General features: G+C 32.5%; 1 protein-coding gene and 1 long non-coding RNA gene across 2 annotated transcripts; both read right to left on the bottom strand.

Annotated features, from left to right (window-relative positions):
• Positions 1-12258: 12258 nt before the first annotated feature.
• Positions 12259-54071, bottom strand: LOC128554756 (interferon-induced protein 44-like). The gene is made up of 6 exons (XM_053536065.1): positions 53817-54071; positions 43322-43371; positions 39098-39292; positions 35036-35176; positions 23455-23635; positions 12259-17939 (listed from the first exon to the last, which is right to left on the bottom strand). Exons 1-6 carry the CDS (start codon positions 53818-53820, stop codon positions 17677-17679), a joined length of 834 nt encoding a protein of 277 aa, XP_053392040.1. The 5' UTR covers positions 53821-54071; the 3' UTR covers positions 12259-17676.
• A 4843-nt stretch (positions 54072-58914) lies between these two features.
• Positions 58915-60383, bottom strand: LOC128554757 (uncharacterized). The gene is made up of 3 exons (XR_008369685.1): positions 60234-60383; positions 59549-59628; positions 58915-58975 (listed from the first exon to the last, which is right to left on the bottom strand). It is a non-coding gene; the product is annotated as an uncharacterized LOC128554757 (long non-coding RNA).
• Positions 60384-68093: the final 7710 nt, after the last annotated feature.

The following is a 68093-nucleotide window of genomic DNA, read 5'->3' as shown; positions in this document are numbered from 1 at the left end:
CTTGCCATGGGAATGTTTTCCTGGAAAAAACGCCATGGCAAAATTGCCATGGCAAAAACGGGGAGGGGAATTTTGCCTGGCAAATCTTGCCCTGGCAAAATTGCCATGGCCATTTTTGCCCTGGCAAAAAAAAAAAAAACGAGTTATCAAAAATGAAAAAACCTATTTCTACCAAAACCTTCTTTTGGAAGAGTTAAAATCACTTTTTTTAAAAAAAATGAAAAAAAAATTGGCAGCAATTTTGCCATGGCAAAAATCATAAAACTGAATTTTCTTGTATGGGGGAAAAAAATGGCAAATGTAATTTTCTCGTGATTAAAAAAAATAGTTATGTTTTAATCAAAACATACTAACTTTAAAATAGGTGGGTTAATGTAACAATTTAAGGCAATTTTCATTTTTGTAAAGCGCGTATAAATATGGGCTGAATTTGCCAAATACCGGCGTGGCAAAAAGAAACCGGCGGCTATTTGAAGATAAATAAAATGTACATGATTTCAACGTATTTTACATCAGTTGTTTTGTTTTCTTTATAAACTGGCAACAAGATAATTTAGCGACATTTCTTATTATTATTCTGGCATTAATTTTATAAAACCACATTAGTGATTTTTTGTTATACTTGGTTACGTATTGTAATACCGTTTTAAATACTTGTTTCTGTACTTGAATTTTAATACTGAAGTTTGCTAGCTCACCATTTTCTATTGAGACAGGGGGATACAATAGAACTACAGCCCGAATCTGTAGAAATTGTAATACAAATGCTGTAGAAAAAGAATATCACTGTCCTAAATACAGTGATATCGGAAAACGAATTTAACCACGTGTACCTTGACCAACTGTGAATTTATTTAACACCGTATTGTCATCAGAAAGTAGAAAAATTGTAGTTAGAATTTGTTAATTTCTAAAACATGCTTATAAAGTAAATCTTACCGTATCAACATGCTTATGCACTTTTTATGTATGTTTGTGTGCCAAAGATATGTGTATGTCAACTTGCAAATAAACGTGTCGATGTTGTTAAATATAAACAAAATAACGTAACAACTGAAATTCTGGACTTAAATGTTGTGATCAGACTCTGTTTTGTCTTTATTTCATCAGTTTGATATAAAAACAAAACAAAACGCGGTTTACGGAACAAAATGAATAATTCATCCCAGTCGTTAAAAAATAGAGGATATTACATGAGTATCTTTTCACATTGAATTAATTAAACGAGTTGAAAAAAAATGCGAGGCTCTGCCGATCATTTTAGTCTTTCCTGCTTGCTAAAACATAAAAAGGAATACTTTCTACACCTATTATAAACAAGTCAATTTGACCAATGTCTCCTATACCTTAAACGACGTCGACATCAAAGCTTTATTACACTAGTGTATTGTCAAATTTATGTAATGGTTTTATTTCACTCCCGCGACGTCAAACATGTGAGAAAGAAACATATCAAGAGGTAACAGCCTGAAAAGTATAGTATGCTACGCATCTGAACGACAAACATTGATTTAATTTGTTTTATTCAATGATGAATTCACTTATAAGGTTGGTTTGTATTGCTAGTGTATTTCAACTATAAAACGACTTCCACCAAAAATAGTTTATTACTTGTTTAGTGGCGTAGTAGTACGTCAGTTGTAGTTATGGAGTATGACATTATGACGGTATTTTTTCTTCTTACTTTTGTTGGATTTTACGTCGCACTGACACATTTCAAGGTCGTATTTTGGCTTTTATTTGTTAGCAGAAGAAGACCCACTGCCCCTAATTACATTATTTAATCACGGGCGTAGAAACACTAACGTCCGTAAGCCAGCTGGATGGCTTGCTCAAATGAGGAAATTTAACATTCGGGTGAGGTTTGAACCCAGGTTGGTCAGTGGCAAGTGATTTGAAGCCTTAACCGCTCGGCCTTGGAGGCCCGTGACACTATGACGTCTTTTCTATGACGCACAGACAATGACTTAAAACACTTTCTGCCATTTTTTATTTAAAGGAAACACAAATTAGGTCGTGTTAGAATTAAAAATCAATGTTAGGGAAACAGATATTTTACATATTTATGAATGTCAAAATTTTACGGTGACTCTGTGAATTATCCAACACTTTCCATTTATTTTGAAGTTGCTTGATTTTATCAAAATAAATATAAATAATGGTGTTAAGGAGGTAGGTTACCTTGTAACCAGAGTAAATTCAAAATTGTTGAACCGCAACAAGTTTTTGTATTTCGTGTAATTTAATTTTTAATCTGCTGCATTCTCTTTTTCGTTTATTCTTTCCCTTTGAGTACAATTTTTATCTAGGTTTGAAGTACATGACCCTCCAAAAGTATTTTATATTGAAGGAAGAAGGTAGATACGAATATTTAACACTTTTCAGTGTATTTTGGTTCATTTGTTACTAATATCCGTAGAATTCTGCATAATTGCTAATTTAACTAGCATGCGTCCTAACTTTCTAAAATATATGCTTAAAATGTAAATGTTGAGGAATTCGTGTTTCTGTGGTAACGAATTTTCTCTCATTTTGAAACAATTATGTATGAAAACAGGTTTTTCGACGCCTTCAGTGTAATTCTGTTAATGACCAACATGAAGTATCTGGGTAAAATTATTAAAAAGATACCAAGCACCTAACAGGGTACCCTATTTTTAAAAGTAACCATGGCAAACAGAGATATTTAAAATAATACATACCTTGCTTTATTGTCGTAATTTCATATAAAAATATAAATGAAAATATCTTTCTTGTAAATGTAGCTTTAAAACATCTTATTTCTAACGTAAGTATTGTGCTATTTAATTGACCTGTCAAAACATGTTCCCGGCTTTCATGTTAATCTTATATAGGCTCGAACAGAATATAATAAAAGCCGGGTCCATTTTTGACAGGTCAAATAGATTGGACAATAATATTTTATTTGCATTGATTTAAGCATTTCAAAGCTTCAGATATTTAAAGCAGTACCCTTCGTCTGACCTTTTTTCAGTTAAACAGTTCTGCAAGCTACTATTATTTTTCATGGATATTGTTGAAATGCAAATTAAATCCTGAAGCTGTGTTTCTTAAATAGACCAGTGTCAACGCTTTAGAATTGTTTATATTCAGATATATAGGTCACGGGCTTCGTTTCCACGGTAACATCAATTTCATTCAAGAAACCGCCATTTTCTTCTGAAATTTGAACAATTTTAGAGCTTACTTTTAAAATTAGTATATAAATATCAAATTTTCAACGGAAAATGAAACTTAGGTGTAACAAATCAATCGGGTCAATTTCTATTTGGAAATTGTCGTAATAAGTAACCTTTCACAAAGCTATATTCCTAATAACATTAGTTACTATCGTCCATTTTCTTACAGTCCCCATTAAAAGAAGCAAACTTTTGATCATTACTTAGAGCAAAAGAGTCAGGAAACTATTTCAGCAAATAATGGCTCATAAAAAATAGTTCAAATAAAGAAAGTGCATAGAATTACGTACTTTCAAAATAAAAACTATTAATTTTGCGCGTTTACTGACACGTAACGTCAAGACGTAAATGACATCATTTTAAGGCAAAAAATGTTCTGAAGCGTTTGTGCAGTAATATATCCATGTTTTTCAGCATTTTTAAACCTTTAAGCATCAGATTGGAGGGAGGTTCATTATTCGTTTTCAGAAGAATGAAAATACAAACACATTTATCTTGTCGTAAACGTCGTCGTAATCCGTTACGTTAGTTTCAGATTGGACATGCGCACATACAAATATTAAGGTAACCTACCTCCTTAAGTGAAAGGCATGGATAAGTTATATGCATATTGTGCAATTGTCTTTATTTCATTTTTAACATGTTTAAATGGAATTATATGTTATATGTTTACTTAGCAGAATGTGTCTCTTAAAAACATCATATCATTGAGCTTTATTCCAATAAAGTATTATCATTATCATTATTATTATTATTATTATTATTATTATTATTATTATCATCATCATACCAGCTTTATATAGCGACCTTTCCATATTCAAAGGCGTTTTACATATAGCAAATATAACTTGAAAAAAACTGGCTGATTTATATTGTATTATGTTTTTATTTTAAATTAGGCTTTCAAGCTAACCATAAAACAGATATCCAGTGTAGTTATACAGTTCGCGAAAACCAGTTTCAAACCGACTAAAACAAATATCAAAATCATTAAATCTAATATATCTTAAAATAAAAATCAAATGCCTTACCATAAACGAAAACAAAACAACAGATACAAACTATAATCGGAAAACTTCCCATTTTCAGTATCCAGTGGTACTTCTTATAGTCAATAAACAAAAGTAATGCCTATTTGTTTTTAGGAGTAAACGTAACCGGGAAAATGTGCGTGTCTACTGTTTAAAGTAGTCTTAATATTTCCATAGTTATAATCAGTATACAATGATCTCAACATTAATAAAATTGTATGATATTTGTTTATTTGTTTCACATGGCTAAAGTAAACAAATTCTATGTAACATTTAAAGCCCTTTCTGAAATATTTACTGTCCTTCTGATATATTTGATGTTTTGTAAAATCAATTTTTCGACAAAAAATACATTAGACTGTTGAAATTTGCCACCGTTTATTTGCTGTTGTAATCCCATTTGAATACCGTTGTCCAAGGAAGTGGTATGTGGTATCTGTTAGGATCTTTGATATATAAAACTTATAATCTTTCACTGCATGTGCCAAAGAAATATCAATACATTTCGAACTACTTTTTATGTAAGTGTAAGGAGAAGTATTAAGAAATGTATTTTTGTACATTCGAGATTATCGTAGTCTGTATTTGAGATTACAATGTTTTAATTTATACTGACAGTATTTCTGAGATGGCAGAAAGGTACAGCAAACGGCGAAGAAATGGGTTATGTGACATTTAAGGTTATTGCTGACGCATGCTCGGATATACACTACGATTTAACAGAAATTCACTTCTTATTTAAGAATTACATTAATGAATATATACATTTTGAAATCAGAAGTGTATAGTGGTACTTGTATTTATATGTATTTAACAATGAAATAGTAAAAACACACCATGTAAATAAATGGTTCTTTTCCTTTCATCTAATGATCTATACATAAAGATACATGATGGCATTCAGTATTATAATTAACTTGGTTGTGAAGCAACACCCACAAACACACATGGTCCAGCTCAAATCGTTTCTTGTGAATATGGTGTGACAATCAGTTGTTAAAGAAGGAATGTCAGTTTTGAATAGAATCGCGGAAAACTGATGATAATAATAATACAACAAAAATTTTAGCGAGAATTAACCATTGTAAACCATAATAAATCAACGAAAGTCAATACATGAATCAATACTGTCCATAGAATCTAATTTTAAACAAAATACACCGTTGTTTCAACTTTAAAACTATAAAACGCCCTCTGGAAAACTTTTCTTATCCTGTACAAAGAAATCTATTTGTCCTTTCAACCCTTAAAAAGAAAGAGAGGGAAACTAAACTAAGTAGGACACTCAAAAAGGGAATATCATAATCGGTCAGTACACCTACAGATTGGCTCTACAAAGAAATGTACTTGACTTCCAGTCATAGAATATAAGAGGATTAATACATATCATAGAAATCGCGCATCTGGTGTTCTCTTCAGAATTTCTCTCAGCTATGCCAAAGTTATGGTCCTTCACTTAATGAAAAAACACACCAAGTGCTTGCAGTTTGTATTTTTATGTCTTAAAATATTTCACTTCGGCGTCACAAAACGTCAGTTGTGATATCATTTCAGTGAGTAACATCGCGTTAATATGTTTTTGTGCCCCCCATGAGTGGTAGGGGCATATACATTTGGTCTTGTCCGTGCATCCGTGCGTCCGTGCGTCTGTCCGTGCGTCCGTCCGTCCGAAGTTCGTGACGCGCCTACCTCGAAAAGTATTAGATATAAATTGATGAAACCTTGCATAAGTCTTTATCATGACATGAACTTGCGCACCTTCTATTTTTCGTCTGGCTCCGCCCCCTATTTTTAGAGTTATGGCCCCTGAAATAGTCAAAAATGCACATTTTCACCTTGTGACACGCCTAGCTCAAAAAGTATTTGATATAGATTCATGAAACCTTGCATGAGTCTTAATCATGATATGAACTTGCGCACTTTCTATTTTTCATCTGGCTCCGCCCTTTATTTTCAGAGTTATGGCCCCTGAAATAGTCAAAAATGCACATTTTCGCATTGTGACTTGCCTAGCTCAAAAAGTATTTGATTTAGATTCATAAAACCTTGCTGGAGCCTTTATCATGATATGAACTTGCGCACCTCCTATTTTTTATTTGGGTCCGCCCCTTATTTTCAGAATTATGACCCCTGAAATAGTAAAAAGTGCACATTTTCACCTTGTGACATGCCTAGCTCAAAAAGTATTTGATATAGATTCATGAAACCTTGCATGAGTCTTAATCATGATATGAACTTTTGCACCTCCTATTTTTCATTTGGGTCTACTCCCTATTTTTAGAGTTATGGCCCCTGAAATAGTCAAAAATGCACATTTTCACATTGTGACATGCCTAGCTAAAAAGTATTTAATATAAATGGTTGAAAACTTGCATAAGTCTTTATCATGATATAACCTTGCACACCTCCAATTTTTTGGCTGGCTCCACCCCCTATTTTTAAAGTTATGGGCCCTGAAATAGTAAAAAAATGCACTTTTTCACCTAATTAAGTGCCTAGCTCAAAAAATATTAGATGTTAATTCAGGAAACCTTGCTGGAGTCTTTAACATGATGTGACCTTGCACACTTGGCATTCTTCTAGCGAATCTTGGCTCTTATTACAGAGTTATGACTCTTGAAATAGCCAAAATAGTGGATTTTTTGTTTGTGATGCTCATAGCTAAAAATGTATAGGGCCTAGAATAATGAATCCTTTTCATAAAATGTTTCGTGAGGCTATACCCCATTAAGACTGCAAACATTTGAATTATTGCCCATTATTTGCGACAAATGTACTAGTGGGGGGCATACCCTGTGTCCTACAGACACATTATAGTTACAACAATATTTTCAGTTTTATTTAAACTAAAGACCACATGTGTATAGTATTAATACATTTTATGCGTATTACGCATGAATAAAAACGATTATAAGCTTTGAACTGTAACACATACTTTTATTCTTCAGCTTCTAAAGCAAACAACATGTCCGGTAAGAAACTCGCGATATTGAGCGATACAACGCTTACTATGATCTACATCCCAAACTTAAAAGTGTGGAATATTGCCCGTCCCCTCACCTAAATGGCTCTATATCGGGAAACATTTTTGATTTTATGTCATGTAAACGACGTCTGTGTCATGATTTAGATTATCAGCACATAGATGTTTAGACTTAAATTCAAGACGAATTCACCAGCCATGATAAGTCCAAACGAGGCTTTTTCTAATTGTATGTTCAGCAGTAACCAAATCTAGGATATTACAACTAACGAAATGCTATGATTTGACAACTTGTATTTTTCAACCATAGAATCATTTTGCTTTCAGAGACATACACACACTGTTTTGCCCTTCACTATTTCTGAAGAATAAGTAACACTTTTTGCATCTGTTTTATGATAAAGCATCTAGATTTGACCAAAAGCTAACTTAGACTTCATTTGATCGTCACAATTGTGTTTTTCCATACTGTTACAAACAGATATTCGGGGATTTATCCTAAATCAACAAAAGAATGTGAGAATTAGACATAAATAGACAAAATTTTGGAACATTGTTACCGCCCTGTCCATTTTGTTGGCCATTGATTCTTCCACCCTGACTCAAATCTAGTATCGTAGGAACTAGAATGTCCACTCCCGCCAATACCATTACCAAAATATAAAATGTATGTAAACGTTTAGAAAGGTTTATCATTTTTACTCAAATATCTCTTCTTTGCAATCATTGTGTTTCTATTATATTGGAGTCAATTAACATTTTAGTTTTATATTAACAAACTCGTTTGTTTGTAAAAAGTACACAACTCGAATATGTTAGTTTCCATATACTCAACTCTTGTAAAACACTATACAAGTAATGCTTGGAGTTACTATGCTTTCTATTTATTGCATTACTGATCGTAATGTAAGAAGTTAGCCTTGTCATTAAAACAGTTTTGAGCTATGTTGAGCTATGGTTCACCGTCAACACAATGTATAACAAGTGCTTTTTAATGGCGTTCAGACTATTTGTCGAAAATAGGAATTGAATTTACTTCCATTTGATTTTTTGTACCTATTCAGTTGTGTGTTTGCGTGCGTGCATGCGCGCGTGTGACATATACTTATTATAATAATATCTTATCATTCTTATTCGTAAGAAAGTAGAAAGTCTTGCAATCCTTCAGAGGTCGTATGCAGAAAACATTTTGTTCTTATTTACTGGAATAAATGTTTCGGGAGTAGTTTTCTTTACTTTGCATCTTGTGTATAACTGAATGTTATAATTTCGTCTTTGATTAATCTTTCTTTCTTTCGGTCGTGACTTCAGCTTACGCATCCGTATTGTATTTCTAAGTCTAGACACATCGCAGGTGAGTTGTCGTATGGATGACATACAAATCCACTGACAATACGACGTGTACCGAAATATTTGCCTACAGTTGCATTTCTCTGGAGAGTTAGCGACTCTCCTTAATCGTTCATACTCTAGGCGGTAAATACCCGTTGGTACAAATAGAGCTTAAGGTATATATCGAGGGATGTCCGTATTCAGATGAGAAGATTTTTACATACAAAAATATGCAAATACCAGATAAAGATTAGTTTTACAGGTAAACTTTATAGAAACATCTGTGAGATATTTCCTAGGTATAACAGCAATAATCACATGCATAGTTACCTTTGTATAGCGTTAAAAGTTTTATTTTACTATTTGATATTAGGATATCGTCCACAGGAACAAGTAGAATTACTGTAAAGATTGCATGAAGGCTAACCGAGGTTCTGTAATTGCAAACATACCACATATATAAACACAAACCTGCACTAGCTTTCATTGTGGCAATTGCCTTCCACTGATTGATATGTAGAATAATATTATGTGAGAGAAAACTCAGCTGTCCTAAGCATCAGACACTTAACTGATTAAATGCTTGGAAAAACAAACTGAAACTCATCTACAGAAATAAAGAAAAAATGAAAGTCAACATATGAAGAACTTTGATTTTTATCGATAACGGACGCATTGTAATAAAATAAATGACTATTAGTCATTGTCATGGTGTGACACACTAGGACTAATTTTATAGTCTGACTGTTCCGATCTAGAAAGAATTGGAACTTTCAACAAATAATATTTCAAATGTAATATCTATGTACTTGATAGAGGAAGATATCATGAAATGAAGTGAAATAAAATTTCGAAAGTAGGTCCCTCGGAAGCACAGAAAACAAGGCAAACCGAAACTAGAAACCGAAAATTGCAGACTCGGTTTGTGCACCGCCGTATGAAAACATCTGTGGATGTCTCTAAATTGTTTTGTACTTTTAGCACGTGTAAATGTTGAGTTTTGCTCAAGCCAGGGCTAGAGGCTAGAGGACGTTGACAGCAGCATGCATTTCCACTACCGTCCATGAACAGGCTCAATCAAACCGAGCCTGCAAAATTTTTGTATTCGTTGTGTTGAGCGACCTGTGGAGTTTCTACTTTTACTATTTGATTCAATCTGTTCATAAGCATTAATGGAAAATGCAACACTGCCCACGTCCCCTAGCGCCAGCTTAAGCAATATTCAATCTTCAAATCTAAATGAATAGAAATTAATGACCCCGAAGGACCAGAATATATTATAATACCTGAGATGAAATCGAGGCGACACTTTACGGCCACACACAGTACTTAACAGGCGCTTTTATGAAGTAAAACAATCTGTAAATTATCCCTCAGCAGCACCGAGAACAAGGCAAACTGAAAATTGCAGACTTGGTTCGGTTGAGTATGTTCTTGAGCATAAATGGAAAATGCAGCCTTGCCCAAACCCCCTAGCACCGGCATGAGCAGTATTCAAATCTAAATTACTTAAAATTATTGATCCCGAAGAATCAGAAAATATAGCCACACTGAGATGAAGTCGGGGCGACATTTTATGGCCACTTCACAGCACTTAACAGGTGCTGTTGTGAAGCAAATGAAATCTGGAACCGTTACGGTTATCGCTCGGAAGCACGGAGAACAAGGCAAACTGAAAATTGCAGACACGGTTTGATTTAGTCTGATGAGCAGTAATGGAAAATGCCCACTCTGCCCAAGACGCCTAGCACCGACTTAGGCAATATTCAATCTTCAAATCTAAATGAGTTGAAATCAATGATCCTGAAGGGTCAGAAAATATAACAACTCTGAGAAAAGAGAAAATGCTAAATAGCACATCTTGCGTTTATTATTTGAAATTGAAGAAACCAACAATTTCTTTGTTTTGCTTTGTTGAAGCAAATAACTAAAAGTCTCAAACATATGACTCATCTATCAATAAACCATAAATTATATAGTTAACGACATACGTTTAACACAAGACAATGAAATACTATTACAGTACAAGAATGAATCAAATAAATACTTGAATGTAGTTATGCACATTCGATAAACTGGAAGTGATGGCGTAACGTCATTTTTTCAGGAAAACCTAAAATAAATAATAAAATCTGTAAAAAGCCTGGATTCGGCGTAGGGAAATGAAAGTCATTTTTTTAAATTGATGATAACCATGGAGTAAATTTATTACAATGGCACTGTTACTGTCTTTTTAAAGTTCAAATATGACAGAAAAACGTTTGACACGTTATTCTTTTTTTTTTCAAATTTATTCATACATATTCCACATAGTTTTGAAATGAAGTTCAGAACAAACATACATACGTTAAGATATCATAGTAATGTAGAAGCTGGCTTATATGCTTTAAACAAAATGATAAGCATTGCATATAGTTTCTTTGGCAATATCAGTCTATTGCATTCCCAAATTTACTAGGAAATAGTAATTTATAAGCTTCATTTCTTAACAAAGGTTTAACTACTTTATTAGTATTAAATATTTTGATCATATTGATAAATTCCTTTCTTCGTTTGCTAAAAGAGATATGTCTTGTAAGTACAGTAAGTTATTATACTGAACAAAATATTAATATCCTGGTATACCTTATAATCAATTTTGTAACCAATCTGTATGTTATTCGTTTAATTCAACCATATTGACTAAGTACGTTATGACATGTTTAATTATTCAAAGTAATTTCTAAAAAATTTCTGAAAATGTGCAGTTCACTTTAAATATTGTCAAATATCTCAAACAATAAGCACACGGACCTAAACACTCTATTTCACTACACTATAGATAATATATAATATGTTTATTTACAACTGTGATAAGTTTTATCTAAATCTAGATTGTCGACAAAGTTCTATTCGCAAAATTGTTATAAAAGTTGTGATTTTCCGATAAACCCCCATTATTACAAAATACGTGAGGTCCAAATTTTTCAAATAAGTATAGCAAGAAAAAAACATCAAGCACACGACTATATCTTTTTTTATTTGCTGAAGTTTCTAAGTATATTCTGAAATTTTGAAAAAATAGGGTTTAATCAAATTCTGCATTGTAGAAACAAGTTTGATTCGAACGTGCAGAACTACCTGAAATATATGATATACGGTTTTTATACTATTATCAAACTATAATAAGATACCGAAATGAAATGTAACAACACAATCAAAGCAGGTTTAGTTTAACAGTTTTATTATTAGATCAACGATTCGGCTATAACAGAGCCTTCTTTAGGGTACAAATATATTATCAAATCATGGTAAGGTATAAAAATCCAGTGTTTTAGTCACCTGACAAGAGCTAAAAATAGAATGTAGTGTTTATAATGCCATGTGCAATAAAGATATAGTCTAAATAAAGAAGTTATGAAATTAAAGATTGTTGATGTTTACTTGAACAAATCATAAATAGAATTAATAGAAATTTCTTTATTCTGAAGGTGTATTATTATCGATGAACTATTAAAAAAACAAATATAAGTAATAGATGTTTAAAGTAGGTCGCTACTTCCCACCCAAATATCAGCAAAGTCTCAGACCTTGATGATTGTTGGTATACATAAACACAAATGTATTAGCTTTCGCTTAGTAGCGTTATTCTGTAAATATACACCGTTATTTTTGACGTCGAGGCGCCACCTAGCGGCAGATGTAAAACGGCGTCCTTTTTACATTAAATACATCTGATTTTAACATTTATTAACCGATTTTGTAGAATAAAGGCTTATATCAAAGAGTAGATATTCGGTTGTATAGCTTTTGTAAGTATTTAAAGTTGTATTAAATAATAAAAGCAATAAAGTTTTATTTCTAAGCCCAAACCCGGTTTTGACGTCTTAAAATTGCGCCAGTTTTGTTAAGTAATGCTGTAAAATTACACTATTTCTGAACGATAGATTTTCTTCATATCTTCAAATTGTGTAGACAAATAATACATTATCATATAAATAAAATAAAATATAGAGGTCAAAGGGTAAGATTTTTTAATATTTTACTTTCTAGATAATACACTGGCGTCATTTACGGTTTTATTTTGACGTCGACGTCAAAGTGCATATTGAGGCATTCACATGATAGTTTAATGGAGTTTTTGTAAAATGGAGTTAACGTTTATGATACATTTTGTAGTAAAAGCATCTGTAACATAAACCAGTCCTGAATATTTTTCAGTATATCCGTCTTTATATACCCAATACATTTATCTCTCTTTCAACATCAATCGGGGCCTCCGTGGCCGAGTGGTTAGAGTCGTTGACTTCAAACCAATTGCCCCTCATCGATGTGGGTTCGAAACCTCATTTGGGGCGTAGAATTCTTCACGTGAGGAAGCCATCCAGCTGCCTTACGGAAGGTCGGTGGTTCTACCCAGGTGCCCGCTCGTGATGAAATTATGCACGGAGGGGCACCTGGGGTCTACCTCCACCATTAAAGCTGGAAAGTCGCCATATGACCTAAAATTGTGTCGGTGCGACGTTAAACCCAACAAAATAAATAAATAAAATTCAACATCAATCAGTAGTGTCTTTCAATTCGTCAAAATATTTTACAACATCCTTTGCAGTTTTTTTCAGGGGCCGATTAAAGCTTGTGAAACAAAATGTACAACCCGTCATATCCCGATCTGTTGTGTAGAATCTTCAAGTGGTTCGTTGAAATACCGGCAGAAGATAACATTTTTGGCTTTTGATTTTACTTTAACTTTTTAGCGAGAATTTCGTCGTAGTTATTCATATTCTTTTTCTGGTTTTCACTTCTTTCTAATTTTATTTTAATTTCATCCGCTGAATAAGTCTTTATTTTTCCCTCTAAATTGTGAACAGTTTTCACTAGCTTATTTAACGCAAGTACATCCTCATCTGCACTGTGTGCCTTGTAATAAATCCGTAGAACATATTGATCCTGTGTATTTCAATATTTGTTAACTTAGTAACGGCTTTTGGAATTTTACCACATGGTGGGCAAACATAGGTTTCGAATGTCCGCTCAGATTGAAGTTCTAAAGCAACTAATTGAATGATATTTGCATCTACCCCTGAACAAAAAAAACGACTACGATTATTGTTATTAACATCAAGATTTCCACCTTTAATATAGATTTTTCTACCGAACAGTTTAAATGACAGCGTAGATGACAATGAACTGTATTTCACCATCAACAAAATTGTAAATGTACATACATGATATTTATTTGTTTTAAGTGGATATGAAATAGATTTGATCGACAGGTGATACAATTAAATATTTTTACGAGTGCGAAGCGCGAGTAAAAATGTTAGTATTGTATAACTCCTCGATGTGATATATTCATATCCAAGCTAGTTGCCTCTTCCTTAGAAGTTCCAGATGCTGAAAGTGCATTCACTGCTCAAGCCTTAAATCGAATTATACACGCCTAAATGCAAAAACCGCTGAGGATAACGGGCAAGTCACGTGTCGCCAAGTATCGTTGAATTATATCTATACCTTTTACTTTATATACGTGTAACATAAAAATGTTTGTACATATGTTCCTCATATTTCCATGTATAATCACTGTAAAAGGAATTTGACTTGACTGACCCGGACGTAGATGTATTCAGGAATAAGGTCAGTAATTCGGTCGAAAATGTGCTTCCGTGGTGTAGACGGAAGAAGTCCATAATAAATAGATCCTAATTTTTTTTTCCATTTTCTGCGCAAATTCGTGTGGAACGAGTGCTTTAATCACACTTTTTCGCTACTAGAATACATGCTGCATGAAATGAGACGGTTTTCATGTTCATACAACCCACATGGCATGTTAAGTATTTATTGCGCGGAGGAGAGTAAATATGCGCCATTTTTAGGGTAGCAGACCACAACTGACTGGCATTTCACTAGGAACTATTCAACCACCTATTTTCTTTTCATTTTTGCGTTAATTTGTGATAGAACTTTCATGAAAAATTGGTGTAGGAAAAAGTGATGTTCTCTAAAGATACGTAAAGACGACATGAAATTGTCGTTTTTTATATGAAACAAAGAAGGATTTGAGTTACTGACCTATAACCTTCAGGCTATCACATGCGCACATGTATAACTCCTCGATGTGATATATTCATATCCAAGCTAGTTGCCTCTTCCTTAGAAGTTCCAGATGCTGAAAGTGCATTCACTGCTCAAAGCCTTAAATCGAATTATACTCGCCTAAATGCAAAAACCGCTGAGGATAACGGGCAAGTCACGTGTCGCCAAGTATCGTTGAATTATATCTATACCTTTTACTTTATATACGTGTAACGTAAAAATGTTTGTACATATGTTCCTCATATTTCCATGTATAATCACTGTAAAAGGAATTTGACTTGACTGACCCGGACGTAGATGTATTCAGGAATAAGGTCAGTAATTCGGTCGAAAATGTGCTTCCGTGGTGTAGACGAAAGAAGTCCATAATAAATATATCCTAATTTTTTTTCCATTTTCTGCGCAAATTCGTGTGGAACGAGTGCTTTAATCACACTTTTTCGCTACTAGAATACATGCTGCATGAAATGAGACGGTTTTCATGTTCATACAACCCACATGGCATGTTTTGCAGATCGAAACGGGAAGTAAGTATTTATTGCGCGGAGGAGAGCAAATATGCGCCATTTTTAGGGTAGCAGACCACAACTGACTGGCATTTCACTAGGAACTATTCAACCACCTATTTTCTTTTCATTTTTGCGTTAATTTGTGATAGAACTTTCATGAAAAATTGGTGTAGGAAAAAGTGATGTTCTCTAAAGATACGTAAAGACGACATGAAATTGTCGTTTTTTATATGAAACAAAGAAGGATTTAAATTACTGACCTATAACCTTCAGGCTATCACATGCGCACGCCATTAACCTGTTACAGTGCATGTCCGCGTACTGTATCACATAGTGTGCGTGACTGACGTAGTCTCTCATAGGATTATTATTATTATCATTATTATTATTATTATTGTTGTTTTTGTATTATTGTATTATTATTATTGAATAATAAAGAATTAAGGTCATATGTACCGTGAATATTTAGCTGCTTCCTTCGTTCTTTTGTGTTGCGGCTGCAGAAACACGATAGTCAAGACTTTCCGAACCTGAGAAATACATTGATTTCGGAGCCTTTCTTGCAATCAACTGGTTCATATTTTCTACTGAATTAGTTGACTGTAGTTCAGCAAGTTTCAGCAGGTGTTGTATATTTTCCCATAAGGTCCTCTAGGTCTTTTCTTGAAAAAGTCGTCTGCTAAATCCTTGCAGTGTGAAAGGGACTTACGCTTGTAATCTTTCTCTAGTTTGAATCGACACCACTCGTGATCAGCACACGCATCTTGTGACCCAAATGAATGGGGTACATTGGCCGCGATGCTACGGTGTGCACGTTAATTTGTTAGAAAATCTATTCATCTATTCAAAGTAAAACAATCAAAAGTGTTAGAATTAACTAAAACACTGAAATTTTACTCAAACCAGCAGCGAGTTTGGTATTAATATCTAAGCATCGGGCCGCTCCTGATCCATCTATGTTGTGCATTTTCCCTGTCGCTACCGAACATATCATAGTACAGCCTCGACATTTATGTCTGAAATAGAGGCAAGGCCAAATCGTTTCTCCTTTTCAATGTCCTACAAATGCAGGTGTTCCCGCCAGTTGTGGCAAGATAAACCACTTGCAAGGAATTTCAGTTCCACTATTCTTCGCTCGCGATTCCTGGAAATCTGATCCGAGTCGTCTGCGGGGCAGTCTCTGAAGCATTATCTGTCTGTACAGTAGTCGGGTTCTTAAACGAATGTTGTTTTAAAATCTCTCTGCGTTATTCTTTATTTAACGAAGAAAATTTTCCCTTTTTTCTTGTTACTTTTATCGTTTGCTGTTTATACTTAATGACGTCATTTCCTCAGCAGTGTACAACTTTTTTGCGCAAAAAGTGGATGATAAAAATGAAAAGAGATTTGTCAGTTTCAAAAATAAGATATGCTTAAAAGCATACATTATAAGAACGCGTCACATGTTGCTTGATATACAAATATACAATAATGGAAATAAATCACCATTGTCATTAATAATATTAAAAAAGCCTTGTTGCATTTGTTAACTTTCGAAAGTTTTTAATTCTTACATTCAAGGTCAAGTAGCCAATGTAGCTATATAGCTACATGGAATATAAAAAAGTAAATGACGTCTACAGTAACGTAACACATATTTCATCTATAAATTCATTTTGAAACGATTATATTTTAAAAACTTACACTTTGACCCCTATTTTTTATTACATTTATAGTTTCCTTTGTCTTTTGACTATACGAGAAAAAAATTATAGCGAAATCTATCGTTTAAAATTTGGCTTATTTTTCCATTTTCTTTAAAATGCCGTGCGATATTTTTAACGGTTATGGACGTCGGTCGGGAGGAAAACTGAACTGCAGGACCGTGGAACATCAATAAAATATTTTAAAATCATATTCTTCAGAAAGACGTACTTCAACACAACAGTGTACACTTTTAACCAATGAAATCGGATAACAAATGTTAAAATCAGATGTATTTAATGTAAAAAAGACGCCGTTTTACATATACCGCTAGGTGGCGCTCAAAAATAACGGTGTATATTTACAGAATAACGCTACTAAACGAAAGCTAATGCATTTGTGTTCATGTATACCAAAAATTATCAAGATCTGAGATTTTGCCGATATTTTGCTGAAAAGTAGCGACCTACCTTAAGAACTAGATTGTTGAAGCAAACAAAAGAAATAAGCAAAATAAATAAAAATTATTCCTAAGGAGAAACATTCTGTAAAATGTTGTGTAGAGGACTACTTTTATAAAATAAGCAGCAATTAGGTAGACTGTATCTTAATTATTAGCTCATTTCCTTAAAAGTCATACTAGGAGGTACAAAATGTGACATAGTTTACATATTTTCACTTTTACATGTAATCGAATATTGTTATGCTTTTTTTTTCTTTGGTTTTCGCGTAGATTGCTTTAATTTTGGATTTTAGGATTTATCTGACATAGAGACTTAAATGTATTTAAGAAATGTATTCGGCAAAATTTTGTTGGACTTGATAACTACGGCTATAGTTTGATGGTTGTCTCTATATCGTGCTTAATTTACTCTGTCATGTCTGTCTTGATAATCATAAGCATGATAAAGAATTTGCTTTAACGCCAGAAGTATTGGTATATTAACCATTGGATCTGACATAATTTCTGTGTTGTAATTCTTCAGAGGATAGACATCATTTTCCTGAACTTCGAATATTTTCCTTGCAGCTTCTGTAACTTTATATACGTCTCGACTCTTAAAAATCTTCTTGATATCTCCATATATGAGATCACATTTGGTCAGTACAACGAGAAATGGAATTTCTGGAAAAAAGAAAACCTTTATGAGTGTTTATAAAAATATTAAGATTTCAAAAGATATACATGTAAAAACGAATACAAATATCACATTTCGTCAACTTTGGTCACAAAGATCTTTAAATAACTTTTTGAAGAAAAAAACACAGGAGACACAAAAACTGATGTCCATTAAACCGTTTTAAAACCATACGATAGGGTAAGAAAAACATTTATCAGGCATATTTACTTTCTTTTAAAACTCCCTTGACTATAAAAGTTAATTAGATACTCTTTTCTACGTGCACGACTGTTTGCGCTAGCTTTTTTACACACAAAATGTCATTAACGGCAGTTTTTGCACTGATCTATGTGATGAAGTCTAGTAACAGTATTTCATAAATGCTAAAAAGCTAGTTAAATAATATCTACGGCCAAAACATTGTGTTAACATTAAATTTGCAATCATATTTGGCAAATAAAAATATAAAATGAAAACAAATAAACCATTTTACTTTTCCAAATTTTACTTTGAACATAAACTTTTGTGTAAGAATAAAGTAACAGCTTTTCATTAAAGATTCAAATAAACATAAATGACTATATGTCAACTTATTGCATTTTCAGCTCTGTCTCAAAACAAATGCATACTACGTATTTTTAAGCTACAAAATATATCATTATCAAAATGACAGTAATTCCGAAAGTGACACGCTAGAGCTTTCTGAAAATATGATTTTTACAGGTGTGACAAGTTTCATAAAATTGTGGTAGACAGACGGAATTTATTATTATTTTGGTCTATTTGCAGCTGCAAAAGAATTTGGCTGTTGTGGTGTTTCTCAAGGTTGATTGCACGGCTCCATACTTTACTATTAGCAGCCATCATCCTCAATTATGCATTGAATTTGTTTTATTACCCTCCACTTAACTTAAGCCTATTTGAGTGGATATAGAGGTTTTTTTAAGTTTAAGGTAAAAAAATCATCCAAAGTCATTTCCGTCACTTGATATAAATTTGTTCATTTCGAAAATTGTTGCAAACTCAAATGCTGCGTAAACAGATGTTTAAACTGCATGCATGTTCATTACAAGAATGAAGCAAATCATCTTCATTTCGGGAATGACTCCGTTCTAAAAATTTGTATTTAAAAGACTTCAAAAGATAAAATTTCATAGTGTACCACATCATGAAAACAAAGTAATATAACGGTTAAGACCTGAGCAATCGTTAAATATGTTACTTTTGTCTACCATGTTTTCATGGAAGTGAAAAATAATAATAAAAAAACGCATAATGACATTTCGCTAGACTGGTGGTTTGCAGCTGTTTCACTCCATATGTCGTTTAAGCAGTAAAATTGTAATTATTCAGTTTTCTTCATTGATATTTTGTCTTTTGAAATGACTTCCACTTTTCTCTATTTTAGGAAGGTTGAACAATTGTTGTTAGTTAAAAAAAAACAGGCAATGAGGCATGAGATGTATCGACTTCAACCCTTATCGACCTCTCTTTGTTTCCTGTTTTATTTTAAAATGTTGCTCAAAATCGCGATGTTGTTACTTTTCTTTGTTTAAACGCATGTTCATGTTTGTAAAATATCTGATCTTTAAGGACATTTCCTACAGTTATTACTTCAAAACCATTAGCAATGTTGGGAATCTGTTACTTATTTGTTTTTCTTTCGGATTAAAATAGAATAGTTGTTGACAATTCTAGTTAATTGAATGACTTTAAATGTTTCAAGAGTGCCAAAATTAAGAATGTTGGTTTGTATGGAAAGGCAACTGCAATGAAAAATAGAGATTTCTGTTTACAAAAAAAGAAGTCGGAAGAGTAATGAAAATCAGTATGTATTGTTACCCTTTAACTTTAATGTATCCATTTTTGTTGTTGTTGTTGTTGTTGTTTTTTATTTTCTTTTTATTTTTGGATTTTTTTAATATGCTTCTCAATGAAAAACCGGAATATAGCAGTGAAATAAAATTGATATGTTCACTGTTTCAAACAGTGGAAATAGCATTTTTATTTTAAAATATATTTAAATGCAAAATATTACCAATAAAAATAATTGGAAATTCTATGAAAATATACTTCAATGCAAGATATTGATGTTTATCAATACTTGCATTAACACAAAGATATACACTGCATAACAAAATGTAAAAGAAATCTTGGAACTTCATAGAACTACTTGTTAACATAGACATCATGACACCTCGCGACACTGTGCTCTCATGACGCAAAATTTGTTTGTTTTCCTTGTCAGATTGAGATTAATTTCACTTGAGATCACATTTAATCATTTTTACTCGTTGCTGTCGCACTCGTTAAAATGGCATATGGTGGTGACTCGGTGGAATATATTTCTATCCTACTGAATTAAACATCCTCTATAAATTGACAGCATATGATATCAGAAATAAGCAAAAGAAAACATATTTGTTGGATCTTTTTAATTAAGAATGAGTTACTTTTTACAGATATCAGTTTAAATCTATTTTTTATCAAACTAACTCAGAAAAAAGCTATGATAATTAGGAGTTCACCTTTTTGTGTATAATGTTAGTCCAAATATTTGGACGTTTAATGACAGCATGATAACTTTAGTCCAAACTTTTTCTGCATTTTTCGGCTAGTAAATCTCCAAAAGAAATCATGGGAATATTTCCTGGTACATGTACAATGTATTTGTAATCATTACATCTCTGATAATGAATTTCTGATGACATTTAAGCAAAAACTTACCTTGCTGACATGTATGAATGTTTATTTTCTGTTTTATTTCTACAATGTATTGAAATCGGCAGACTGATATGTACTAAAACCGGTGTTAGCGTAGATATCTCCTTACACCTGTCACTTCACATTTTCCATATTTAAGTCTTTTATTTCGAATTATGGGAAATATTCAACTCATTTGAAGTTTCTACGTTAATACTAATGTCTAATCTATGAGAGTAAATAAGTCTTAGCAGTATATTATGATTTCTTTGGATGTTTAATTTCTTCGTTTTCGTAACAGTAAAATGAAGATACGGGTAAGGCTTAGAAGGATGTCAACTTAAGATATATCGGATCATAAAGTAAGTCATCTCGAAAAGCCAAATGAGTAAGGCTAGTATGATGTAAGCCCCTAAAAATAAAAGATTAAAATATTGTCTGTGACAGAAAGTTATGATAAAGATGTGCAATGACATTTTGATGTCATCAGAGACATCATCAGTGAGTATATAATTGCTGTGAATAATTGAATAAAATCTCACATTTAAATAATCAGATTGCTGCAATGTAAGCTTCTGACAGTATCAGAATAAAGCTTTTGTTATTTAATAATATAATTTGTTAATACTAATTTGACGCAAAAAGTGCAGCTACGAAACATTTTGCAACAAATGATTTATAGCTTATTTGGAGACCATTTGCAAAAAAAATGTAGTTTTGATCAGGACACAGTTTTCAAACTTCTTTGGATACTGAAAATTCCTAAAATGTTATTAGAAAACTTAATGACATGACTTTTTTGGCTCCGAGGTGACGATTTATGCTACTTCAAAGAAGACCGAGCATATTATTTTGCTCATGTCTGTCGAACTAACCCACTGTCGGTCGATTGGTCACTTGGACTTTTGGCCATTCGGTTTCCGATCTATAACTAAAAAATTCTTGTTCTTACAATAGCAAACTAAAACAATCTTGCTTCTAGGATCAATAGGCAATAGGTCAAGGCCGCTGTACTTAAAAGAACTGTTTATGCTTATTAAATAAAGAACACGTTAGTTTTCAAACTTCATGAGATATTTTCATGCGGTCAATATATGGCACATATTGTTTTCCTGGTGAGAAGGCACAGTGACATTGAGACTGAATTAAAAACGGTTTCCCCTTAATGTCACAAGAAACCTCTGACCTATAGCCGCCATCCATCATGCATTGAAGGGTGATTCCCCTTGACCAATAGATTACCCGAATCATTTTTAAGTTTAATAGCTTGAAGTTAAGGGCACAGTGATCATTTAATTAAAAACGGTTTCTTCTCAAAAACTGAAAAACGCTTCATATGGTGGTCGTTTGTAGTCAGTAGACGATGGTTTTTGTGGCTAGGTTATATAATCAACTATTTACCCGCTTGCCTCCAGCAGGCCATACAAGAAGGCATGTGTCTTTTACAACTCGTGTTGTGTAACAATTTCCCCAATTATTCATTTTCTGATATATCTGCTGTATTTACGTATTGTAGTACAGTAAACCTCACTTATAAGGAACTCGGATATAAGGAACACTCGGTTATAAGGAACGATTTTCAATTCCCCGATCTAATTCCTTCTTTCTTCAACGTAAAAATCCTCGGTTATAGGAAACTCGGTTATAAGGAACACTCGGTTATAAGGAACACTTTTTCTGGTCCCAAAGTACGAAATTCAATGGAAAACCCCTCGGTTATAGCGAACAGACATAAAGAATAAAAATTATTAAAAACTGGAAATAAACAGGGGAATCGCTGATGACGTCAGAGTAAGGTCGGCACTTTCACGCGTTTTATGCACATGAATAAACACATATTATTTCTTTTCTATGATCTTTAGTTTGTTATTTCACGGATATGATAAAAAGAAAATAAATAATATCATCATTAACTTATATTTACTCGAGATTATGTTTGAGAGCCACATGTATTAGGTATTTCATGTAAACAATAGTAAACGAAAACCAGTCGTGGACACGGTCATGTCATACTATCCTAAATAAATGTGTTAATTACGCGTGATTAACAATGGCAAACAGTCCAGTTTACCAAATTTTCAATTGTAAAAATTATAGCAGGTGCTAAAATGGACAATAGCAAAACTATAGCTATAATTTACACTTTAGTCAATATGTATGGCGCCGTTGTCTATTCGTAATGCACTGTATGTCATAAACACCCTACTTTTAAATTTTAATCGGTAGTCTGATTTAACAGTTTTGTATTAATTATTTGAACATTTATTTTATATTAGTATTGATGCCTTTTCACATAACATGCTGCCGAGCAAGGTAAGGGCTGCAACATATCTTATAATCATAATCAAACGTCGGTCAAATAGTGTTCGCTATACAATTTTTGTTCGTTATACAAACCTCGGTTACAAGGAATTAGTTCGCTATATGGATATAAGGAACTTCGGTTATAAGGAACAAATTTTAGAGGTCCCAAGCTGTTCCTTATATGCGAGGTTTACTGTATACAGTTTGTCTATTTATAAGAATATTGACAGGTTACATGTGCAAAAATAAGATTTTACAAAAGAAATTGCGTTTTGTTTTATATCTAAATAGCTCGGTAGATGAAACCCTTAACTACTTATATAATTAAATGCCCCTTTTTTAAAGATTTTGCAGTGTTCAAACCGTCTAATGTAATGATCTCCCATTTCTGATTCATGCTGAATATTACTTGCAGAAGTTTAGTAATAGTAAACAAGTTAACTGCGTTCACAAACCTAAAATATTATTTAAAAAACAACATTAAAATTCATTATTTTTACAGAAAATATATACCAAGCTCCTCAACTTTCTTTTGCAAATCCTTTAATTTATCCTTGTAAACGTCACTGAGATATCCACGATGCACATCGTATGCACTCAGTAAAAAGACAACACAGTGAATCTGGTCTTCTTTCTTCGGGTCAGTGATGTAATATGTTTTATTGTCAGGTGTTATGGATTCATCTTCTTTGAACTGTAAATAAATGCTAAAACATTTGAAAATTGCAAATTGAGGTCCAGTTTAGGGCAATGCAGTATATTACATGTATGTCACCATTACAGTCTTAAACATACGTGACTAAATATTATTATTTGCCTGCTTTAAAACGTAAGAAAGGTCAAGTGTACTCTCAATATGCGAGAATTACAGTAAATAATAGTTCTAACATTCAAAATTAATGAAAGAACCAATATATATATATATCCGTTGGAAGATTACAACGCAAATAAACAAACAAGTAGAAGACTATGTATAATTGACCCCGGTATGAATACATATAACTTGTGTAAATGTTAAGTCCTGCGCAAACCAAGGCTAGAGGGCGCGGTAGCCTGCATTTCCACTACCGTCTAAGAACAGGCTCAATCAAACTGGTCTTTCAATATTTTCATTTATGTCGCTTTGGCGAGCTTTGGCTTTTACACTTATTCTTTTTAATTCACTGATGTTGTAAAAGTTAATGAAATATATGACGCAAACAAGCAAAACAATAGTAGACTCAGTCTTTGTTGAGTGACTCTGTTCGAAAGAGATGATGGAATGTCCCCTATCCCTATATATATAGTTCTGTATTGTTTAGAGTTTTGGCATGGATTCTGTAGATAATCATAAGATATGTATGCACGAAAAGAGTTATAAATATGGTATACTTATTGTTATAATGATGATGAATATATAAGTACAATACGTTTCAGAGATAAATTTACTTTGAGATTTCAATTTATTTCATGTTTATAAAGATTATTCAAAACAAAACTAATTATTGACACAGCTTACACATATCTCAATTGATCCAAGAGAAGTACCACTTTTTTCAATTCTAGCCAATGCAAACATTGCTGTTAGTAATAACAGTTTAAAGGATTTTGGTATTAAATTCAGAATTAAACACGCCCCCGTTTTGTCTAAAATATACATATAGTGTCTCCTTTTTAGCGTGGAAGTCTTAACGATATGTTTAGAATTATTCTGTATATTTTTCATGATGTTCTATTGATAGTAGCATGTGCTTAATATCCATATTATCTTTAATGTTCTGAAATCTGTAAAAAGTCTCATAAATAAACAAGAGGGCCATAATGGCCCTATACATGTTTGTCTCACCTGAGTTTAGTTGCTTGCTTGAAAAAATATCTTTGCTTAAGCTTCATTTACAAAACTGGTGGTACGCCTAGAACAACTTATACTAGATGATGCTTGATGCCAAATATCAATGCCCTTGGCCGTATGATTTTAGATTTTCAAAGTTTTTCCCTATACAAGTCTATATAAACCATTTGACCAATAGGACATATAGTCTGATCAAGCTTGGTAGAGGACCACTAGATGATGCTACATACAAAATATCAAAGCCCTAAGCCCTGTGGTTTTGGACTAGAAGACTTTCAGAGTCTGTCCCTATATAAATCTATTTAAACTATGTGATCCCAAGGGCGGGGCCATATTTGACACTAGGGAGATAATTTGAACCAATGTGGTAGAAAACTTCTAGAAGATGCTACATACCAAACATCAAAGCCCTAGATCCTGTGATTTTGGACAAAAATATGTTAAAAGTTGTTCCTTATATAAGTCTATAGAAACCATGTGAATCCGAGGCAACACCATATCTGACCCTATTGTGATATAATGGTTTAAAGAATCCATTATACCAGATACTTCTTAGGCATTCTTTTCGGATAGCTTTTCGGTCAATAATAAGTCATGTATTTTAAGAATATATTTCGCATTCCTTTTCACACTTAACTTTACGGTCTAGAAATAAGTCATGTGCATTAAATGACAGGTTACATTATATCGCTCAGTTAATGCATTGTCCAGCAATGCATGTTTCAAAATTACTAATTGTTTTGACAACTGACTAACTTGATAAATGACAGGGTAATTATAAACACCCGGTCTTTTGATCACGCCGGATGACTCAAGTCACGAATCATTTCTTTCATAAGCAGAAGTTTTGAGACAAAACTTCAGTATCATTCTGGAACTCAGTTAGGTTAGATGGGTATGTTCGATACTAGCAAAATGAATTAGTTAGATAAAGACCGAGGCAATTAACGTTGAAGTAATTATGTCGAAGAATAGAAGTTCTTGTAATAACTGTGAATATGTTAGAAAATTATATTAGAGATTTGTGAAGAATGACATTGATGTATATATTAACTCAGAACATAGTACTATATTAAATAGTTGTTATCATAGTGAACAGAATTGTTATTGTTGTAGTTAGTATAGAAACTTTAGACCCTGTTACACCACACGGGTTGATTTGGTGCCTTAAAAGAACCAGGATTTAAACGAATCTTCAAAACGTCGCAGACACAACACGAAAGAAGTACTACCAACTAACACGAGGCCACCATGACGAATAAGACGGAATAACTTTCAACACTGACGATTCGGCAGACGACTGGAAATGGAACTGACGACCGATAAACCTCTTCAGACAGCAGTTAGAACCCCCGTGAACAAACGAAACGTACGGACAAGATGCAATTTAAGGCTCGGCAAGGAAAGGGAACATCCATGGTGCATGGTTATGGAAAAAGAAATCGATACTTCATCAGGTTAGTGACTGTTCATTTTAACTCGTATACCAACGATGCTATTCGGGAATTCTTTAGATACATTTTTGATTTGATGATATTTTTAGATCTGCTAAACATTTCATACATTTTTATTTACGTACCAACAGAAATTTTAATCTTAAATATAGCGAATGTTCGTACACTGAAGTCGTCATTTATATTTTTTTTATTAATATTACAAAATATTACGGAGGATGATTAGGAAGATGTTATCATTCATAATGAAAATACATTATTGTTGTACAGATAAATTTCAAGGATTCTACAACTTACTTATTAAAACATAAAAATGTCAAAGAATATATATGTTGTCTAGCTGCATTATTTTTTGTCACTATGATATTAAGTGAGGAATACCCTTAGGGAAATAAATTTGTATAATTGCTCTCAATTAGTAAAATGACAAGATAACATTGTATGGAACATAACCCAAATGCTCTGAACTCCATGAGATTTTGAGATGACGTTGATAACGACTGTGATGCATGATTAACGCTAAATGTATTATTATAATGTATCGTTGTATGATGTGTCAAGAACCTTCATAGAGCATGTGTAATGCTTATACATAGTAGAATATCGCAAGAAATGCGACCGTTGATGAAACAAGAAGTTTCTTATATTATGAGTCTTAGGGGAATTATGTCGCTAGGAAAGCGACCATGTATTGATATGGAACATTAAGTTTATTAAGTTGAATTGTAGAGAATAATGTCGCTAGACATGCGACCCTTGCAATCAAACCTGGAGATTGCTTCTTATGTATGAGTCAGAGTAGTTGCGGTTATGTTTCAATATGAATTAATAGTACTTGTTAATTAGCTGGAAATTCATTAGTAAAATATTTCATTGCACTACTGCTATTTAAGGCGGAATTCCGTAAAGAGAGAGAATAAAACCTGTTTTTATGAGTCTAAGTGTAAGATTTAAGGACAATTTTTATGCATGATAAATACATAGTTTTTCAGCGTAGAGATAACTGTTATTAGAATTATTTTGAACATTTATGAAGAAACTAACATTTTGCATTTTACAATAAATGTATCCCGAATAGTTATTAGAGGTTTACGGAGTTTTTAACAGTCCTGACTTAAGACGACGACGCTTTGTTACTAAAATGAAATAAAAACTATAAAAGATTGAAAAACAGAAAACAGGAAATCAGATTGGCATACAAAAGACAAACTTATAAACATTCTATCAAAAGGACCTTCCTGAAGACGGGCAAACTATTACTCAACAAATAAGGCTATAATAATGTGAGGCAACATACGAAGATATTTAAGATGGCTGTTTGGAGAAACCTGACAAGTTGATGGGTCACCACTCTTACTAATTCGACTATAGCAACTGCGGTGTAGAGATGTCAACCATGGAACGGGAATGAATGATGTCACTTTTCACGTAAAAACAAGTATCGTTCAGATTGTTAAATATGATTCTAGAACATTGCTTCATTTTTAGTATATACTAAGTTGTAGATTTTTATTATTTCATTATAATATACAACAGGTTACGGGATATTTCATATTAATATTACTTTTGCGTATTTAATCGTATTTTCTAGAGATTTGTGATCTTATATATTTCTTTATATCAGTAATTAACATTTTACTCAGGTCTAAGAATTACACGAAGTATTTCTTAATGATAATATTCCTTTTGACAGGTATATTCATGACAGTTATATTGTGTATAAACAATTATTATCTTCTATTTCAGTTACAGTCTTGAAGGCAAAACCCCTGTGGGCAAGGGAGGAAAAAGCATTGTTAAGTATTGTGAAAAATATTGTGAAATTGTGTCTCGCTAGTAATGCAGTGTTTTATTTAAATTAAATGGGGTTTTGACTTCATAACGCAAGAAAAACAATCTAAGACTGAAACAAAAACAAATTGAATATTCTAGGACTGAATCAAAAATCTGTGAAATTGTGAAAAATGACATCCACGAATACCATGTGTTTTATCTTATTCATTGATTGCGTATATAATATGATGCATTGATCTTATATATTCTTGATTTTGTGTATTCAATTGTGTTCTATTCTACTTAAAGGCATTAATCTTCATTATTACGGCTAAAACTTTAAAAATGAAATTACGTATTAATTATCAGCCGGTTTTAAGTATTGCCTCATATTTAATTTGTTGATTGCCTCATGTACTAATAAGCTTTGATAATGTGGCAGTTTAGTCCAATAAGTCCAGGGGTGTTCAAAGATAATCCGTCACAGATCTATCGTAAAGCAATTACTGGATTTACCTGTATTGGAAAATAAACAGTGTTGATTGTATTGAGGTCAACTGCCACATTATCAAAGTTTATTAATAAATTTTTGTTTTTGTTTTTATTTTTATTCTCTTATAGATAATTAAAAGAACAACTCACAAGAAAGGGGCGAGTGTGATATAATGGTTTAAAGTATCCATTATACCAAATACTTCTTAGGCATTCTTTTCAGATAGCTTTTCGGTCAATAATAAGTCATGTATTTTAAGAATATATTTCGCATTCCTTTTCACACTTAGCTTAACGGTCTAGAAATTAGTCATGTGCATTAAATGACAGGTTACATTATATCGCTCAGTTAATGCATTGTCCAGCAATGCATGTTTCAAAATTACTAATTGTGAATGTTAGAAAACTATGTTAGAGAATTATGAAGAAAGACATTGATGTTTATATATTATCGTAGCATATAGTAGAACATTAAATAGTAGTTATATAACAGTTGTTGTTGCTGCTGGTATTTAGTAGAGTGAACCTTTAGTAACTGTTACACCACACTATGAGGATAAATTAAATAATCGTGGTATGGGACCACTAGATGATGCTACATAACAAATGTTAAAGCCCTAAGTCTGGTTGTTTTGGACAAGAAGATTTTAAAGTTTTCCCTATACACGTTTATGTAAACTAGTGACCCCAGGGCGGGGCTATATTTAACCATAGGGGTATAATCTAAACAATCTTAGTAGAGGACTACTAAATGATGCTACATACAAAATATAAAAGCTTTATGACGCGTAGTTTTGAACAAGGAGACATTTAAAGTTTTAGAACCAGAGAATTAAATTATTTCAACATTTTTTAAGGAAGACCTCCAAAGAAACATCCCTGTGAAGTTTAATCAAAATTGGTGGTTTAGGAGAAGGTGTTGTTTAACGGAAACTGTGGACGAACTGCGGACGGACGGACAGGCGCCGGACGATGAGCGATCACAATAACTCACTTTGTGCTCATGTGAGTTTAAAAAAGGAATGTTATGAGAATTTTTTTGATTGTAAATTTAGATGCATACACGCTCATGAAAACTGTTAGGCGATATTGGGATCTGTCGAGGTACCGAAAGTCATCTACCCGAATGGCTGGCTTTTTTACATCAGCACATAATTCCAGTGATAGAGTCTGTTTTCATACACACAGTTTTAGACAAAAAAAATAGAAGGAGAATAGAACAATTTATTTTCTTTACAGCATTAATTTCTTTTAGACCTTATTTAAACGAAAGACGGGAAATGTAAGAAGACTGACGTCAAAACGTTACAAACATAAAAGACAGTATAAGTGTTCTGCTTTATAAATATTACTGTAGCACAGAGTTTAGTTTTTCTCGTATGAAAATTGTTTTGAATTATGAACTATCCCGTACGGAAGCACAACTATGTAAGAGTAGTTTAGTATTTCTACTATGTCTGGGATAGCAGATGCAGCTCAGGTATTACTTCTGCAGAAAACATTCTTTCAGTCCTTGATCATAACATCATGTTAATAATTGATTTCTTTGTTTGTTTTGGTTTTTGACCCGTTTGTCAACAAGATTCAATTAGAACGGGCAGTAATGTTATCGAGTATTCTTGGGTTATGTACCAGTACTTGCATGTTCCCCTTAAGTAATCGCAATTTCTCCACATATATCAGAGGTGGAAGAAGAATGATTTTAGTCACTACCCAAAGATCGAACTCATTACTCCGTGATCTGTAAATCTCTACTTTCTCTATTTAGCTGTATTCAGCTAAAGCATCAACAGGGGGGAAGAATGGGGGTAATGGAAAACAGAAACAATAACACGATCAATGAAATCAAAGTATTAAGTTAACAACGAAATAGTCTTACTTGTAACAGTTTTATTGTACTACAGATGAAACACAATAAAATGTTTTATTTCATATTATAAATTTCCAACAACAATGATGGCAGATTTGTGATAAAAGTACTTTACTAAACTTTTTTTATAATTATTGTAGATAAACTTTCAGGTATCATCAATTTACTTTTGTGACCTATTTCATTTTTATTTTATTTGCAGTTAATGTTTTTAATAAAGTCAAACTGCTAAGTTTTCATTGTAGATAAATTCCTGCATCTTCACTTTACGTATTATATATAAATATGTCTTGTAATAAATAACAGTAAATTGCTTGTTTTTGTTGTGTAATATTTCTTGTAGGCGGATCGGTTTATCACACTTAATTAATTTGTTAAGACATTTGAATATATTGGACTAATATTGTGCAAAAACTGTGAAATACCCTACGCGATCTGTTTCTTTTATGTAATCTATTTCAAATATCTAATAATAAAGAATTGCCGGGTTTTCATAAATGTAAGCTATTTCAAATCGATCAATACTTTAATATTTCATTACAGTTCTGATTTATTATTACGAAGTCACATTAAATTGTTTCAACCAATAAAAGTGTCTATGTACAGTTTTAGGAGTTCAAAATTACACTGGATAACCGGCTATCCTGACGCCCGCTGGAAATGTAACCCAGCTGGAAATGTAACCCAGCTGGAAATCGGTAGGTAAAGTTTTTCGTATTTTTCTATCAAAACGAAAAAAAACAAAGAAAAATATCAAACAGGGAATGCCACGCACCAAACACGCAGCCTCCTCAAAACGAAATCCCCAGCACGCAGACGCGTGCACCACACACACACACACACACACACGCACACACATACTCAAATCCAACACATAAGGACAAAACGAACAACACACACACACACACACATACACACACACAAACACACACACAGTGCAAACACATATGGACAAAACAAACAAACAAAGGAACACAGTAGGGCACCGCCTTGGAACGGTCAGTGGCAAAAACACCGCTGGGGAGTTTAAACCGGTTTATGGTGCGCACCCAACCTCACTTTACAGCTGGGTTACATTTCCAACGTGATTACATTTCCAGCGGGCGTCAGGATAGCCGGTTATCCAGTGTGAAAATAGGGCATCTCAAATCTAAATCAATTAATCAGACCATGTGCCTAGCAAGTCTCTGAGGATATCTCTTAAGACATAATAAACATATTAAAATACTTATTTTCAGAGATTTTAATCAGATATAAACAGCTCTAAACTACTACTCTAACCGCTATGTAGTGGTGATAAACATATTTCCGGTTTAAAATTTCAAAATATATTTGCATCAAATCTCAGTTAGTAAGTACAGAATTGCGTTATATTGGTTTTCTGTGCCTTTCAGTAGTTTAAATATTTAAACAGAAAAGCAAAATAATACCCCTCGAGAGGAAAGACTTACTTGGAAATATGAAAAGATTTTCCGGAAGTACAGGGAACAGCAAATATGATCAGTGAAATACATCCAGATCTATGCATGATGTAAAATTGACGATCATTTAGTGACATTGACTTATAATAAACAAATTTGAAATTATGACGTACGTTTGCAAAATCTGAAGAAGATATTTGAAATTTGGCCAAATTCTAGTTAAAATAGGCATTTTTTAAAAAGAATTTCCACAAGTAACAAGTTTCAAAGATATTGTATCATGTTTTACACTTTGCTTTTAAAGTATTGGTTATTTTCCAACGAAAGAATTTCTCCTGAATATTTTTGTACCATCTTGTTCCATAGTTTTGAAAATCTATTTTCACACTGTATTACATATTTGTAGATTGCAGACATTGATTGAAATAATTTATTCTTGAAAACATTATTCGTTTTTGTATTTGTTTCATTAATAATTATAAAAATGTCCTTTGTTCCTACTTTTTGTAGGATATTTGTTATCATGGCTAATCATAGATGAGGTTGACCTTAACAGCATTAAGCCTGACCGATCATATGGTATCTTTCAGGTAAAAAGAAAACAAGGCACAACCACAAGTTTTCAGTGATTGTTCATGCAGCAGAAATATATATTTCTCTAAATATGGAAAGATTTTCCGGAAGTACAGGGAATAGCAAATATGGTCAGTGACATACATCTAGATCTATGCAAAATGCAAAAATGGGAATGAATAGAGAAATGAGTGGGATCTTTGAGCAAAAAAGGATATATATTCCACAAGAAAAAACACGCTACAAAGATACTGTCTCGCTAGACGATAAATCAAGTCAGTGTTAATATGGATATAAAACCACCAATCACTCTTTAAAAAAGCAAACAGAATAACAACAAAGAACAAGATGGATAAAACAACACAGCAGGGCACTGCATAGGGACGGCCGGTGGCAAATTATAACAGTTGTGAGCTCCAGCTAGTATATGTTGGGTGCCATATCACACTCATACTAAGAGAAGAGGTTGGGCGAAAAGTAGGGACTGGGTATTTGAAACAAACCATCAACAATAATATACATACATATACATGTGTATATATATATATATATATATATATATATATATATATATATATATATATATATATATATATATATGGAATGGAAACAAACAAAAACATGTCGAAAATAAGGACACCGCCTTAACACAGGAAATTCAAGGGTATAAAAGCATTAAGGACATGGCAACTTCGCATATACCCTATTTTCAACAAGTTAAACAAGACGCGTTTTATGGAATATTTTATTATCTTTATTCTGTTCCCTTGATGGACACAGAACATGTGTTTATTGCCGTTTGGTATCAGTATCGAAAGACCTACCAATGCAGTATTGCACTTTCGAATCGAAATTTGTCCTTAAATGTAGAATTTGATATTAACCTCTGATCTTTCAAAATTTTAAAATATGCTTAGAAACTTCAGTAAATAAAAAGTGTCGTGTGATTGTTTTCCCCCTAGACTGCTTTAAAATATTTGACCTCATACATTTTTCCATATAGGAGTCTATGGGGAAATCATAACTGCATAGCATTTTCGAGAATAGAATTATTTCTACAATAAAGATTTTTATGAAACTGTAAATAAACACAACGTCTATATTGTGGTGAATTAAAATGTATGGGTCCTTGTGCTTATTTTTGAGGTGTTTGTCCATGGCTCATGTAAACCGCACATTTCAGGCTAATTTTGAACATTATTGTGAATCATTTGATGTGTCAGATGTTCTAGTATCATAGTTAAACTTTAGAAAGACAGTAACAGTGCCATCGTAACAAATTCACTCAGAGGTTGCCATTTATTTATAGAATAATTTCCATTTCCATACGCGAAATCCAGGCTTCAATTTTCATTTTCCGGATAAATGACGTTACGACATTATTTCCGATTTATCAAATGTTCAAAACTACCTTTTTAAGTTTTTGTGATTGCTCGATGTCCGGCGTCCGTCGTCTGTTGTCTGTCTGTCGTCTGTCTGTCCGTCAACATTTAGCTTGTGTATGCGATAGAGGCTGTATTTTGCAACTGATCTTCATGAAATTTTGTCAGAATAAATACCTTAAAAATCTAGGAAATGTTGGAAAATTGGTTATCTGGGATCAAAAACTATAAGTCAAATCAAAGACAATCCTTGTGTATGCGATAGAGAATGTATTTTTCAACTGATCTTCATAAAATTTTGTCAGAATTATAACCTTGATAAAATTTTGAAAATTGGTCATCTCGGGCCAAAAACAAGGCCACTAGGTTAAATCAAACAAAAACATTGTTAATGTGATAGAGGCTGTATTTTTCAATTGGTCTTCATGAAATTTGGTCAGAATGATTGCCTTGATGAAATCTAGGCAGAGTTCTTATATGGTTCATCTTCAATCAAAAACTAAAAACCTAGTGCATGCTATAGAAGTTGTACTTTTCAATTGATCTTCATAACATTTGGTCAGAATGATAGCCTTGATAAAATCTGGATTGAATTTGAATATGGGTCATCTGGATTCAAAAACTGCGTCACGAGGTCAAATCGAGGAAAACCCTTGTGTATGCAATACAGGTTGTATTTTTTATTTATCTTTAAGTCAGAATAATTGCCTTGATGTAATCTTGTTTGCGGCTGCATATGGGTTACATTGGGTTAAAAACTAGGCCACTAGGTCAAATCAAATATAAACCTTGTTTATGCGATAGAAGCTGGCTGTATTTTTCAATTGATCTTCATGAAATTTGGTCGGACTAATTGCCTTGATAAAATCTAGGTCGAGTTCGAATATGGGTCATCAGGAGTTTAAATTAGGTCACTAGGTCAAATCAAATGAAAAACTTGTGTAAGCTATAGAGGCTGTATTTGTCAATTGATCTTCATGAAATTTGGTCTGACTGATTGCCTTTATTAATCTAGGCCCTGTTTGAATATGGGTCATCTGGGGTCAAAATCTAGGTCATTAGGTCATATCAAAAAGATACTTGTTTAAACTCAAGAGACCACATTTTGGGTCCAATCCTAATGAAAATTAGGAATATTTGTTACCATGAAATAACTAGGTCAAACATGTTTACACTGTTAGTTTACACTGTTATGGTATGTTTCTCAGGTGAGCGACCTAAGGCCATCTTGACTCTCTTGTTTTTATTAGTACTAATCATTCAAAACGCCATAGTATATATGCTTTACCAATACTTACGGTATAACCTGGTCTCACATGTCCTTTTATGACGGACACCACATCATTGACGTTAAATCCACGTGAGGATTTTTCAGCTACGCCAAAAGTATCAAACATTACAAAGTCAATCGAAGGGTCCGTTGCGGCAGCCTGAGCATACTGCAAAGATAAAATAAACTTTAATAAATTTTTACAACGATGATTCATAATGATACTTAGACTATTACATTGTTTGAAAACAATACATAGGTGGCAACTATAATCATGTATTTCATTTTCATCATAGCTTTTATGAAATGTACAACAATATACTGTAGGCTTACTTATTTTAGCGGTGTACTAATACCAGCGCTTTTAGCGTTAACGCACGTGCATGTTTGACCTACTGATTTCATGGAAACAAATATTCTGGCAAATTTTCATTAGGATTGGACCCAAAATGTGGTCTCTTGAATTTAAACAAGTATTTTTTTGATATGACCTAGTGACCTAGATTTTGACCCCAGATGACCCATATTCAAACAGGGCCTAGATTAATAAAGGCAATCATTCAGACCAAATTTCATGAAGATCAATTGACAAATACAGCCTCTATAGCATACACAAGTGTTTCCTTTGATTTGACCTAGTGACCTAATTTTAACTCCAGATGACCCATATTCGAACTCGACCTAGATTTTATCAAGGCAATTAGTCCGACCAAATTTCATGAAGATCAATTGAAAAATACAGCCAGCTTGTATTTGTCCAAACATTTTCATTTACATTTTCATTTGATGATGTTTTCTTCAAACTTTTGCAAATAAATACTCTAGAGAGTTTGCAGTAGTTACACTGCTTGCTAATATTTTAAGGTTCGTATGATATTCATGTTTATTGTTCATATTATTGTTTCAAATATATAATCATACAAAATAAAATATTTAAGCTTGTAGTTTGTGTTTTTTCTCATTTGATAAAGTTGTTATCGATTTCCGTATCACCTTCGGGCATGTCCGTTGTTGCAGTCGCTCGTTTACGGAAAGGTGTGAACGTTTGTATTGAGACACATTGCATGTAGGACAAAGGGGATTCAATGATTAACATGCGTGACAATCCCGTTTTATTTCAGCGACTATAACTAGTATACAGAATATAAAACTCACAGATTATTATAATTAAATACAAGAAGAGATTTAAGGTATAACACTTAAGTAAATAATTTCAAATTAATCGTACTTTCTTTAGCCCGCTAACAATGAAAAAAAGTTGATTTCATAATCAGTATGACGTATAATTAGTATTTTTACAGCAGAAACACATTACAAAAAAATTACCGACGGTTAAGCTTATTTCCGAATATGTTCGCGAATCTCCGTATATCTCCGACAGCCTTATCTCGGACAGCGCTAAAATTAAAATTAGCGGTCTTGCGAGAGCGGTAATTCACGTCCACGCATTAATTAGATATTTCACCAAAATTGCGTTTGCGCTATATTTTTGCCGCGATAATAAATGTACGCCTACAGTATGCAAATTGACTCTTGCGTTACGTATAAACATTAATATTTACAAGCAATGAAAATCACCTACGGGAAGGGATAATTGTCATATTATATTTTATTTAAATATTTTATATGAAACCCTAGATAACCTGTATATTCTTCAAATAACATAGTTGTACTTTGAAAGTAAACAAAGGGTCTGTATTTGTACCTTACGGATAGTTAGCCAGGCAGAAAAACAGACAAATGGTAAAAAGATATAGAAAACTACTTATTGTATTGTATATATGTCCCGGGTTTCATGAATCTGTTCTGAATAATCCGCTATGTGACTAAGAGAAGAATAGACGGATTGCCCAACAGACGGAAAGAGAAAATAAAATATTGTGCATATTTTCCATAAAATCTTCTACTTATTTACCATAATTCATGAAAGAATCACTTGTACCGTTTAAGCTACTGCAGAATCAGCTTATCGTCACAATTTTGGATTTGTTGCCATAGTAAGCATAGCGACACAACAAAAAGACTTGCATATTCTTCATATCAACCTGTTCATGTAGCAAGTTTCATGAAAACATGTTTTGTATTTTTGGATCTCAGTATGCCCCATTTTTGTCATAAAATTAATGTGTGCTATTTGTTGCCGTAGTAATAGCACTTTGCGACACTGATAGAAGACAAATAAAACCAGGAGAGGTATACAGCATGTAAAGATAATAAACTTTGGCTTCTAAGGCGTGTTTTGTCCCTTTTAACTGAAGTTTTGCAAAGCCTGCATCATTAGTACCGTACTCTCTGACAGCGAATACCGGATAACGCATACCGCACAAGAAAGAAACCTCCGGTTGTTCCATCTTCGTTGCCCCGCAGAGTATTAGGCATTAGGCGGAAAGACAATTTGACTAACAATCACGTCCTTACAAGAACGGAAGATTTTTATGCGTTCTTAATCGTCGCCTGTGCTCAAAACATGTTAAAATGCTAAAAGAAACATATATACTAAACTTACCCAGGGGCGGATGTAGGTTTAAACCGGGAAGATTGTTATTTTGCTCCATGCACTAATACGCTCTTATATGTATACATATACTTCCGACATGTCTTAAGGTATGAGGACACAAATGGTGCACTACATACCTCAGTACTGTGACAATTATTCAGGTTTTACCAACATAGAAATAGAGGTAACATACTTGCTATCTTACTTATTGGAAAAAACACCCTATTTCATACCCTAATGGACCTCTTCTGACTTTTCGAAGAGACTGATTTTAGCAATATCGTACAACATTTTGTTGCCACTTTGGTAATTTATCAGTTCCCACAAAATAAACCGTTTATCTCTCCACGCATGTTATTTCATTTTTAATTATGTAGTACATGTATAACATCATTATACCTATTCTCAGGAAGGTCATTATGGAGCATGTCATGCAATCAAACTTAAATTGTAAACTCAATTTAATTGTGTGTTCTACATTAAAGATAAAAAACTGAAGTCGCCTCAAGCTACTTACATTTGCATAGTGACCATTCTTTGTCTAGAAAACTGGTATGGAGTTTCATCAATGTATTTGTTTAAATGTTTTATCTCACAATTACTGTAAAACAATATGTCTCTCAATTTTGTTCTATTTTCTGGTCCTTTGGGATCATTGAGTCTATTCAATAGATGTGTAATAGAGTTCCGCTTATGCCGGTCCTGGGGGCATAGGAGGTGTTGTACATTTTATAACCTCTCATGAACAGACTCAATCAAATCGAGTCTGCTATTATTCTCTTGTTGATGCATTCTATGCTTCGAGGGGACCTTTTTACAGATTTTATTGATTATAAATGAAACAAAAAACATCTACAAACCAATCTGTAACATATTGAGTTTTCAAAACATACTGTTAGTAAGGGGAGCGATGGTCTAGTGGTTAAGGTGTCAATCCAGGGGTCATGGGTTCGAGCCCCACTGGGGTCACGACCATGACTTCCCATATGACACCAGTACTGGTTTTTCCGGGAAGCGGACTCGAGAGTGGTTCCAATAAGCTTGTAGCTTTCATCACAATCGACATAAAACAAATTAGTATAAACTAAAACATACTGTCATGGTAATACTCTAGCTGTAGTTTTAAGTACATAAAAGGATCACAAAGAGAAAAAAGTACTTGACCTATCATGTTTCTTGATTTTAGTGCTGATTAGAACAGAACAGAAAAGATTTTAATTTAAGAATTGTACATGGTACATCACCATGCATAATAAATAACATATTATAATAATACAATGTCACGTTAACATGATCTTTCAAACATGTGATAATTATGAATAATAAAATAATTATACAACAAATAGTAATGTTAAATGATGGAGAATTAACAGTTATCATATAACATTCATAATATATTTAGAATAATTCTATCAAGAAGTAGACTTAAATGTGTCGATAAAGTGGCTAATAGAAGACGCATATGTTAATAGACGTCATAACAAGTTTGTTTCACACTGTGCATGTATTTTAAAACAAGTGCATGCTATTTTGCAATTTAACCGGATGACTTTGTGTTTTCGATTTCGAAAAGATTTTTCGAAATTGACTCACCTGTCTTGTGCAGCTCGTTTTCAATTCTCTAACTTTAGTTTCTTTTGCAATTCTTCCTCTGCAAGCCGATATAACCGAATTGATGAAAGATGACTTCCCTGTACCTACGGGTCCTAAAACTAAGATGTTTGGCTTTCTTTTCAGTTTTCTGTCCTTTTGAATGTCAACAACTTCTTTTCGCAACTTTTCATCCAACTAAACGCAAAAACCATACCAAATGCTTATATATATTACTTAACACAAATGAAAATATATTAAAGTTGTGCTAATGTGTTTGACCGTCTCTTTCAAGCGAAGTTCACAGACCATTGCTTTACATGTTAAGCTGAAACTGATTATATATATTTACAGCTCTTGTTGATTAATTAGTGAGTAGCTAAGACTAAGGAATTTTCCAGGTATCTCAAATTGTGAAATTGTTTAAAGATATCTACATTTTAAAATATTTAAAATACTAGGGAAAAAAAGGAAAAATCTCTCTTGAAATAAACGAATATTTGAAAAATATAAGAAAACAAGGAAAGGTCATGCAAGAAAGCCACATTTTCGGAATGCTATTACCCGGTCCTCATAAAGTAGTTAATGTAAGTGGATACACGTTTAAAGCGGGTAAATACTTGTAAAAATTAACAAGACAATCTTCTTTTTTCTTTCTTTTTTTTCAAAAACGTATGTCTCTCACAACTTGCAATACAGAAATTGTAAAACACCAAAAAACTAAGGGTCATAACTACAGCAAAAATCACTGACTCATAACATTTTATCGATATACAAAATTAGGCATGACAGTGATCACTCCGGTGAGGTTTGGTGGTATATTTGTTTGTTTTGAGTTTAACCGTTTTTCAACAGTATTTAAATTATGTAACAGCGGGCATTAACCTACTGCTCCTAAATTCTGTACCAGAACATATATGTTTTTTGTTTTTGTTTTTGCAAGCACTATTAAGCCTTACAATATCTATGCAACGGTACCCCTGTTAGCTTCCTCCATATCCCCTTTCGAATGCTACGTCCGGATAAGCGCGCTGTAGGGCTTGTACTTGCTCAAAATCAGAGTGATAGAAAAGCGAGATTTGTTGGCGAACGATAAGGCCTAGCGATCTGGGATCAGCGTCATTCAATGCAAATTTATAAATCATTTTCGGACGGTTTTAGGGTGCACCAGGTTATAGGGTATGCCTCTTTAATCAAAGACATTCGGCACGCGAAACGTGCAACCTCAGTAATTGAGTCACTCTACATAGTCAGCACATCCGAAACACTACCAAGAGAACACTGTATGTAAGTGAATACTTGGACGTTTGTGTGGGAACGCTGTTCCCGAAGTACGAAATATTCCATTTTTTAAAATGTTCACGGACAGCGTAGTAAGCAGGAAACAAAATGAAATTTTCATTTGATGATGTTTTCTTCGAACTTTTACAAATAAATACTCTTGAGAGTTTGCACTAGTTACACTGCTTGCTAATATTTTAAGGTTGGTTCGTATGATATTCCTGTTTATTGTTCATATTATTATTTTAAATATATGATCATATAAAATAAAATATTTAAGCTTGTAGTTTGTATTTTCTTCTCCTTTGATCAAGTTGTAATCGATTTTCTATCACCTTCGGACATGTCCGTTGTTGCAACGTTTGTATTAAGACACAATGCATGTACGACAAAGGGGATTCAGTGATTAAAATGTGTGACAATCTCGTTTTATTTCAGCAATTATAACTAGTATACAGAATATAAAACACGCAGATTATTATAATTAAATACAAGAAGACAATTACTTAGACAATATTATACTGAGAGCGCGACAAAACATCGACAGACAAAACATCGAAACGACAAAAACGCTGACACGACAAAACGCCGACGCGACAAACGCTCGACAAAAACATCGACACAAACATCGACAAACATCGACAAAACATCGACACATAATTTATTTACACTTTTTCTTCATTTTTAAGGGTTACATTACCTTAAAGTTTTTACGCATGTCTGAAAGGTTCGGTCTAAATCTTCAGACAGTCAAGATTAAAACTCGAACATTTACGGTTAATGTTCCGTTAATTAGTGGTGGTATTAAAATGTGCAGCTGTGAAAATTGTTGTCAGGTACTGACCAAACTTACACAGCTGACGCAAAATACCACTTCGATTACGTGCAACACTGATATCTTCTATGTGACAACAACTAAATTTTGATGACAAAGAGCTTAGTTTGGACATACTAGAGCATACTAGACAAGTTTCATGTCAAGCAATGTCATTCTATGTCACAGATAACAGCTCATTTCTGCATTTCTGTATGTTTATATCCGTAAGATAATTGTAATTGTAATTGTATAATGAAAAGTTAACAATATGGTTTAAATTCATTCAAATTAATTGAAGTATGACAAAAAATGATATACGTTCTTACTCTGCATAATTAACGACATTATTTCGGTACAGTTTAAGATATTGGCAAAACAACAAAACGTCTATCTAGTGGATTACATGTTAGTATGGACTCAAGTTATGCGATTTCCTTTGATCATAGCAATCTTTATATAGATTAGTTTTCATTGTACCATTAAAACCGATGCATTTGTCATTCCTTAATTGTTGAACTGTATACATTTAGTAATTATGAACAAACAGAGATAATTTGACAACCCTGTATACAATACTATCGCTTTTAACAATTTGATTATTTGAATGAAACATTAGCCTAAGAGTTATTGTTATAAATAAACACCATAACCGTTTTAACGAGTTGTCAAAAAATAACCACCGAATACTTATTGCAGTTAAACTATAGAATTTCACTAACGCCGCGCCACATTGTCTTAAACGTCGTTAATTTTGATCATCATATCATGATAGATAGATAACCTTCAGGTAACTTATAAGACATTTGGACCTTGGTATGGCGTAATAACACCTGTTTTTATCTCCTAGGAAGGTATTCATTTCATAATAATTGACGTTGTCTTTATTCAAGTGCAGTTATATATCTTTTTAGTTTTGCTTTTTGCCTTCACTTATTGTTTTTGATAGCTTGTTTTGTCTGTCGATGTTTTGTCATAGAGCCATTATACTTTATATACTGTACGTAAACATAAAACTACATCACAGTTGAAAGTATCATTGAAAAAGTACAAGTACTATCACGGCAAACTATCTTAAAGTCATACTTTGTACATGTTCAGGCTGTATAGGGTCGACAGTCAGATTCGTATTACAATAATTACAGCAGAAACACATTACATAAAAATTACCGACGGTTAAGTTTATTTCCGAAAATCTTCGTGAATCTCCGAGAGCCTCATCTTGGACAGCGCTAAAATTAGAAATAAGTGGTCTTGCGAGAGATATAATTTACGTCCACGCATTTATTAGATATTTCACCAAAAATTGCGTTTGCGCTAATTTTTGCCGCGCTAATAAATGTACGCCTACAGTATTTTTAACAAAGTCATTGGCCACTTGTCTGGATTTATGAGATCCAAATTGAAATATTAGATTTACAACTCCCCGTTCTAAATAACAATCCCTAGGGACTTGATGATTTTGGGTCAATCACTTGTTTAGATATACACGACACAAAGTTGGACGGACAAGTGCAACTTTAATTGCCTCCCCCACCCCTACCCCCGAACCATTCCTATCACCCGCAAAAAAAAACTGATAACAATAAATACGCTAATGTATAAGAAATATCAATAAAAACACGTAGAGCCTTTAAAGTATGTTACCAAGAGAAACACTTTGATGAAGCGGGACAGAGGAATAGCAAACCAGTTTATTTTTAGAAAGGGCGATTTTAGAGCTAGTTGAGATGGCGTCCACACTTCAGCGTACTAGTACCTTCTTTGCACGATACAAGATGAAAGCGAAGTGACCTGCTGTAAATGGGCTGGACATTAAGCAAGCAGTGTGACCAAAAACAATCGATCAAAATCTCCGTTTTACTAATTTGTGCTATACGAATTATCTAAACAAGTTTGCTGGACACATAACTATAACAAACTTACAGACAACGTTACTGATGTTCTCTACAAAATAGTTGAGAGTTGAAGTTTTATTGAAGAGACAATACTAGAGTAAATACTGTTCAAACTAGCAACCTATAAGAAAATGTATTATGTAATTAATATAAGCAACAATGGTCTACGAGACATAAACTCTTAAAACGTGCATTAACAAAACACTTAATTTTAAATTATTAAGTAAAAATTACCTCTAGTGTCAAGTCTGATGGATTTCTCCAGGGTTTGCTTAGAATTTCACCTTAAAATAAAAACAAAACACAACTTTCATTTTAAAGTCTTTTTTCATATTATGACTACAATGTGAAAGATAATGTAAGCATTACTATGCTAAAGGCAGAACCAAGAAAACCATTTTGTCAAGTCGCATAATGGTAAACAAGTTATATATCACTATTTTCAAACTGCAATGACTTTTAATCAAAACCTCATCATGTTTAGCTAGTTCTGCACGTCCAGTGCAAATTTACAATCTGATTATAGACTTCTGAGTATACTTAGAAAATTCGCCTAACAAAAAGAACAGGTTCGTGTGCTTGATATTTTGCCAGACTTTTATGAAAAATCAGGACCTCAGATAATGGACTTCTGTTGGAAAAGCACACGTTTGTTAACGTTTTCACGAGTATAGATTTTTCTACAAAATAGATTTTAATGAAACTTCTTGCAATCGTAAATAAACAATATTGTCCATAATTTGTTTATATAAAATGTATTAGTCCGTTATTTAAGGTAATATGTGCCACCTAACGATTTTCAACGGAATGTTATAAATTTGCCAATTTAAAGTTGACAATATTTCCGATTGACTAGTATTTTCTAGTTTTCTGTTATTCTCCATTGTGCAGCTGTAGATCTTCACACATAATCACTAACATCATTTTTTTCAGCAGAGAGCAAAATGACGTACTTGACAGGTTTTTGTTAACGGCAAAAAATCTTAATTTGAATTCACGAAATAAGTATAGAAACGTCTTATTTTTACTGAGGGTAGGGGAAGCGCCACAGTAAATAGCTTGTTCAAATTTATTAAAAAAAATATCTGGCAGTTTCTTTGATATAGGCGTCTTTACGCAAAATTTAGGGTGCAGCTCGACGTAAGTTTTGCATGTTTAGAGTTCATAAATCGTTTGCCTCCGACGTGACGTTAGAAAGAATTTGACAAATTATATATCATTTGATATATGATTTTAAAACATACCTAAGAATAAAGATTTTTGGCGTATTTTTGTTGTATATAAAAGCTCTATTTAAAAGACCTGTCAAGTAGGTCATTTTGCGCTCTGCTGAGAAAATGACGGTAGAGGTCATGTTTGAAGATTTACAGCTGCAATATGGAATGTAACAGAAAACTAGAAAAAATACCAGTCAATCGGAATTGTCGTCAAGTTTTATTTACAGTCCGTTAGGTTAATCGTTAGGTGGCGCATTTTATTACTGCTCATGAACAGACTCAATCAAACCGAGTGTGCAATTTTCACTGTTTGCATTGTTCTCGGTGCTTCCGAGGGATCTACTTTCCAGATTTTATTACCTTAACGTGTCAGACGTTTTAATACATGTTTTAGAAAAGATAGAATATTTACCGTTTTAATAAATTTTCTGATGGGTTGCCATTAATTTATGAAATAATTTTTATTTCAATATTATACCGAGTATACGTTTTATTTTCAGTTACCCGAATAAGTAATGTTACGCCATTACTTCCGGTTTATCAAACGTATAGAACTATAAGTAACAGGTTTTGGTCACTAATCATATAACTGAAGGTTTGTATAGATGATCAGCAAGACCCGGTATGTATTTTAATCCTGAATTGCATAAACAATCATATAAAGATCATTTCATTGGTAATAAAACATCTTATACTACTACTTATTTTTTTGATCATATAGCGTCATGTCTGACTGCTGTGAGAAAAATATTGCGACAATGTATATGCAAATTCTTGAAGCTAGCACAAACCTGCGGACTAGCCGCTTTAATTAAATGGAACATATTGCCCATGGCAATATTACATTTTTTGCATCTAATTTCAGTAAAGCTTTTAAGCTTGAATATTGTTAAACATTTTACCATGTGAATTTTTGTCACAGTTTGTAAATCATTGTCCTTTCTTTTGAACAACATTTTTGTCTGGTTAGGAAGTGCACTTTTCCAATATGTAATTAGTTTTTTGATGGTAACTACTTGTGTCTAATTAGTCGCAGATTTTTGTTGTATGGTAAATGTTAAACGCAATCAGATGATATGGTGTTTAAAAAAGATGTTCATTTTTTGCATAAATAGACGATACTTTTATGCTGGGTGGTGCAGCTGAATAAAACTTACAATGCGGAAACTACAGCATTACCTTAGCAAGGGGCAGGACGTGAAGTGGTTGCACATTTATTTCGAGCGGGCACAATGGTTGCTAACTTTCAAAATGGCGGATATTTGCTAAAATTATTGCTTGTTCGTTTGCTTTTTTATCATTTACTGTAAAATAATTTAATTTCATGGGCATGAAACTTCGTAGTTTTGGTAAGAATGACATTTTCAAAGGAAAAGCTCGTTAACAATGTAGTGGCCACATTTATGACCATATCTTAATGAAACTTTGTCAGAATGTTAATCTTGATCTACAGGTCAAGTTTAAATCTGGGTCAGGTGGGTTTAAAAACTAGGTCACTAGGTTAGATCAAAGGAAATGCTTGTTAACACTTTAGAGTTTCTATAGTATCACACTCTAGAGTTTCTATAGTACAACACTATAGGGTTTCTATAGTATCTCGAACTCTACGGATATGTGAATTCATCAGTTCTATGTCTACGTCACATTTGGTTTTTCACATCCCGTACGTAACTAGGATGCTTTGAAGTTCTAACGTCTATGTTAAACTCACTAATTTGAAATGCAGGGGTACTAGATAGATATTTGTTTTTGTATGATTGAAGACGAATAAAATAAAAGTCACTGAATGTTGAGGTCAAGTTCGAATGAATATAGTTATCAATTACCTTGTGTGTAAATAGCTATATTATTGTTAGGTTGAGAAAAAATAGGTGTTTCAGATCTAGTTTGAACAGTAGTTCTAAATAGTTATTAAATTAAATATTTGTATAAATTAACTTCATCATGTAGAGATTTCATAGATTTGATAGTAGAGGAATGCCCCAAAGTGCGCCTCCGTGCACTATTACATCACGGGCAGGGAACCGACCATCCATAAGGCAAGTGAAGCTCTAATAATTACAGATACAAAAAGTTCAATTACCATTCTCCTCAAGAAACTTTAAAAATCTTAAAAATAAAATTTCTACTAAACTTCTACGGAACGAATGATATGGCCCTGATAATTAATGAAAACGACCCCACAATTTCTTCATTCACATAAGAAATGTAAAAACATGACTTTGAAACATTTTCACTGAGTACTTTCGCCTTATAATTCATATACAATTTCATTTTCAAAGGTCTTTTCTCCTCGTGGGTTAAGAAGCCACTCATGGAATATGTGTATATATCAATAATCAACATCATGTGTCAGTATTTTTCTGATGCATTGTACATTCATTTCCATTCCAAACAAATATGCACATACAGGTTGTACCATGATTATTTTATTATTATTATTATACCACATTTATACAGCACTCTTATTATGCACATGTACACGTTCAGAAGTGCTTCACAGAAAGATTGCAAAAATACTAACAAATACGCATACAAAAATATCAAATTCCATATTAACAAAATTCATAAATGTAAAACGTGTAGATTAAACAGATTGACATATATACATTTTTTTGTATGACGAGTTTCTAACAAAGAAAATATTTTATACATGAATGAGGCGATATTAACCATTATATAACATTTTTTATGGTTCCTGGACACTTCAAAGAATTAATATGTTGATTCTCTGCCCTTCTAATTATCATACTATTGGTCATATTAACCTCATTTTCTGACCGACCTATGAGATATTTGGCATGTAGGTACAGTTGAAGAACTTCTCATCTTTGATGAGGCTAAAAGTACAGGACCGAAGTCAATATCACTGGTACTAAACTGATTTCTGAACATTACTCCACATGTTTTATTTTCAACCGTACAATAAAATACACAATTGCCTCACTAAACAGGAATGCATTTTACTATATGTGTGTGATGTAAAGACACTCTGTGGTCATTTAGTCAAAGGCCATTGCAGAAACAAATCAATGCAAAAATGTTAGTTTCTTTTAGTTTTTGCTTAGCTAGACACTGTAATGTATGTCAAATAAAATTCTGTTGACATTAAAGCTTACATGTCTTAAAATGCTGATCAGGAATCACTTATAGTTTTTGGATATGGTGACTGTGAAGAAAAACATACTTAAGTTTAAGTTCTAGCATTTAGGAGTGACCTGTTGCTTTTATTTATAGATTTGAAAGGTTACTGGAATAAACCACTTCAGTAAAGGGGTATCCTACCTTTTTATAACTTATTTTTATAATAAGTATTTAAATTACTGCCTCTTCGACAATTAGACGCCGTGATGCAGTGGGAAGCGTGACGGCTCTGGAATATAACGTTTGTGAGTTCGAATTCCAATGGAGATCAATATTTTTATTTTTCATTTCATTTTTTTTTTTTCATTTTATATTTTGGTACATACATTTAAAATGATAATAATGTTAAAGAGATATATATGAATTGCATTACCTGTATCATTTTGCTATTTTCGCATATAACATAGGATTTTCAAATATCTTTTTGATTGTGAATTATTCAACATGATTGACATAGCTCTTGACAATTTGGTCATTCAACTAGCTGATGACACTGATTAGAAGGAAACCGACGCCGTCAGCGAGTGTGAGGATGCTCCATTGAGCGCGTGTGTTTGAAATGTATTTAATGTATTGAAATTGTATGAATGAAATTAAAAATGAAATTGAAATGATGAAATAAAATGAAATAAAAAAAAAACATGAAAAATATAAATAAAACAAATTCAATCATAAAACTAATCGCCCTTGGATTCGAACCCACAGCCTCCTAATCGAAAAGTTAAATAACTAGCAAGATTCCTCAATTCTACCAACTGAGCTGCAACATTCCTCAATTCTACCAACGGAGCTATCAATGCAATTTCAATCTTTTCAATATTTGAAATATATTTATAGTTTTAAATAAGTCAAATATCTTTCAAACCCTTATTTAATAAATGGAATAGTCTGGAAAATCCAAATCTAAAAATAAAAGCGACAGGTCACTCCTAATTGCTAATATATTGATTGAATGTTTCACACATTATAAACAGAAGCCTTATATTTAGGTTCATGTATGACAAATATATTTCAGTGGTGTGTCACTTCATAAACGCTACCTGAGAATACACCTCTCCATATTTTACAATACAATATAACCCAGGTACGTTCAATGTACTCAGATTGATATGTAAATCAGTCTAGATATTGACCACTACATGTAGAAACATACCTTCTGTTTATACATGTCCTGATTTATACACAATAGAGTGGTCAATGTTGATATGAAAACGCATAAGTGATTTCAATGGTACAGGGTGGACTATAAGTTTTATTACTTTTTGATGTCTTTTCTTGGCTGTTTTTATTAAATAAATTATCTTAAATTCTTAAATTAAACATATTTTCTGCTAAACTAAATATTAAGTGTGTATCAAAATTGTAATTACTTAAGGTATTGGACCCGTAATTGAGTCCCAACTTTTTGAAGAGTATTCAATTCCTACCATAAACCTATTTTGACTGCAATTTTCAGGGGGGGCGCAGGTTCCCACTGGGACCAAATATTTTTCCCCTATTTTCCTTTTTTCTAGTAAGTTTTTACTTCTTTCAAGACTTATTATGGATGTATTGTACAAAAGTGGAAAATTTTCATTTTATAAGCGATTTTTTTGCTGTCCAAAGTGAATTTACCTCTTAATCAGGAGGGGTAGAGTTAGACATCTTTAAAAATACTGAGTTACTTGCAGTAAAAGTTCTCTATTTTGCCTTCACTCTTTGGATTAGATATCGTGGAAGAAGTGCATGTAGGTTTTACTTCTGCCCCAAGGTTATTTTTTAATAAAGTAAGCAAAATTCAAAGCAGACCCACAGGATTCGACCTTAATTTTTCAATATTGGAGTTAGTATTCTGCATCATTAAATCTGTTTACTTGAGGCACCCTAGAAAAATTTTGTGTTTTATAATTCTTTTATAATAGTTTGATGTTTCTTTTATCAAAATTAATGCTGTAATGAATTCTCTGCAAACGTTTAAAATAGTGGCCATCACATTGAAAACTGTCTCTACTTGAGCTTGACGAAATACCATAAACTTTACAAAATTTACAAAAAACGGCATGGTAAAAGTTGTTTAAAATTTACAACACGGTGCGAAACATGGTCAACTTTAAGAATATATCAAGCAAATGCCATTTTTTAAACATTACTATTAAGGGTCCAATACCTTAATCCTAGGTCATTACTAAATGAAAGAAAAAATACTCAAAAATATTTTTGAAAAATCTAATTTAATCTTGTTATTTTTCGTTTAATATTCGAAACTCAAAGAGTTGTTCAATAGATGTATACTGGAGACAAACCAAACTACAAGATTTAATTCACTTTTTTGCCCTTGTGCGCCTACTCTTATTCATGGTTGAAAATGAGCACCAAATACTATCAAATTGTACGAAATTCTTCCTTGAGCCGATATTGATTTAACTTCTCATCAAATTTCTTTCATTTATAGAAGATTTGGTAACTTGTTTTCGCGTATTACATGTATATCTATATTTCTTGTATCTTCAGAAATAATCGTGTGTCGAGCTCAACCTGGTAAGAAAAGCCGAAACGTTTGAACATAAAGAGGTAATGGTGACATGTAAACATGTATTGTAATTTAGATGGGTGGGCGGGATACAAATTAATCTGATAAAAATGATTAAATACATGTTTGCTAAATAGAGGTGTAATATAAAAATTTTAAATGCCACAATATCTTGCTTCATATCTAAAATTATAAGCCTATCTATTAATTTCTTCAGACATTATTTAGCAGTTACAGTGTTATTTTCATAATATGTCGCTATATTGTAGAAGTCACTTCTGGGTCCAGCCAAGCACGCTAGAAACATGAATATATAATGTCTTGTCTTAGAACAAGGAATAATTTTCTATATTTTTTAATTACTTTAGAGATTTAGGGGTTACAAACGGCAGTGAACTATTTCAGGGATGCATGAAAAGACGCGCAACCCCGCGGCTCGTGAAACTGTCCGCACTATGGTCCAATAGCAGGGAAGCGCAGACTTTAAATAGTCAGGAACTGTGTTTGCCATGAATGCTCAATACAGTTACACGACATGTTATACATAATTTTCAGATCCCTAGCTTAAAGGTCAAGGTACGGTCCAGTGCTCTGCCATTTACAGGGATTACAATATTACTTTGTACATATGTTCCCAATAAACAGACAACATGTCATGCTCAACATCCAGACCCCTAGCTCAAAGGTTTTGGTCACGCTTGGCGATCAAAAGTCAAAAGAGATTTTTTCCTGTCCGGTACATAACTTCGTCATCCGTCAAGGAATTTTGATTACTTAGCAGAAATATTACTTATAATAAGACAATGTGTCATGCACATAACCCAGACCTCTGGTTTATATGTCAAAGTCACACTTAGAGGTCAAAGGTAATGATAATATTAACAGAGTTTATTTTGTGTTCGGTTCAGAACTCTGCCATCCATTGAGGTATTACAATATACCTTTGCACATACAAAGACGGCTTGTCATGCGCAACACCCAGACCCCTATCTCACGCCACCTATCCATATCGGCGGACTCTTAGCGGAATTTGCTATATCGGCCGTTTCTTTGCGTCGGTACCGGCTTTCCTTTGCTATAAACAATGTCCAGGTCAATAAATGAGTCGAAAAATCGAGCTGTCATCCATGATGATAGGTATGCCGCTCAAAAATAAGTAGAGCACGGAACATTAGAATGTCTTTATTCTGTATTGTAGTTTTTACTTTTTAATTATCAGCCATTTTTCTCGCAAACTCGATGAAATTAGTTGATGGTGTGCTGACAAATCTAGCCCGACCTTTTCCACAGCCTTTAACGGGGTTTTGCTTTGATATCATACATATCAAGCGCATCATTGTACTGATTTTTCAATAATCTTCCACAAAAATAGTGACAAAAAGGCCGAAATGTAAATGGAATTCTTTAAAACCCCTTACTTTCGGTTTTGTCGGGGCACCGGCGGTCTCTCTGCACACCAGTTTTTGATACACATGCAGGCCATATGCTAATCTAATGACTATTTGGACGCATTATAGCTTAATTCTTTGATGTGTAGATCTGACTTTTTATTTTGAAACGTCAAACAAAGCAAAGCCGAAAATAATTTTACTAGCGACCCATAATATTACTATATATAATATTGAAATACTTGGAAGATTTACCTTGAAGTGACAATTTTTTATATTTAGATGTAAGAGTTTTTTATTGAACCAGGAATCCTGAAGACGTCTGAAAAGTCACAGGGCACATTTAAATTTTGGATGTTCAAACCCCTTACATGCACGCTTCCTTCACAAAAGTTCTGTTTGTGTAGTGCTATGTACAATACCAAAAAAGATGTTTTTCTCTAAAATTTCTGTCACCAGTTTCGGTTTCAAATGTTCTACGGGTGTAAATTTAAAGCTGCTTTTCTTGTCTGGTTCATGCCAGTGTCAACCATTATGTGATTTTAATATTACTAGGCACAAATGTTCGCAATAATGTGTCAAGCAAAACACCCAGTCCCTTAGCTCAAAGGTCAATGTCACATTCGGAAGTCAAAGGTTACTACTTTTTTCTGAAAGGTTCCCAACTATATCAGCTATCAAGGTAATACTCGAGATAAATGTTCCACATTATAAAGCAAACTTTAATGAGCAACACTCAGGTCTGAAGCTCAGAGGTTAAGGTCAATCTTGGAAGTCAAAATTCAGTAAGTTTTGTTTTCATCTCCAAATAAAGATTACACCGCGTCATCCATCAAGGGACTTTAGTATTAAATTCTCTTGTTACAAATGTTCTCAAGAATGAGATTACTTATCCTGCACAACACCTAAGCTCAGAAGTCATACTTAGAGATCAAAGGTTAGTAGGATACTTTTTATGTCCGGGTCTATAACTGAACCATAATACAAGTAATTTCAGTATTACTTGGCACAAGTGTTCCCGGAATGAGACAACATGTCCTGCGTTACTGCTAGATCCTAGCTCAAATATCAAGGTTATAATCGGATATAGGTCCATATTTTTTCCTGTACAGTCTATAACTTTGTTATCCATCAATGGGATTTATTACTTGGTATGACTGTTCCCCATTCTGAGATGATGTGTCGCGAACAACATAAGCTCAAAGGTCAAGGTCAAACCTGAAGATCAAATGACAATGCTGATATATTTCCTGGCCATTCTGTAAAATAATTTAGGTCATGGCTATCTATTCTGATAATTTTTTTTTGTACCAATAGAGTTCATCACGATATTTTGTGCGCAACTAAATCGTGCACCAAGCGTTAACCATAGATAGCAAGTGCATAATTCTCTTATATGCAGTGTCCTTGTCCTTGCGCAACAAATAGAATTTGGCTCGTGCAAACTTTGCTTTTTAAAGCTGTTGGTTTGCCATCCAATAACTGTAGATTTTAATGGCTACAAAGTCAAAACTTAGTGTATTACAACATATTGTATATACAATGTATACATTATTGTCAGATATCAGTGTTTGAATCGACTATAGAAAAAAACAACACTTAACCACGTTGTGTTTTGTATTATGTTTTACAGCTGTTTTCTCTATTATATCGGTTTTAAGATTTGCGTTAAAGATAGGTAGTATCAATTTCAGTACTTAATATATCTAATGCAAACAAATAGAGAGCAAAATCAATCACCTTTATATCCTAAATTATGTTAAAAGTGTACCATTGTATAGTTTCTTGTTATAGCTTATCGTACTATAAATAATGCTGAAAATCTCAACGGTAGATATAAGAAAAAAACTGTTTACTTTAGCTAAAATAAGTTTTTACTTCGAGCAATATAATTGTTCTTAATGTGCCATTTACTTTTATTTCTCACTTTTACATTTGCACCACATGAACTTCTAATGCATTCCAATATTAGATAAAATATATTCCAAATTTGACGTCTGGGACTCGCGGTAACTTTGACCCTTTTACCTGCCTCTCATCGATGTTTGTTCGTAACCAAGTAAGCTATCTAGATCGGAAGATCTTTGGTTCTGCTTAAGTATCCGCTCTAGTTTAGATTTAAGACCAAAGTTTCAGCCTCGGCCTTCCCCAACCACCAAACTTTGTTGTCGTAAGATTATATATTATTCTGTAAATTGGTTTGAACTTCCATGTTAACTAAACGACTAAAACCATACACAAAATATGTTTCGAAGAATGGGTACTCATCCATGAGTTGTACAGGATGGTTTAGAATGAACGTAGAATAATATCTTTATCAAAAACATTGTCATGACATGATCTAAGCATGGTTGAAAATACACCTAGACTTATTTTATATAATGCTTATATTTGTTGTTATTGCTTGAAACTTGCTATACCTTACAAGAGCTTAATTAAAATTGCAAATATTAGAAAAAGAGCTTACTTACCCATTCTCTGCAACCTCCTTGTATCACAGAAGCAATATAATGTTTAACAGTGGCACAATAATTTATCACAGGAAATAGCTCCTTTTATCTAGAGATAATAAATTCAAGGAATCTTTATCAGACATTCTAGTTTACAACTTTAAAGGTTGACAAACATTATGTTTCAATTCTTCATTAAAAGTTTGAAAATTACACGTTGTTTTTCTTGTGTTCCCTGATTTTCTGGTAGTTTGTCATAGTCGGGTTGAAAGCTACACAAATTTACTCAATTTCTGACATATCTTATGAAGTATTGAAACATATATCAAATTTCGAATCAAACTTGTCACTTAACACACGCATGAACACCCTTTAAATAAACCGAAATGACATTGAAATATTGACATGCACTGTTGTGCAGAAAATGTAAAATTATAAACCACCGACATTAAGAAAAGTATTGTTTAGTATTTAAACTTATGTTGGATACCTACAGAAGTAAGTCATTTCATACTGCATTTATGCTTTTATATTTCCTGATGACTACGTTACAACTATCAATAAACAGTTTCTATACCCGATCGACAGCATTAAAATAAAATTTATTGTTATAATAGTCAAGATCCCTCAAACAAGGACCTTAGTAGTTAGAAAATACCGGAACGGGAGAAAACAGAGTGCTGGGCTATAAAACGAAATTTTAACAGAATGGTGATTTCAAACTTTCACGTGTGTCTTAAATATGTTCTGTTTTTACTTTGATAATTAGTATATGAGAGAGTAGTAATTTCATACGTGTTTCATAGTATTTTGCGGTATCTGTCATAAATAAAATCAAAGTACTGAGAGAAATAGTGGGATAGTGCTAAGCAGATTCTTTAAAAGGACATGTTTACGCAGTTAAAAGAATTCTTAATGTAAACCTACATCATGGAATAGCACACATACATTAATGGATTCTCTAAACATTCATAAAATAAGCATGTATTCGAATCATCAATGTTAACTACCGAAACTACATGATCCGCAATGATCAAATGGGAACTGCTCAACAAAAAATATTATTTATTTAATTTCTTGAATGTAACAAATGTAATACACAATATGTTGGACAGACTTATCAGCTTCTGAGTAAGCATATGAACAGTCATAGATTTACAATATGAAGCATTACTGATCTCAGCTTTTCATCAAATATTGCTCTTCATTTTAAGACCAATTCTCTGTAAAAACCAAAAAATTAAAGAAGGGGTCGGAAACTCACAGTCTCAGAATACTTCATATTTGCACTCTTTTTAGTATTCAAGCCATATATGAAGAATCAAGGGTGAAAAGATATGAACTAGCTCTGGTTACCATGGAAACGGGAACATTATACTTTTTGCGAAAAATGGCAATTTCTGAGAGTCAAATTTTACTAAAATGTTACAATTTTCTTCACACATAGTGTCTCTATGTCTGCAATAGAGCACTAATTTTCATATTTGCCTGAAATACATACCTGAAGTAATTATTGAAAACAAATATTGTCTTTCAACATTTTCACAGTTTTAGAAGCAACAATTTTATAAATAACCCCTTTTAAGATTTTACATTATCTTTAAAAATTGGTCTGCATGTATATTTTTCAACTTCTAATAGAAAAAAATGCACGCATCTGAATATAATACTTGTATGGATTCAGCAGAGCTATGATACCCATTTCAGTTTAAGGAGGAATTTTAGTGGGTCATTCATATTTGAGCTTTTTACAGAAATTTGAAAATTGACAAAAAATGAGTTTTCAGCAAACTCATTTATGCCTAAATTACAGAAAAACCTGAAATAATATTACATTGCCAGATACAGAATTGTAGCAAAACATAAGTATTTCATGTAAAATAATTTTACAAAGTTATACTGTCCAACACTTTGTCTAGAAATTAAGGAGAATGTTCCGTTACCATAGCAACGTACAAGAAAATTACAATTCAGAGCTTTTTAAAGCACTTTCTGTATCAATTTTGTATTCTATGAAACAAGAAAAGTTCATCTGCAAACTGTCAATGCATCTAACGCACCTGAAGCACATTCTGGGCAGAATTAAGAAGGGTACAACCATAATCATGATCTATGAAACTTAAAGCATTGTCACAAGGTCAGTTCTCAACAACGTTGTATGCACTTTTCTTTCTTTTGGGTAACTAATTTTGAGTTTCAAAGCAGTTGGAAATACTAATAACCAACTGACACTGGCCTTTAAGGTATTGTATGGTTACTAATCATGACTGTCCAATTTTTTTTTCAAGTTGCCATGGTTACAACATTCATTTTGCATTAAAAACAGGGATCATAGTTGTAAAAACAAAATCATGTCTACTTCGCAATTTGATTTAATATATACATTTTAAATACAATTCAAAATTATGGACAAATAACAGTGTAATCCAAGACTGAAAAATATCATGATATTTAAAAATAATACAGTATGTTCATGTAATAACAATCATGATGCACATTCTTCCTTTAACAATCAAATTAAATCAAATTATCTACAGAACAGTTTAGTCAATATTTTACTAGATACAACTTTAAAAGAGCCGCGCCATGAAAAAACCAACATAGTGCGTTTGCGACCAGAATGGATCCGTACCAGCCTGTGCATCAGTGCAGTCTGGTCAGGATCCATGCTGTTCACTAACAGTTTCTCTAATTGCAATATGCTTTGAAAGCGAACAAGATGGATCCTGACCAAACTGCGCGGGCTGCTCTGGATCTATGCTGGTCGCAAAGCCACTATGTTGGTTTTCTCATGGTGTGGCTCAAATGTATTTAATTCTTTCAAACTATCAAGACAATGGCTAGACATTTTACGGATAGCTATAGATAATGTAGATTTAAGACTTTACTAAGTTTATTCAGAAAAACCCTGATCATGCACATTCCAGTGCCAGTAAATACAAACTGCAGTTGCAGAAATATCTCCTAATGCTTTTTCCAAAATTTATCAAAATACACAACAAAATCTACTTTATTTATTAAAGTAAATACATGCTGGTAAAATACGATGTTATATGCCTTGTATATCTTAGAATGAAACCTGTTTTACAGATGACAATTTTACTGGATTTCTGAAAATTAATAGATGTTGTTACATGAATGAGGTCTTAAATTAGTCAGAAAGTCAGCTAGAAACTCAGATGTTCTCTTTAATCATTGGCCAATTAGTATATATGGGCTTCAGTTATTACCACACACAATATAGGTAACTTTACAAATGTATGAATTTTCATAAAAAATCTGCATTGCAACATTCTTAAAAAATAAATTTCATCAGAAAATAGCTCAGTAGGTAGGGCGTTGGTCTACGGATCGCGGGGTCGTGAGTTCGATCCTCGGGCGGGACGTATGTTCTCCGTGACTATTTGATAAACGACATTGTGTCTGAAATCATTAGTCTTCCACCTCTGATTCATGTGGGGAAGTTGGCAGTTACTTGTGGAGAACAGGTTAGTACTGGTACAGAATCCAGGACCACTGGTTAGGTTAACTGCCCGCCGTTACATTACTGAAATACTGTTGAAAAACGGCGTTAAACCCAAAACAAACAAACAAATCATCAGAAAATATGATGTTATGATACAGGCTTAAGAGGGAAAAAGAATTGTAATATTTCAACAGTCTCACAAAATCAAGTATACTAATTCAACCATTGTTTTGCTACATTTTCTCAGTATTTTTTAAAGATTTAAAAAATCTATATGAAATAAAATTATCTATGGTAGAAAATATACGATTAGATCTGCAAATGTTTGAGTAATAAGCCTTCGTGTATAATTATGCTGTAAATTGGTAACCAAATCTGATGAGAACTGCAAAATATGTGCTTTTTTTACAGATATTCAAAAACTGTCATGTGTTTATTCCATTTAGATATGTTCAAGTGCATCTTTTTCAAAATACATTAAATTTTATCAAATTTAAATATAACAAATTTAATGTTATACATGCAAAAGTAATCAAACAGTATCAGATTTTTTTTATATTAATATAAAGTCAAGAATAAAGATATTTTTCAATTACAGGGCCTTTGGTTAAACAACTATCAACATTTTTAAGAAAGAACATTCTATTTTTTTTCCATAAATCTGAAAAAGAAACATTAATGCAAACAACATACATTCTTGTAATGCCATCTTCAGGCTGTCCAGTGTGAGTTCTTCTATTTATGTCAAAGGCACCAATCATTTTTTGGTCTGTGGCAATCCAAAAAAGGGACAGATCTTTTCTATTCAGATGTCCATAACTTATTCCAAAAACACTAATTGATGATTCCCCACTTTCAGCCTCTCTGTTTGGGAAACACACACACACTATTTTCATAAACATTTTGCCTTCACAATGACATGCTGCATTTCAAACTTGTGTCCTCTACTATAGAGATGAAATGTCATCTTGTCAACACTTAACTACCTGGATCAGACAGTTATGTCACAGGCTGCACATTTGCAAGTTATAAAAAGTCTTTTTAGCAGTCCTTGTTATTTTTATTTGATACAGAATCTTGAGAAGGCTGGCTCTCCAGGGGATATCAGAGGTCTTCTGACTGCATTTACTTTTACCCTGACTGTAGCTGTCACTGAAAAATAGAGATGTGAGAGAATAACAATCTGAATGTCTTTCATTTGACTGTGGGTTGTAGTGGGATGGGGATGGGCTCTCCAGTTAAAATATTTGTGACATCATGTTACTGGGTAGAACTACTGATCTTCTACAAGCCAACTGGGAGGTTTCCTTTCACAAATTTGTAAATGAATAAAAATTACAAACACTATTTCAATCATTTAATAAATTTGTATAAGTAAATGTATAATATATACATCTTTCTTTTATTCTTTTAATGAAAATAATTTATCACATAGACCTCCCCCTCCTTGAAATGATTTTAAAAGGAACAATTGTATGAAATACATTAAATACTTGTGACTTTGCTACACTTTGATTAAATTTAAGACACATGAAATTCTAAACAAAGTTCATAAATATTCTGTCAAAAAATAAAATTCAATCAAGCATTTATAAAGATCTGAAATCAGACCTGGTCAGACACTAAGACAAACCATAAATAAAATGTAGATACCTTCCTTCCTTTTGTTCCAATATAAGCATGATGGTGATCATTCATTCTTTGAAGAATTAGTCTGGAATAAACACAAATCTAACTAAAATGGTTGTAACTGTTGTTACATTTTGACAGATACAGGATTTCATCCTTTTCAACATTATATGGGCCGCTTTAAAAGTAAAATCTGTTTCTCATACATGTGCAGAGGGTCCTTTTCTGAAAAAGGGTATATTTTAAAATTTCAAAAACTTATCAATATTTATAGTCACAATACAAATGTATGTCAATTTAAGTTATATGAAGTCCTACTAGCTATTCTTGTATCATAGATTGAGAGGTCAAGATTTCATACTTGTATAAATATGGGCATGTGGGGGACTTTATTCTTTATTTAAATACATGTAGGCCTCTGATGTGTAAATATATATATAAAAAAACATATTAACTTTGACACAAGCCATTTACATTCAATATGTACTTGTAAAACAGGCATGTGCAGATTAAAACATGCTGACTTATGTGTAGCAATGGATGCAGTTAAATGTTTTCATTTTTCAGCATTCAGTGAGTTTTTACTTCAGTAAGTCTATATTTCTGCAGGTACTTTGGCAAACACATACACTGTGGCAAATGACTAAATTATGATTACCTCTCTAGAACATCCACTCACTTCATAATTGTTTGAAACTTTATCATCAAGCAGTCATTTTCAAAAGAAACAACTCACAGCTGAAAAACAAAACAAATAAATTTACAAAAATATATACGTTTTGAAATGAAAATATGTCTTTATCTGCTTTTTACAACTAACATAAAAAGCATGCTAATGGTCATTTATAACTAAAATCAGGGCTTTTTCCATTGTAAATCTACCTCCAATAAAAGGAGGTAATCCCAAAGAAAACAGTATGTTTCTTCCCATGTCTGAATATGAAATTCCCAAATGTGTTACCTTATATGTGTGTTTGATGTTTTAAAATGGTTTTGAAATTTTGTATATATCTATATTTAGGTTATTACAACAATATTTATAGTGTTGCTTAATTTGCACAACAAATATCTTTACATAGATTTTGGTAATTTGGAAATTTCCACATTAGACAATTTCTGAGAGCATTTTCCCAATTCCACTGGTGTTGGTGCATGGTATTCCCAAAATGATGGAAAAATGCCTGTACGTTTTATCTTGGTAAAATAATAAGAAATGTCTGTCCAATATTTAAGAAAATAACCTCTGTATGGTCTTTGAATCTGTTGAAGGAAGTGAGCACTTATCTTGCATGGCTTGGAATTTTTACATGTCATATTAAAACATAAAATACTATTAGACTCACCTGTTTTCATTGTAGTGTTATCCTTTAACACTGGTCCTTCAGTCAGTTGATACAAACTTCACTTATGGAAATAAACAGACAGATGTCAGACTGATATCTATCCACAGTTTAGACTCTTTTCTGCCAGAGTATTTTTCCCAAACAATGTCGCTATTCAGCAAATTTTAAACGTGGACTTGGTTTGGAGGGACACATCCAAACAGCACATGCCCATTTAGCATAAAATCACTGACTGTCATTGTATCTATATACTAAAAATTTGCAAAATCCGAGTAGAAATCTGAATTCAGCATAATCCAGGAAGTAAACTTAGATAAGCTCTTTGTGATTTCCTAAATGAAGAGAAACATGGGGAGGTAATAAAAATAGGAAAAATGTCCCAAATCATAAACTTTGGCCCAAATCTACAAGAATTTGTCTGAATGACCCACTACGATTTATGTTTCTTTTTGAAATATCATCTTCCCTTTATACAAACAAATATAATTTTCTGCTGAGACCTGTGCACTTTTTAAGATGTAGAGCACAATATAAACATATGTTTTGCTCCATAAACATATTTTTTCTTGCAGATAAAAGTCTAGATCATACAAGAATCAAATAAATATTTGGAAATATTAGTTTGGTATGAAACCTTGTTCATTTGCCTTTAAAATTTGCAAGTACGAAAATAAAGGACACTTTCTAGTACTTTCCAGATAACAAAATAGGCATGCACCCCTACTTTTTTGAAAATTCAGCAAGTTGGGGATTTGCATCCTCGTTTCCATGGTAACTGGGACATATATTGAAAACATAAAAAGAGGATTTTCTTAATTTGGCACCCTCTTCAAGAAAAAATCGGTTTATAGGAAATCTGTGACTATGAGTTTCCAACTTTTTTTTGGTTTTTACAGAGAATTGGTCTTAATTCTGATAATCATTCGTAACATGATTTTTCTTACATGCCACTTGATTTTCTTTCAGATGATTTTCATAGACTTTAAAACATATTGGATTCACAAACTTGACACATTGTATCCAAAAAAGTTTTAAATATCAAATTGTTCTTGTACTTTCAATGGAATCCGCCGTCGTAATTTTTATAATATTTCTAAAAAATATCAACTGTCATATTCTATTCTATTTTTATTTATAAATGTTTTTGATAAGTTTTGCAGTTTAAAATAGTTGCATCTTTTTGATTCAGTTAATAAGAATATTAAAATCATTTTATAAAAAATAGTACATGGATTATTGGTAAAATAAAAATAATCATTAGTTTATTTTTTGCCAAAATGTAATGTCATTTGGCGACTTCGTTTTTGCAGAATAACATAAATATTCGTGTTAGTTTTGTTTTGGATTATTGAAATGACTAGGTTTTTGCTCTCCTAAGCTTTTTGTACATTCAGTTTGCAAACACCTTAAGGTTGAGCTGTTTATATCGGAGATTGTAAAGTATATTGAAACTTCACTATGTCTATTTTCCAATGTAGCTATTGTATTGTCTTAAAGTTCTGACATGAAAACAAATTAACAGAATTTAAACTCAGGTTCCAGTGACATTGTCTTTTAAGCAGTTAATCCCCCAAAACAATATAAATCCACTAAAATAGTTCTTACCCATTCTAAAAAGCTGTATTTATTATATTTTCTGCTCTTCTATGTTCAGAAACGAAACATGCTGATGGAAAAACACCACCATCTTAAGTTTTATTACGTTTTAAATAAAAGAAAAAAACAGGGGTATCAGTTTTGGACTTAACAGACCTTCAAATTATATTGTCTTAGGTGAATGTTTACAAAAAGCTATTTGAATATTTATCTATGTTTACAAAGAACTCAAGGTAATGACCGGAAAAGGAAACAAACTGACATTATAAATGTAATCATGACATAGTGAACTAGCAAACGTCTGTACCATGTTATATTAATATGCATCAATTTCAAGACAGTTTTAGCCGGAAAAATAGATCCCTGAGGGTGAGCTTGGCTTTTTGTTTGGGGTACTGGCATTGGATGCAACACATTGTCCAGTTATAGAAAATGGTTTGCCAAAGTACAATTCATTCAAAAGGTAATAGTCTAAGACCAGAACAAAATATGGTGTAGAACCGTAGGACCTTAGTAGTATAGAAAACACCGGAACGGGCGCTTTGACCCATACTAGACCCCCTTACCCTTGACGTAAACTGACCACTGTTGACTGATAATATAAATTCTCAATATGTAACAGCAAAAAACGGGGAAAATGATAATGGCTACCTGTTCATGTATGTTGTGGAAGACTGAAATCAAAGTTTGTTAAAAGTACAGGGAGTAAATTAGATATTCATAAAGCAATGTTACCTTTATTACCTAAGAAAGGTTTAACACTTCCAGGATTTAACTATTGCGGATCAGGAAATCCTTTGGATAATGGACCTCCTGTTAATGAACTAGACGCAGTATGTATGGACCATGACTTTTGCTACGACAGTGGTGTAAACAAATGGTTTATGTGACAAGCAAATGCTTTCCAACTTAAATAAAACTCAATCAAAAACAGTTGGAGAGAAAATTGCAAAGCATTTAGTTGTAAAACCGGCACTTATTATGAAATATAAACATGGGCTCGGACAAAAAATCCCCCGAAAGAAACTGGAGTGACGAATTAGCAGAAGACTTACATAAGCCAATTAAACGAAAATTTCAGAAACGAAGAGTGATAGTAAATGATATTGATGACATTTGGTCTGCTGATTTAGTCGATATGCAAGCTTTTTGAAAACGAAATAAAGGTGTGAAGTACTTGTTAACCGTTATTGATATATTCAGCAAATATGCTTGGGTTATTCCATTAAAAAACTGGAGAATCTGTAACTTATGCATTTGATAAAATAATTTCTGAATGTAAGCAAACTAAAACGACATTTTGAAAAAGGATATACACCGAACTGGAAAGAGGAAATATTTATAATTGATAAAATCCATAATACAAATCCCAGAACATACGCTATTAAAGATTTGAATAATTAAATAATTCAGGGTTCTTTTTATGAGCAAGAACTTTTACCTACTAAATAAGAGGTTTTAAGGATATAAAAAGTTATAAGACGAAACTATAAGAAAGAAAAACAAGCTTTAGTAAAGTGGAAAGGCTATAGTGAAAAATTTAGTAGTTGGATTCCATTTAGTGAAATGGAACAAATATAATTAATTTTAAGAATTATATTATATAAACGGGTGAAATTCTTATTTCTAATGGAATAGAAACAATAGATCAATTAATTATTTTCTTGACTAAACTTGCTGCTGCTTACAGAGAAAGTTATGTTTTGTGGAAGAGTAAATACAGAACTACAAATGACAGCAGGTATCTTTGGTTGTGGGTGGAGAATAGAGTCAGTTGATGCTCATTATATAAATAGATATAAATATACACCGCCTGCTGCCTGCTTCTTGTTATTTAGAATTTCCCAAACCATTACAGAATTCAATGAAAGGATTGATAAATATAAAGAATGATGATAATGAATGTTTTAGATAGCTTACAAATTTACTTTTGAAAAAGACCCTCAAAGAGTTTCAAAATATAAAAAAAAGCATATGGAAAAACTCAATTATACTGGAATAAAATTTCCTGTAACATTAAATCAAATACCTAAAACAGAAACCCAGAATAAAATTAAATTTAATATATTTGGTTATGAAGATAATAATATTTATCAGTTGTACATATCAATAAAATCAATATAAAGAACACTGTGACATGTTGTTAATTAATAGGGACAAAATAACACATTACGTTTGGATAAAAGACTTTAATAGACAAAATCAAAGATCAACATAAAAGAAAATAAAAAAAAAACTTTTTTGTAAATCATGTTTACAAATTTTTTCTGCAAAAAAAATAAATGAACATGTTCGAGATTGTTAAGCTATGGTGTTCAAGCTGTAAAAATGCCAAAAGAGAGAAGTAAAATACATTTTAAAAGTTATTAAAAAGGCTTAGCCGTACCTTTTGTAATTTATGCTGATTTTTAATCAATAATTAAGAAAGTATCAAATGCTTTGCCGTCACCTAAATCTTCATTTACTGATCCATATCAAAAACATATAGATTGTGGTTACGTTAATAAAGTGGTTTGTTGATATGATGATAAATATACTAAACCAACACAAGTTTAAAGAGGTCCTAATGCAGTTTATAAGTTTATTAAGAAAATGCTTGAAGAAGAAGAATATTGTAACAAAATATTTAATGAAAACTTTAACAAAGATTTGAAAATGTCAAAAAAAGATGAGGCTCGTAAAAAGTCGCCCCGACTTCATCTTAGTGTTGTTATATTTTCTGGTCCTTCGGGATCATTGATTTCAACTCATTTAGATTTGAAGATTGAATACTGCTTAAGCCGGTGCTAGTGGGCGTGGGCGGTATTGCATTTCCATTACTACTCATGAATAGACTCAATCAAACCGACTCTTCCATTTTCACTGTTTGCCTTGTTCTCGGTGCTTCCGAGGGATCTACTTTCCAGATTTTATTTATTTAAAACAAAAACAAATCTCTTGTCATATTTATTGGAAAAAAATAAGAAAACTGAAATTCCGGTGCGAGATCATTGTCATATAACAGTAAAATTTAGAGGAAGTGCTCATTCAGAATGCAATACTGTAAAATAATTTTATTTCATGGGTATGCAATTTCGTGGTTTTGGTCAAAACGGCAATTTCGTCGGGATATGAATTTGCTGATTTCAACTTTTGAATATAAAATGAATTGGAATTTTATTTGTTCGTTGGGATTAATTTTCGTTGATTGACACAACCACGAAATCCACGGAAATTAGTCCCCCACGAATATTTATGATTTCACAGTATTAATTTTAGACTAATACATAAAATTCCTGTTATTTTTCATAATTTAAGAGGTTATGACGGTCATTTTATTATGCAACAAATAGGAAAATTAGAAAAAAAAAGAAATTAATGTTATTCCTAACAATATGGAAAGATACATGGCACTTATGGTAAGTGATTTGATTTTCATAGATAGGTTTCAATTTATGTCTCAATCATTGGATAACTTAGTAAAAATATTCTAGAATTTAAGTACACATCTCAAGAATTCAGTAAAGCTAAACTTGATTTATTAAAAACAAAAGGTATTTATCCATATAATTACATGGATTCATGTAAAAAATTTGAAGAAGCCAAATTATCTCCTAAAGAATTTTATTCAATTTTAAATTCTACTTGCATCAGTGACAATGAATATGAGCATGCTAAAATGTTTGGAATAAATTTAAAATTAAAGCAATGGGAGAATATCATGATCTGTATTTAAAAACTGACGTATTACTTTTAGCTGATATTTTTGAAAAGTTTAGGAAACTGTGCCTGGAATATTATACACTTGACCCTTGTCATTACTTTAGCAGTCCTCGTTTTAGCTTGGGATGCAATGTTAAAAATGACTGGAGTAAATCTGGATTTGATATCTGATATTGATATGTATCTTTTTATTGAAAAGGGAAAGAGAGGAGGAATTAGTTATATAGCTAATCGTTACAGTAAAGCAAACAATAAATACAATGAAAGACTATGATTCTGAATCAGAAACTAAATACAATATTACCTTGACGCCAATAATCTCTACGGATGGGCAATATGTCGACCTTTACCCTCGTTTTGACAAATTTACCTTGTAACTCAACCATTAATGTTTGAATGTTCCTTTACGTTGGTTTGTTAATTCTTTAATATTCTTTACTTCTGCTTCTAGTGTCTGTTTAATAGATTTGATGTCTTCAAGATTATAGTCTTCTATTACGTTTTGATTTTTTTATACACAAACCGTCTTGAAACTGCATCACTAGGTTTATATGGATTTCCTAGGTTAATTACTTCATTACCTCCCATCTCTAGTGATCTGTTCATTTTGTTATCAAGTTCCTTATTTTTATGAAGATATGAGCCCATGTCCTTTTTAAGCTTTTTGAATTGATTTATAGTTGCATAATCACTTAAATCAATTAAAAATTTAACTTTACTTATACTGTCGGGTTCACTTATTTGTTATACTTTGTTTGTTTGTTTCTTTTGAGTTTAACGCCGTTTTTCAATAGTATTTCAGTCATATAATGGCGGGCAATTAACTTAACCAGTGCTCCTGGATTTTGTACCAGTACATACCTGTTCTCTGCAAGTAAATGCCAACTTCCCCACATGAATCAGAAGTGGAGGACTAATGATTTCAGACACAATGTCGTTTATCAATTAGTCACGGAGAACATACGCCCTGCCCTAGGATCGAACTCACGGCCCCGCGATCCGTAGACCAACGCTCTACCTACTGAGCTAAGCGGGTGGGTTTATTTGTTATACATCATTAAAAACTCCCATCTATATAATTCCTGCAAAGTTTTTTTCTTAAACATTTCCATGGTTTGTCAACATATAAGAAATCATAATTTTATTCTATTGCATTATTAAAAGAATCACGATTTATATTTTGTTCATCACAAATAATACTATTATCGTTTTTACCTGGACTTTCAAACGAAATATAATGTGAACAGTTAATTCGGATATCTTTTTGTGTTATATAGCAAGACTGGCTCAAATAAATAACAGAACAGTTTTTGTGACGTCTTTGAATGAAGTATTTTATTATTTCATTTTGAAACTTTTTTTTCTTCAGTTCACTATCGCAATCAGTTATTTCATTAGTGAAATAATCAAGTATTTCATTTGGATCTACTTGTAATTTTATTTAAAGGTCTAGATTTTGGTAGTGGACCAAGGGATTTCTGTCTTCACCAGCACAGTTGGGGGCTAAAGACCATCACAGCATGGTTCCAATAAACAAGAGTCATTGTTTATTGGAGCGTCAGTCTACCCTACAAGTGTATCAATTAGTGAGAAAGGGAAACAATGTAATTTATTTTAAATTAATGAATAATTGATAACTTTTTAAGTTATACATTTATTTTTTTGGATTTCTATGTAAAGAAAAATATTTGTTGATCAAACACAATAATAAAATAATCAGAAACTTATTTTCTTAATAAAGAAATAATGAGAAACTTACTTAAAGAAAGATGCAAGTTTTGGTTGTTTTTTTTTTCAAATTGTGTCTGGAGAATTGTGATATTTCATAAGAATGTGACTTTCACTCATCTAAAGCTTGCAGAATACTGTAAATAACATTTGCCTAAAATTACAAACAGAATGTGCATTTCAAAGTTATAAAGCAAAGCATGAAAAAAGTCACTTTTGGCAACATACTGAAAATGAAAATTGAGTATAGATGGAACACAATAATTTTATATTCAAATAATGTTGATATCATGAATACAATAAAATCAATTTCCAGTTCGAAAAATATTGTTTGTCAGCACAAAGAAGTTTTCACGATACTTGTGTTTTTTATCATTATTATTGTCAATATTATTACTGTATCTTTTATCATCCTATGTGTAATATAATAATAATAATAATTATGATTATTCTTATTATTATTTTTATTATTATCATTATTATAACATTAACTCATTAATACCTGCAGCCATATCGCCGCTTAATTACTGGTATCAATTTTCCGATACATTTCTGAGCTACTTATCAATTTATCTGCTTTGTATGTCTGTGGATTTTCACTGATAATCAATAATCGATAAGATCTAGACATCCTTTGATCAAAATTAGGGACAAACATCTGTTTATAAAAGATGAATAAAACTGACATTTTCACAACTGATACTACAATTCATGATCTAATCAATAATTAAAAATTTACTATTATTTTGATTTGCAAAATTGTTTTACAGGACAACTGAAGTAAATGAATATGGAAAACTGCAATATTCAAGAAAGATTGGACATAGAAAAACA

The sequence above is a fragment of the Mercenaria mercenaria genome, unplaced genomic scaffold, assembly GCF_021730395.1.
Source record: "Mercenaria mercenaria strain notata unplaced genomic scaffold, MADL_Memer_1 contig_719, whole genome shotgun sequence".
Classification (NCBI taxonomy): domain Eukaryota; kingdom Metazoa; phylum Mollusca; class Bivalvia; order Venerida; family Veneridae; genus Mercenaria; species Mercenaria mercenaria.
The sequence above is the reverse complement of the archived record's forward strand: the minus strand, read 5'-3'. Positions and strand labels throughout refer to the sequence as shown.

Coding starts and splice junctions, on each gene's coding strand:
- LOC128554756 (XM_053536065.1), bottom strand. Junction 39,293..43,321: donor CATCAGACTTGACACTAGAG/GTAATTTTTACT, acceptor TTTTGCGTTTAG/TTGGATGAAAAGTTGCGAAA. Junction 17,940..23,454: donor AAAGAAAGTTGAGGAGCTTG/GTATATATTTTC, acceptor TCTTTTTTCCAG/AAATTCCATTTCTCGTTGTA.